The sequence below is a fragment of the Curcuma longa genome, chromosome 20 (assembly GCF_044706935.1).
Source record: "Curcuma longa cultivar G26 ecotype Majalengka, Jawa Barat chromosome 20, ITB_CL_G26_1.1, whole genome shotgun sequence".
Lineage (NCBI taxonomy): Eukaryota > Viridiplantae > Streptophyta > Magnoliopsida > Zingiberales > Zingiberaceae > Curcuma > Curcuma longa.
The window spans coordinates 7,037,527-7,109,615 of NC_133880.1; the positions used below are offsets into that span (position 1 = coordinate 7,037,527).

The following is a 72,089-nucleotide window of genomic DNA, read 5'->3' on the forward strand; positions in this document are numbered from 1 at the left end:
TCTGAACACAACTCATCACCATTAATGTCTGAACGTCCATCGTGACTCAAAAATTATTAAAGCTCCATACAAGACTTCATCAAGCTAGTTAAAGACTCACTCTTTACCTTCTCTAAATTCAATAAAAATTCAAAAATCTATTGATATTGTTTAAATTGTTCAAATCGAACTTAAAGAGAAGATCAAACTTGATCAATTATAAAATAGGAAATATTCAACTCCAAAAGATTTTTCACTAGATTGTGTCACATCATCATTATCACTTTCATCAAATTATTTATTTCTTCGAATGATGCATTTTTCTCAAAATTTAAGTTCAATCCCTATTTCACTTGCCATTTGTATATCTTCATTCATGGCACTAGCAAACCTCTCTTTTCTAAACTCATCAAGAAATTGATCAAGTTCTTGTAAGAGGTTGATCGCAATATCAATATTTATATCTTCAGATTGAATAAAGTTACTCACAATATTTATTGTTTATGACAAATTATATTAGATTACTATTCCAAGCAAGAACTCAAAACTCTCAATATCATATAGTGCTAAGGTCTTAGTATCACTCTTTGTTTTAGAATCTTCAGCAACTTCCGCAGGTCAAGTAAAACATATCTTATATATACAATTTGCTCTTTTATGAGCTTTACACTTTCAACATGACTTTCACAATGGATATGTGATAATGACATAATCGTCAAACCAGACACCTTATCTTTAAAAAAAATTTCATCTCTTTGTAGAGAAAGAAAATAATGTGTAGATGAGTTGCACCACTCCAAAGGACTTGGCTTTAGGACAACATTCTACCATATCAACTAAGGCTAAATTAAGACTATATCTGACAACTACATGAGGTGTAAAAAGTTCTAAGATTTATTTCAAGCAATCTTTTTTGTACACTTTTGTGTCTTCCACTCATGTTAGACTCGTTGTCGTACCCCTGTCCTCTTATGTTATCAATGTTAAGCCCAACTCTAGTTAACGCATTCAGAAGTTCACTTGATAACCCAAGACCTGATATGTCATCCACTTTCAAACACTCAACCCAATATTCTATCGAATCATCCAAGCATTGTAGTAGTAGAGACATTTGTTCTTGATGATTCGCATTTGTAGTACAATCAAGTGTTATTGAAAAATATTTTGCATGTTTAACTTTTGCAATGATTGTCCTTTTCACTTTGTTTGCCAAAGTCTCTATCAATTCATTCTGAATTTTGGGACTAAAATATATATACTGAGATTCTCTTGCTTCACACGTCGAACATGCTCCTCCATCATTGGATCAAACTCAACAACTATTTTTATCATTTGCAAAAATAGCCAATTGTTCTTGACATAAAGTTTCTCACATCTTCTTGAAAAGCTAAAGTATTTTTGGCAAATGTTTTTACAATGGAGATTATTCTTGTTAACACTTGCCTCCAATATTGTCTTTTTTTTATTGATTGAAGTTGCATATTGTAATCAATTGTTTGATTTTTTTCAGCCTCTTTTCTAATTCAACCCAAGCAATCATACAATCCATATGGTTTCTACTAGCTTCATGATATTTAAGACTTCTATGCATATTGCACTAATCTTTGTATCCATCATTACCCAAATTCCCATTCTACTCATCATTTGTTTAATCTTGAATAACTTGCAATAGAAGTAAAATATTCTATTCAATGAAATATAATATACAAGTCATCTTCTTGATAATCTACAATATCTAATTCATGATATGACAAATGAGGAAAAACACGATAGACATAATTAGATGTTAGAAAAATACCTGGAGCAGAAGATGTCGATGAGTTCATCTCTGTTTCTGTGAGAGAAAAATAGAGAGAAACTGTTCCTATCACCCGAGTAGACAAAAAATTATGTGTATCGTCTCAATGAGGTGACAATCCACATTTAAAGGGTTAGGAGTAGGGGCCTCTGCAGAAATTAGGAAATAATGGGCCAAGCCTACCCATTATAGCTAAGCCTAATAGCATCCTATTAATTATGCTAGTCCACATAAATTATCCAACATTCTCCCACTTGGACAACATAATACATCAGATTAATCAACAATATGTGACCATAATAAGATGCCAAAATAAGTCAACACATAACACGAAAAAGGTCCAAAATGGAACTATAAGCATCTTAATAATACAAAAATCACATTCGAAGGAATAATGATATCATGCATTGTAAGATACTTATATGTTGTGACCCAACAACAAAATGGAATATGGATAAATGGGAAAGCGCAACAAAATGACATGTCAAAATTTGAACAAAGTGTTATTTCCCAGTAAAATGACCCAAACATCTGCCCAAGATGTCATATAATAACAACAAAATTGAGACTGGGTCCGAAATATCTCCACAATATACAATATGACATCACAATATATATACAACATTAGTTATTATTTAAGCAATATCAACAGTAGTTATTATTTGAGCAATATCTCAATATTGTTCAATGTCTCAAATATTATAAATATGAGGTCATAACAAAACATAAGCATAAACTCCCACTAATCCAAAATATCAAAAGGCTTTACTACACCCACACGAGTTACATGGTCAACAAAAGCTTTAACAGTTATGCCTTTGGTTAGGGGATCAGCAATATTAAGCTCTGTAGGGATATGCTCGACACGAGTTTTAAACTCTTGAACCTTCTCTCTCACAAACATAAATTTTGTGTCAAAGTGTTTGGTCTGCTTTGAGCTTTTATTTTTGAGAGAAAAACTCACCACGGCAGAGTTATCACAATATATAGTGAGAGACCTAGAGATACTCTCCACAAAATCAAATTCAGCAATAAAGTTTTTCAACCATATCGCATGACATGTGGCCTCATAAAAGCTATATACTCTGCTTCCATGGTTGATGTAGCTGTAAGAGTTTGTTTGACACTTTTCCAAGAGATAGCTCCTCCAACTAACATGAATATATATCTTGATGTGAACTTATGATCTGTAATGCCCACCCTTCTCGTACTTATAGAGGGGAGGAAGGGCGGCGCTACGCGAACATACATGCATGCATATACAGCGGAAGAATTTAAACTTAAAATGAGGAATCATGCATTTATATTTAACCATGTAAATAACTCAACACCTTAAACATGTAACATGTAAACATCTACAACAGGTGAGTATGCTTAGCATTCATGAGTATAATTGATTAAAGCTTTTCTACATTACTATCATACTTTATCCCCATCATATCTAAAGGATTATCAATATGCATAAAAAAATCTAAGCTTAATTTAATATATTCCTTAAGATGAATAATTCCAAGGCCTAGACTATTTTCTCTTCTTTAAAAGAAACAAATCTAAATAAATATGCAAGAGTTAGGGTTTGAACTAAAGACCTCTTATTAGAGACTTTTATTGCTTACCACCAGTCCACACAATTCTTTATTTAATATTACCAGTCGACTGGACCAGTCGATTGGCAGTCGACTGATCACTCGACTGAACTTTCTGTTCGCTAGTTTCACATGGCTCAGTCGACTGGTACTACCCCCAGTCGACTGGTACACCTCAGACCCCATTCCCATCGTACTCTAAGCATGAAAAATAATATGCAAAAGCAATTAATAACACATGTGACTTTAACACAACTAATCATAGAAATACTTTGACCCAACTAATCATAGCAATCAACCAAAAAGCATCAAGTAGTAATCGACTCTTAACAATTAACATGCAAAACTTTGGAAAGTGCATAAGTCTTGAAACATAAAGCAGATCTCTTCCACCATGCCACTGCCACAAACATCTTTGCTCCTCCTGCTGCTCCCTTTAGTTTAGCCATTCTTTACCCTTTTCTGCAGTACAAGGAAAACATGAAAACTATAAGCACATAGGCTTAGTAAGATCCTTTCCTACTCACAAAAGTCATACATCATGAATTAAACATAGAGTAGTGACATGTTCATTTAGACAACATATAGGCATAGCATTCATATAAAGTAGTGACATGATCATCTAGGAAAAACATAGAAACTTAGCATTCTTATCACAATAGTACATCATCTTAAAGCATGATAATCACATAGATATAAAATAGATATATGCAAGATGTTCTTTGATAACATGCATAAGATGAGTATAGGCAAGATGTTCTTTGCAAACATGCATAAGATGAGTATATGCAAGATGTTCTTTGAAAACATATATATTATAGGTACTTAAACATAATCTCAACATTGGGTCTGGTATTGTACCACATTCATCATTTTGCGTGCATCCCTAATCGATCCGAGGTAGCTAATCCCGAACCTACTAGGGAACTAGGTCCATACTACGACCGTCGACCTAGGGGCAACATAGGAGCCCATCCCGTACTAGGTCCTTACTACGACCGTCGACCTAGGGGCAACGTAGGAGCTCATCCCATGGACCTTGCTAGGGTCCGGTACAAGCCATACAAAAGTAAAATAGCATATCATGTTCCTTTTCATAACATAAAGAGTGCTCTTGGTCCCAACTCATAGGGAAGCATCTCTTAGGCATTTCATCATACATAAGTCATGCATAACATAGGTGTGCCCTAGTGGGCATGAAACATAAGCATGTACATCATGATACAATAAGCATAACATAAGTATGCATTAATAGGGTTAACATGGACATAAGGTAGTGACATAAAGGAATCATACTAGCATAAAGTCTAACTATCATCATGTCAACATCATGTATATATATAGGTTGGCATAGAAGATCATTAGTAAGCATGTTTGGAGTTTAAAATTTCTTCTCTAGCCCTATATTCCTCCTTAGTCGAAATCCTAGAAGGGTAGTCCTAGGTTTTTAAGCAATCGAAAAACACTCGAAGCAACTTGTACCGCAGGTGAGGGGATTACTTACATCCTCTCGCTTGGTTTACCACAAGAAAATGTACCCTTGGTGGAGAGAAGAGAAAACCTCCGCTCCTAGAATTTCCTTTGCGTATCCTTGCCTTAATAAGAGAATAAGCCCCTTGAGTGATCCCCTTGTGAACTTCCTAGGAACCCTAGGCCTTGAGTTTTCGAAATGGAAGAAGGAGAAGGGTGGTTTCGGTGGAGGAAGAAGGAGGAAGAAAAGTGACTTTTCATTCTCTTCATTCACTCCTATTTATTCTAAATGAAGGGAAAGAGGTGTCCCTTTGCCTCCCCTACCACTTATCTACCATTTCCCTTACCTTTCTAATAGTACACCCTTGCTAGGGCACTTGGTTACCACATACATCATAAGGCTTGCTACTTGCTTGGAGGTTTGGGGTTTGAACCTTGCCATATGCATCCTTTTTGCTCTATTTTCTTTTATTTTTGAAAAAGCCCACATAAAAGCATCATCTGGGCAACCTCCATAATCAGAATCAAAATAACCTGTTACCTCAAGATGATTTGATCTCCTATATGTGATCATATAATTTTTGGTACCTTTCAGATACCTCAAAACACGTTTTACAGCCTGCCAATGTGCCACACCAGGTTTACTCAAGTATCTCCCAAGTACACCCACAACAAAAGCAATATCAGGACGTGTACAAACTTGAGCATACATAAGGCTGCCAACAGCAGAAGAATATGGAATTTTCTTCATATTCACCATTTCACTTTCAGTTTGAGGACACTGGTCATTAGATAACTTCTCACCCTTTTGAATGGGCGCAGCACAGTGCTTACAAAATTGCATATTGAACCGCTTCAGAATTCTATCAATATACCCTTGTTGAGACAAACCAAGGATACCGCGAGATCTATCACGATGAATCTCAATGCCCAAAACAAAAAATGCATTACCAAGGTCCTTCATATCAAAATGAGTTGTAAGCATTTGTTTAGTGTCATTCAGAAAACCAACATCATTACTGGCCAAAAGGATGTCATCAACATAAAGAACAAGAATAATAAATTTTCTTTCACTCTTTTTTAGATAAATGCACTGATCAACTGTATTTTCCTCAAAGCCAAGAGAACTTACAATATGGTCAAACTTCAAGTACCATTGTCTAGAAGCTTGTTTTAAACCATAAATGGATCTTCTCAATTTGCAAACCATGTGCTCCTTACCACTTTCAACAAAATCTTCAGGTTGATCCATATAGACATCCTCAAATAAATCACCATTTAAGAATGTTGTCTTAACATCCATCTGATGAAGCTCTAAATCAAAATGAGCAACTAAAGCCATCACAACACGAAAAGAGTCTTTGGTAGAAACATGAGAGAACGTCTCTTTATAGTCTATGTCTTCTCTCTGGTTGTACCCTTTAGCAACAAGTCTGGCTTTGTACCTCTCTATCTCACCTTTAGCATCACGTTTAGTCTTAAAGACCCATTTACAACCTACTGATTTGTAACCTTCGGGTAATGCCACTAAATCCCAAACATTATTCTTTCGCATAGAAGCTACTTCATCTTCCATAGCAATCAACCACTGTGAACTATGAGAATCAGAAATGGCTTCATAGAAAGTAATAGGGTCAGAATCCCCAACACTAGTAAACTCATGTTCTTGCAAATAAACAACATAATCCTTGAATCTAGTAGATCCAGTAGATGTGGGAACACGCTCAGATCGCCTTAATTGAGGCACAACAACATCAAGATTCTAGAATTTGTGGTTTCACATCATGATCAACATGATCAACATTTGCACCAACAATAGAATTAGTGGTTTCATCATGAGTGAGAACGTCTGACATAGAATTAGGCAAAAGAGCAATGGGTACAGGAATAGCGACACGCTCTTCTCCAAAGCTAACAACACGTGGCTCCTGAGTTATAACATATTCTGAATCATTTTCAAAATAGACAGCACGATCAGATTCAACAACTCTAGTGGTATGATTAGGACAATAAAATCTAGAACCCCTAGAGCCAACACAATATCCTACAAAGAAACCACTAATCGTCTTAGAATCAAGCTTCTTTATTTCTGGATTGTAGAGCCTAACTTCTGCCTTACAACCCCAGACACGAAAATGTTTCAAAGTAGGTTTTCTCCCTGTCATAAGTTCATATGGAGTCCTTGGAACTGACTTACTTGGTACATGATTTAAAATATAAGCTGCTGTCTTCAAGGCTTCTCCCCACAGAAAATCAGGAAGAGTTGAATGGCTAAGCATACATCTAACCATCTCTATGAGTGTACGATTTCGCCTTTCAGCAACACCGTTTTGCTGCGGAGTCCCAGGCATAGTATACTGTGCCTCAATGCCACAATCCTGTAAAAACTTTGCAAAAGGGCCAGGATTCCTATCAGTTTCATTATACCTTCCATAAAATTCACCACCTCTATCAGATCTAACACTCTTAATTTGTGTGCCAAATTTCAACTCAACAGCAGCTTTAAAATTCTTGAAGGCATCTAAAGAGTCTGATTTCTCACGCAACAAATCAATCCAGCCAAACCTTGAGAAATCATCAATAAAGGTAATGAAATATCTATATCCTCCTAGAGCAATGGGAGTAATTGGCCCACAGATATCTGTATAAATCAACTGCAGTATTCCTTCACTCCTAGCAACTCTATTCTTTCTGACTCCAGCAGTAAGCTTACCCTTTACACAGTCAACACAAGTATTGAAATCCGAGAAGTCCACACTATGAAGAATATTCTCCTTGATCAATCTCTCCATCCTTTCTCGGGATATATGTCCCAACCTCTTATGCCATAACATAGAAGAGTTCTCAATAGCTCTTCCACGCTTTTGCCCAACAACATTATTAACATTGGAATATCGTTGTTCAATAGAAAGAGGATCAAGAGTCAACATATACATGTTATTCAACTTGACACCATAACCAACAATAACAGATGCAAAATATATGATAACTTTGTTTGAACCAAAATGGAAAGAGTAACCACAATCATCCAAAACAGATATTGAAATCAAATTTCTTCTCATAGAAGGTACACAAACAGTATCTTGCAAAACCAACTCATGTCCACCACTTAGTTTCAAAACAACTATTCCTATGTGCTCTACTTTGACACTCATTCCATTTCCAACTGCAACAGACACCTCCCCTTCATTTGGCCTTCTCCTGGTTTTGAGCTCCTGCACAGAATTTGCAATATGAATTGTTGTGCCAGAGTCTAACCACCAAGTATGAGAAGGTACATCTACAAGATTAGATTCAAAGCACACTAAAGCGAGACGAATACCTTGCTTTTGCTTCTGCTTCATCTCTAGCCACTTCTTAAACTTAAAACAGTCAGATTGTTTGTGCCCGAACACATCACAAAACTTGCAATTGCCATTAAATCTCTTTTTAACTCTAGATGGTTCACTATCTTCATGAACTACAGAAGGTCCTGATTTATCATTCCACTTTTTCTTGAATTGAGGCTTGTTATTCTTAAAATATTTCTTCTTTTTGTCATTACTCTTATGGGAAACCAACTGAACAACTTGAGCCTTACCCTTCCTCATATTTTGCTCCTCTTGATTAAGAATGGCTACAAGTTCATCAATAGTCCATTCCTCCTTTTGTGCATTATAAGAAGTTTTTAGAATATCAAATTCAGAAGGAAGAGAGTCCAATATTTGCCAGACCAAAAAATCACTTCCCAATTCCACTTTCATGGATTTCAACTTGTTGTACCAATTGGTGAGCTTCATAGCATGCTCACGAACACCCGACACACCATCATATCTAGCTAGTCTTTGTCAGTAATGAAAGATATGAAGCTTTTTCCGTCTTATCAAATTTCTTGAATTTCTTGCCCACAGACTCAAGAAACTCCTTAGCACTGTTCGTGTTGAAGATCGGGAGATGGCTAGAGAGGGGGGGAGTGAATAGCCTCCCTTTGAAATTCAATTTTCTCCTACAAGAGGTTAGTGCGCAGTGGAAAATAGCTAACAAAATGAAAACAATGCAAACACTATGATATACGAGGTTCGGGGATAACTTGCCCCTACTCCTCGGCGTGTCCGTAAGGTGGACGATCCCTTGATCTTCGGTAGATCAAACCCCGGATGAATCCGGCTAGATGAAGTCTCCTTCTCGGTGGAGTGACCTCTCCACAACCAATCTCAAAGATGTTTGTTAAGTACAGAGATTATAGAAGGAAAACTCAAGATTGAGGCAAACAGATAGAACTTACAGCACAGCCCCAATCACACAGAACAAAACCTCAAGCAGAGCTTCCCGAGAGCAAGGCACAACCTCCTTGCACCACCTCAGGCAGAGAGCTTCAAGGAAGAGCAATGATCACGAGCAAGCAGAGAACACACAGCAAGCACAAGCACACACAGCCTTGTTGTTCGTTAGAGTTGTTCTCCCTTCTCCTTCATCTCTTCTTTTAGCCTGCTGGCTTCTGCTTATTCAACGGTCGTCTGAGTCCACTGCACACTGAGCCATCTGAGCTCTCCAGCACCACACTGAGGTCCCTCCTCTGTGCTGGACCACGCTCCTCTCAGCCCACTGATCATCGTGCAGCTCAGTCTCCATTGTCTTTTACCTGAAAATCAAAGGTCGACAAACTGCCATGGTAGAAAGCCAAACATTGACTCTTCCTGTTCTTCATACGAGTTCAAACTTCATCTGCAAACTCAGAGATGGATTAGCAAAGCAATATCAGAAGCAACAGAAATAATCAGAAATGAGCAGAGCAGAAGTCTGAACACGATCAGAAATGGCTTAATCGATCAGGCCATCGATTAAACGTCGTAATTCTTTTCTCTGTAAACCGTGTAATCGATCAAGCCTAAGCTATAATCGATTACCACATACCTTAATCGATCAGCTGATCGATTAAGGTATGGTAATCGATCAGGTGATCGATTACCGATCGCCAATTAGTTTTCTCATTAAGCTTGTAATCGATCAACCGATCGATTACCGTCGACCATAATCGATTGCCCAATCGATTATGGTGTATTCTGTGGGTTTTTTGAAATCTTACAGAATGCTCTGTAATCGATCATCTGATCGACTAACCAACTAACCCTTGGTCTTACAGAATGCTCTGTAATCGATCAGCAGATCGACTAACCAACTAACCCTTGGTTAATCGATTCACCCATCGATTAAACCAAAGTGACATCAAAACTCATGCAATCTGATCACTTGGTTAACTTGGGTCTCACCCGAGCCAACCGCATTGGATCATGTATTCAGAGAACAGACTCCCAAGCCTCCTCTGACAATGATCCGGTCCGAAGACAGGCTACCATGCCTTCTCCGACCATAGTCCGGTACAGAGAACGAGCTACCGAGCCCTCTCTGACCTAATCTGGAGAACGAGCTACCGAGCCCTCTCCCACTTCATCCGGTCCAGAGAACGAGCTACCGAGCCCTCTCTGACCTAGTCCGGAGAACGAGCTACCGAGCCCTCTCCGACTCCATCCGGTCCAGAGAACGAGCTACCGAGCCCTCTCTGACCTAGTCCGGAGAACGAGCTACCGAGCCCTCTCCGACTCCATCCGGTCCAGAGAACGAGCTACCGAGCCCTCTCTGACCTAGTCCGGAGAATGAGCTACCGAGCCCTCTCCGACTCCATCCGGTCCAGAGAACGAGCTACCGAGCCCTCTCTGACCTAATCCGGAGAACGAGCTACCGAGCCCTCTCCGATCTCATCCGTCATTGGTCAATCTAAATATATTGAACTTAATTCTTATCCAACTAAAATGAACTTAAATCTGTGTCAACATCAAAACAACAATTGGGACAAACTGCATCAACACTTAGTGCTTATGACCACAATAAAGTTATCTCATGCAAATGCAATCCCGCCGAAGGGTCCCGAATTACAATGCATAAATTAATTCTCACATCACATAAAATAATTATATTCTTAAAGTTAATATCGAAAGGATACTGAAAACTTTAAAATATAATTACCAATCATTAGAACTATATCAATAAAGACAAACCGATAGGGTAAGTGCATTATTAAAATAATTCCTAATGCCACATTAATAATAATTTTCCAACAATAATATTTTATCATAATCCGTCTCGCGAAGGCGAGCTCACAACTATGAAAAAATATCAACAACAATATAAAATGGTCTTAAATTTAAAAGACCTCTTTTAAATTTAAGATAATTTAAAATAACCGATATTATATGTAATCATGAAAAATGATTTTGCATATAAAGTTTTCATATAGACAATTAAAAAATAATTATTATATGAAATAAAACTAAATGTAATCACAATTTCTCAGGTCGTGATTCTAACTTCCCAAAATTCGTGCCCTAAGCTATATGCACAATCCGCCGACTAGTCACTCACCGCTCAATGGGGCGTGAAAAACTACATTTGGATTGTTGATCAGCAGCACAGGGAGTAGCGATGGATCGAGAACAAGAAGACCAACCAGAGCACCGTAAGTTTGTGCATACAATCTCCTCGGCCCAACCATCCCTTAGCACATGCAACTGTTAACATCAATTCGTCATCGATATTAATGCTCTAAAACTTCCAATATGGTTGCAGGGAATAGGGGAATTTTGCTTTCCCTTCTGTATTAGTTTTTTTTTTTAATTGCGATCTTTCTAGATTCATGCAATCATGTTCCCCATGAAGGTCACGGAGGAACTCGTCCAATGGCCAGAGATGCATCAAATCGCAACGCGACGGTTTTCTCCAAATCGCAAAATAAATTTAGGGAAAATGATTGATTGAAGAAGAAAAACTCATTGTCATATTAGAATTGATAAACCTCGCTCTGATATCAATTGATAATCTACAATATCTAATTCATGATATGACAAATGAGGAAAAACACGATAGACATAATTAGATGTTAGAAAAATACCTGGAGCAGAAGATGTCGATGAATTTATCTTTGTCTTTGTGAGAAAAAACCTAAACAATAGAGAGAAAAAAATAGAGAGGAACTTCTCCTATCACCCGAATAGACAAAAATATGTGTGTGTTTCAATGGGGTGACAATCCACATTTAAAAGGGTTAGGAGTAGGGATCTCTGCAGAAATTAGGAAATAATGGGCCAATCCTACCCATTATAGCTAAGCCCAATAGCATCCTATTAATTATGCTAGTCCACATAAATTATCCAACATTTCTATCTAATGTTTGTCCATTTGTCATTACCCATGTATAATGCTATGAATTAAAATGTCTGTTGTTACTATCCTTAGAAAACAAAAAATCATTCACTCTTTTTGGACCATTTCTATTAAGTAATCTCTCAGTTTTGACAAATGTTATTCCAATTTTCAGGAACCTCCAAATTCATTGTCGAATTTAATTTTTCATATTGAGAGTCTTCTTCTAAGTTCTCATTCGACCAACCAAATTGACAGTCTCAGCCAATTTTTCATTTTCACAATGATTTTGTCTTCGACTACCAAATCATCCCCTATTCCTCTCTTTCTATTCTACTACTTCTAATAAAATATTTGTTAATATTACTGACTTGAGTTTGAGTTAATGCCTTCTCCCTTTGTTACATTTCTTTTTGAGCTCCAGATATATATTTAGGAGGCATTTTAAATATTCTTTTACTATACCTATAAGTTATTAAAAGTGAATATATAACTCAATAATTCATAATGAAATTAATTCAAATCTTAATTTTCATCTTCAATCCTAATTTTCAAAAATTAGGGCTTGTATCCAAATTTAGGGGTTTTCGAATTTATACTTCAAATTCTTGAAAATCTAGCTCCTACACAAAATGTACAAAATTTATTAGCATCTAATTTGAAAATCGAATCAAAATTAAACAACAATTGGATTGAATTTTATCCACCTCGAATTCGATCTAACGAACCAATAATTCAAATAACAAAGTAGCTGAAATCAAAGCCCAAAGAAAAGGACAGTTTCACTGGTGGTCGTCGATAGGAGAGGAGCCAGCTGACGATGACAATGTATATTTTGCCCAAAGACGTAATTGATGGCTGATGCCTTTTTTAAGTCCGTGTGAGTTTTGGGTCATTTCTTTCATCATGGGCTACCAACAATACAAGTATAATTTAAAAAATTTCTAGGTCGGAAGGTTAGGCCCTAAGGCGGCTGCCTACCTAGCCTCATAGAAGGTTTGGGCTTGCGTGGTCGTAGACATGAAAATGATCGATCTCAAGAAAATCATGGTGGCTATAATACAAATGACAATGGTAAAAAGGTTAAAGGTGGACAAGATAATGATGAAAAGAAATGGCTAATGGGTATTTATGACAACACATTTTGATGTTTTTAATTTCTTTACAGATCCAGATGGAGGAATATATAATTCAATTGGAAACGTAGATATTTATGAAAATGTCTAAGATGATCAAATATTTTAAAATAAATTGATACGTTTACTATTATGTTTCTTTAATAATTTTTTAGTTGTTTCTCATCATGCATTTTCTTTTAATAAAGAATATCATGACTTTCAGATTTAATAATGAAGATTTATACCTTGTTGATAGTACAACGACACATTCTATATTAAAAAGAAAAGATATATATTTTTCTTATTTAGAAATGAGTGAAAGTAATGTTAATACAATATCTGATAGTATAAATATTATTGAAGGTTCCAAGATAATATATGATTATTTAGAGGAAGAAAATTTGTTATTGATAATGCATTGTTCTCTTCTAAGTCTCAAAGAAATTTATTAAGTTTTAAAGATATTTGTCAAAATGGATATCACATTGAGACATGATGAAAATATTGAATATCTCTATATTACAAAAATAGTGTTGGATAAGAAACACGTGTATGAAAGATTATCCACTTTCTCATTTGATTTGTATTACACAATAATATATGTGGTAGAAACAAATGCAATAATAAATCCAAAGTTTACTAACTTAAATGATTTTATACTTTGGCATGACCGGTTGGAGATATCTTGGTTCTATAATATTCAAAAAATTATTAAGAATTCACATGGACACCCATTAAAAAACCAGAAGATACTTAAATTTATTAATTCTCATGTGATGCTTGTTCTCAAGGAAAACATATTATGTGCCTTCACCATCTAAAATTGGAATTGAATCCCTTGCATTTCTAGAACCTTATATAGGAGCTTAGAGCCTTGCAACGTTAAATGGTTGAATACAAGTCATTTATGTTGGGTTGCAAGGGTGCAAACATAGTCCCACATCTAAAACACATGGAAAAGATCATGGGTTTAAAGGATGGAAAGTATCTCCATTGGTATGAGACCTTTTGGGTAGAGCCCAAGAACAAAACCATGAGGGCTTCGGCCCAAAGTGGACAATATCATACCATTGTGGAGATATTTTGATTCCATCGGTACTAACAAGTAGTATCAGAGTGAGACTGCTCTTCATCGGACTAACCGCCGAATGAGACATGATCCGGATCTAACCATGTGGGTTGAACTTTAAACAAGGAAGTGGGTGCTCCCGTGTTTGAATCAAGAGAACCAGACACCAAGCAGAAAGTCATAGTAGGTCGGGTGGACCGAGGGGCAGGAAGTCCTAGTTGTGGACCGTGGACCGAGGGGCAGGAAGTCCTAGTTGTAGCTAGGCAGGAAGTCCTAGTAGGTCGGGTGGACCGTGGACCGAGGGGCAGGAAGTCCTAGTTACGACTAGGCAGCTAAGTCCTAGTAGGTCGGGTGAACCGATGGGGAGGTAAAACACATGGAAAAAATCATGGGTTTAAAGGCCCAAAGTGTCTTTTACTCATTTGATTCAAAACGTCAACCTACGACCATCAATGGTTAACAATTTCACCTGGACGGTTACTATTTCAGATCTATATATTAATGCATCAGTTATACACACTTGAATAGGTAGCAAAATGGATTCGGGTGGTAAAACATTGGTTGATTCACAATACAATTTGGGCTCTAAATTTGTATCCTTTGTGGGTCTACATGTTAGGATCGTCCCGGTGCAATGCGCGTGTCCTCACGTTTCGTAAACGTGCGCAGCGGAAATTTACAGATAATTAAACTAATATTATCATAACACACGCATGGCAAAGTAGAAACAACATGTACAAGGCATGGCAGGAAATTAAAATTTTCCAGAATAACAATTATTCTACGTGCACAAATAAAATTTGCAGAATAAGAAATTATTTTAAACGTGTACCTCACGATGACGATGTTGAGCCATGTTGAATCAATCGAGCGATCCTCGTCCGAGTCCCGCCTCTACTGGTGATCCACGCCAAGCTCCCGTCTGGATGGCTTCGGAAGCCACGAGTCGCGTCATCGTCTTCGGTACTAGCCGATGATCGATGACGATCGAATCGAGAGAAGTCTTGTTCCGAAAACTACGCAACAACGTGTGTCACGATCGTTCCGGGACTTTCTAACTATCACCGAGAATCGTATTCTCGATGTAGTCTCAGTGGTCAACTATTGACCGCCGATAACAGACAAATTAGTCGAAACCTTTCCGACGATTGATGGAAAATTCTCGCGGAAACTTCAGAAGTCTCCGCGAACAAGATTCGTTACATGGCCGAACAAGAACAAGCTTTCTCCTCCGGCAATGAGAATCAATATAAACTTCTACAACAAGAAGTAGAGAGCTTTTCTGGTTGGTAACAAGAAACAAATAACTCCTCTGTTCATTAACAAGAAGAAATAAAATTCCTTGTTCCACAACCAAGAAACAAAGAACAAGCTTCCTTCTAAAAGGAGATCAGCTCTGTTCTTCACGGAACAAAAATCTCTCCTTGTTCTTGACGGCAACAGCAGAAGTGGAGGATGGGTTCCTCTCCGGCGACAGCATGAGCAGCTCTCCGGCGACAACAAGAGCAGTTCTCCAGCGACACCTCTCGTTCTCTGTTCTTCACGGTAACAAGGTGGACAAGCCCTGCTCCTCACGGCAACATGGTGGAGAAAAGGATGCGCCCACGGCTGAGGTTTCGCGCGCCCAAGTCTTCTCCGGCGAGCAGCGTAGAGGAGCACTGGTTTACTCACCATAGCGCCGCGGTAAGAATCCAGCCCTGTGCGCCGCGCGGGAAGAAACCGGCTGCCCTCGCGTTCGCAGCTAGGAAGGCGGCTCTCCGGTCCGGCGAGCCTCGCGTGGAGGAGGAGAGGAGGGTGGTGCGCCGTCTGCCCGCGTGGAGGAAGAGAGGAGGTCAGCGCTCCAGGAAGAGAAGAACATGGAGCTCACACCTCTGTCGCGATTGGGGAGGGAAGCCAAAACAAGAATCGGCGCCCTAGGGTCAAGAAGGCGTCTGTGTGCGAAGTCTACTGACCGCCGAACTCGCTAAAGGACATCAGGACCGCCGTAAGACGCGAGAGGCGCAGCAGGGTTTCTGAGGTGAAGGCTACGAGAGTAGGCCTCGTTGTGTCAGGAAGTAGCCACCGTTTTCGACGTTGGTAACTACATCAAGCGCAAGCCCGTTCGGCTCAACCTTTGTCCGAGATCATCAAGAAGGTATGGAAGGATCATACTATTACTACTCGGATGGTGAAGAACAATCATATGCTTTTAATTATGGGACAAGTGAATTTCACAACGAACAAGCATCTATCGAGGTCTGGAGCGACCCAGACTACGATGAGGGAAGTTATAAAAACTCGTCTCCACAGTAACCAGTCTGGGGTTGTTGTGCATGTGAAGCATCATCCTCATCTGACGAAGTACAGTCCCAGCCCGACTGTCCTTGCCAGAATGCTTCATCCATCGGATCAGAAGGTGTTTCCTCACACTCTGCATCCGAAAGTCGCACCTCGTCCTATTGGGAAACGGATGATGGCAATAGCTCAGTGGCCAGCGAAGAATCAGGTACATCTCACTCTGGTTCCACTGATCATACTGACTCATGCAGGACCTCCGAATCATCCTCATCATGGGAGACTGCATCTACTGAGGAGTCAGAATCTTCATGGGAGATAGCCACGACCTGCTCCTGTGAAGCAGCCTCTACGGTATGCCTAAGCTGTGGAATGGCTGAAGATTCTCCAAAATGGGACGATGAACCGCTGGCTGATCCCAACTGTGCACCGGCAAAGGAATGGATGTCCCATCCATTTTCGGAAGGTGGTGGGGGAAGTGGTAGCCTAGTGCCACTGCCGCCTTCTGCATCTCTTCCACGAGCGCTACCACGGCTAAGTCCGCACTTCTTGCGATGGAAGAAGATGAACAGCTCCGGCGTAGGGCGACGCCAGGAGAGGAGGAAGGTGACCGAGCAGAAGCAGGTCCGCAGGCCTTGTACTGTTCCTAAAGTCATCTCGGCACCTACAGCAAATCCAATCGCGGCCCAGAAAGCAAGCCCGGCCCATGTCAATCACAAATCGACCAGGCCGAGGATTTAGGGTTTAGGGTTTAGGGTTCTCAGCTCAGGATGGAGCCGGTACCTAGGGCAGAGAACAATTGGAGAGAAGGGGCACAAGTGGGAGAGAAAACAATTTCTTCTATTGATTTACAAGAGGGAAGTGGGCATGAGAATTGCTCGTGTGCCTTACTTCCAATTACAAGAGGACTTAAATAGAGAAAGAAAAGCCTTGATTAGAGGAAGAAAAGATTAATCATCACATGCCGGGTGCTCATTGGGCCCCATCGTCACATGTGATGATTCTTTTCTTCTCCCTTAAGTCATTCTTTTCTTCTCCCTTAAGTCTTCCTCTCTTCTCTCCTAAGTTAAGACACATACAAGTGGCGGGACCGCGCCACTTACAAGAGCTTTAATAAAACTACGGGCTCAACACCGTGAGCGCCACTGGTTTTACGAAACCAGGAATCCAAGTGGACCCCTGTTGAACAGTATGGCACATGGACGGCCACCTTTGGGTGCTTTTCAGGCACACTGTTCGACATGACAAAAGTAAAAAGTGGGCACTTACATATCGGCCCGACACTACCATGTGGATGCGTAGGGAATCCGGGTCCACCACGCTCCATTATTGACTCTAGTGTACAGCCTTTTGTCAGCTGGCTGCACGGAGCCGTCGCTGGTTCTTGCCTGACGGACCAGCAACTCCGTCACCAATCTTCACGGCATCTGTCACAGCTGCTTTCCGTTTCTTCTTTTGCATAGGATTCCAACGGAAACGCCGTCTCCTCGGCCTGGTCGATTTGTGATTGACTTGGGCCGGGCTTGCTTTCTGGGCCGCGATTGGATTTGCTGTAGGTGCCGAGATGACTTTAGGAACAGTACAAGGCCTGCGGGCCTGCTTCTGCTCGGTCACCTTCCTCCTCTCCTGGCGTCGCCCTACGCCGGAGCTGTTCATCTTCTTCCATCGCAAGAAGTGCGGACTTAGCCGTGGTAGCGCTCGTGGAAGAGATGCAGAAGGCGGCAGTGGCACTAGGCTACCACTTCCCCCACCACCTTCTGAAAATGGATGGGACATCCATTTCCTTTGCCGGTGCACAGTTGGGATCAGCCGGCGGTTCATCGTCCCATCTTGTAGAATCTTCAGCCATTCCACAGCTTAGGCATGCCGTAGAGGCTGCTTCACAGGAGCAGGTCGTGGCTGTCTCCCATGAAGTGACTCCTCAGTAGATGCAGTTTCCCATGATGAGGATGATTCGGAGGTCCTGCATGAGTCAGTATGATCAGTGGAACCAGAGTGAGATGTACCTGATTCTTTGCTAGCCACTGAGCTGTTGCCATCATCCGTTTCCCAATCGGACGAGGTGCGATTTTCGGATGCAGAGTGTGAGGAAACACCTTCTGATCCGGTGGATGAAGCATTCTGGCAAGGACAGTCGGGCTGAGACTGCACTTCGTCAGATGAGGATGATGCTTCACATGCACAACAACCCCAGACTGGTTGCTGTGGAGACGAGTCTTCATAACTTCCCTCATCGTAGTCTGGGTCGCTCCAGACCTCGATAGATGCTTGTTCGTTGTAAAAATCACTTGTCCCATAATTAAAAGCATATGATTGTTCTTCACCATCCGAGTAGTAATAGTATGATCCTTCCATACCTTCTTGATGATCTCGGACAAAGGTTGAGCTGAGCGAGCTTGTGCTTGATGTGGTTACCAACGCTGATACCAGTAAGTAGGTGGATCGTCTCTCAGTTCTCACTCAGGATGGAGCCGGTACCTGAACAATTGGAGAGAAGGGGCACAAGTGGGAGAGAAAACAAAGTAAGCGGTGGATCGTCTCTCAGTTCTCAGCTCAGGATGGAGCCGGTACCTAGGGCAGAGAACAATTGGAGAGAAGGGGCACAAGTGGGAGAGAAAACAATTTCTTCTATTGATTTACAAGAGGGAAGTGGGCATGAGAATTGCTCGTGTGCCTTACTTCCAATTACAAGAGGACTTAAATAGAGAAAGAAAAGCCTTGATTAGAGGAAGAAAAGATTAATCATCACATGCCGGGTGCTCATTGGGCCCCATCGTCACATGTGATGATTCTTTTCTTCTCCCTTAAGTCATTCTTTTCTTCTCCCTTAAGTCTTCCTCTCTTCTCTCCTAAGTTAAGACACATACAAGTGGCGGGACCGCGCCACTTACAAGAGCTTTAATAAAACTACGGGCTCAACACCGTGAGCGCCACTGGTTTTACGAAACCAGGAATCCAAGTGGACCCCTGTTGAACAGTATGGCACATGGACGGCCACCTTTGGGTGCTTTTCAGGCACACTGTTCGACACGACAAAAGTAAAAGTGGGCACTTACATATCGGCCCGACACTACCATGTGGATGCGTAGGGAATCCGGGTCCACCACGCTCCATTATTGACTCTAGTGTACAGCCTTTTGTCAGCTGGCTGTACGGAGCCGTCGCTGGTTCTTGCCTGACGGACCAGCAACTCCGTCACCAATCTTCACGGCATCTGTCACAGCTGCTTTCCGTTTCTTCTTTTGCATAGGATTCCAACGGAAACGCCGTCTCCTCGGCCTGGTCGATTTGTGATTGACTTGGGCCGGGCTTGCTTTCTGGGCCGCGATTGGATTTGCTGTAGGTGCCGAGATGACTTTAGGAACAGTACAAGGCCTGCGGGCCTGCTTCTGCTCGGTCACCTTCCTCCTCTCCTGGCGTCGCCCTACGCCGGAGCTGTTCATCTTCTTCCATCGCAAGAAGTGCGGACTTAGCCGTGGTAGCGCTCGTGGAAGAGATGCAGAAGGCGGCAGTGGCACTAGGCTACCACTTCCCCCACCACCTTCCGAAAATGGATGGGACATCCATTCCTTTGCCGGTGTACAGTTGGGATCAGCCGGCGGTTCATCGTCCCATTTTGGAGAATCTTCAGCCATTCCACAGCTTAGGCATATCGTAGAGGCTGCTTCACAGGAGCAGGTCGTGGCTGTCTCCCATGAAGATTCTGACTCCTCAGTAGATGCAGTCTCCCATGATGAGGATGATTCGGAGGTCCTGCATGAGTCAGTATGATCAGTGGAACCAGAGTGAGATGTACCTGATTCTTCGCTGGCCACTGAGCTGTTGCCATCATCCGTTTCCCAATCGGACGAGGTGCGACTTTCGGATGCAGAGTGTGAGGAAACACCTTCTGATCCGGTGGATGAAGCATTCTGGCAAGGACAGTCGGGCTGGGACTGTACTTCGTCAGATGAGGATGATGCTTCACATGCACAACAACCCCAGACTGGTTGCTGTGGAGACGAGTCTTCATAACTTCCCTCATCGTAGTCTGGGTCGCTCCAGACCTCGATAGATGCTTGTTCGTTGTGAAAATCACTTGTCCCATAATTAAAAGCATATGATTGTTCTTCACCATCCGAGTAATAATAGTATGATCCTTCCATACCTTCTTGATGATCTCGGACAAAGGTTGAGCTGAACGGGCTTGTGCTTGATGTGGTTACCAACGTTGAAAACGGTGGCTACTTCCTGACACAACGAGGCCTACTCTCGTAGCCTTCACCTCAGAAACCCTGCTGCGCCTCTCGCGTCTTACGGCGGTCCTGATGTCCTTCGGCGAGTTCGGCGGTCAGTAGACTTCGCACACAGACGCCTTCTTCGCAAGCAACATACAGTTCACACAGCGCCTTGCACAGCTCACACCTTCTCAAGACTCCTTTCAAGCTCTGATACCAAAGTAAGCGGTGGATCGTCTCTCAGTTCTCAGCTCAGGATGGAGCCGGTACCTAGGGCAGAGAACAATTGGAGAGAAGGGGCACAAGTGGGAGAGAAAAAACAATTTCTTCTATTGATTTACGTTTATAAGGAGGGAGTAACCAAACGGTATTTGATTTATACGAAATCAGTTTCGTTCATTTCGCATTCGTAAGACGAGTTCCATCATTTTGTCCATTGTCTGGTTCAACCAGATTTTATTTCTCTCGTTCTGAGAATCTAATTCTCAAACTCGTTTTAAGTCCTTCGGAGAACTTGTTGTGCGTGTAACCCAATAGGTTCCCGGTTATGTTGGTCGTCCGTAATTAACCATTAATTACGGAACGATCATGAGTGACACCTAGTAGTATATCATGATCCTCAATTGATCGAAAAATCAACGATTGATTCCAGAACATCTTCTAAACCCTTCAGCAGCTACATTGAATCGTGCCTCGTTCCTTTCACCGTCTTATACCCGCTTGGTTCAGGACATGGTCTATGTGTCGGTCCCCACTAAGCTGACTACGTCACACCTAGCCCAAGCTGCTTTCTTGTCCTGTGGATTCAAGTTACTTGTACATGTGTCCAAGAGTCTCGTACTCTTAACATGTAATGCTTTGGCCAAAGACTTTTAGTAACAATCCTGACAAGCGGCCGCAAGGTATACGTCTCCTTTTTCCAAGGAGCGGTGAATCCTCTGTGGGCTATTCAAACACCTTCGGACACTTCGACTTATACCCAATCATCTCGGGTCCATACCTCCTCGGAGATGCTTACTTAAGATGTTAAAGTATAAGTCTCTATGGCCAAGATGACTTGAATACCGCAAGTCAAAGAAAACTCGCACTTAAGCTGCATTGAGATCTTCATTGACATATGAATCGAACCATATGAAGTCTCAAGACAGGTCACTCCAATGAACTGGTTACCTTTAACCAGCATCCACGTTTAACTCTCAACATCTAATGTTGACAGCAGTGAGATCAGCTGCTTGGCTAACCAAGGAGTTCAAAACGTGCTAGTCTCGACAGAATCGATGACGTCCGTGCTCATCAATCCTCGACTAGGGATAATTCCAATACATTCATAATTACACGTGTAGAGATGCTCACTAGTTGTGATCCAATCACAAATTCTCTCACGCTATGAATCGTATTGCGGACATTCAGTATTTGAGTTTAAGATCCAATCAAACACATATGGAATGTGCACTCAAATAGTGAATTGCTATTTATCCAATAAATAGTATTACCGTAAGGCGATTGCCTTAGGACACCTCTTAAATCTAACACTACAAGTGAGAGAGAATCTCACAATACAATTTGGACTCTAAATTTGTATCCTTTGTGAGTCTACAAGTGAGAGAGAATCTCTCCTCGTATATATTCATAACTTCAATGGTTGTGATTCTATAAATAAATCATCAAGCCACTCGTTTTTCAATGTGGAATTAAACTCCCTTTCACAGTCTTCTTCCATCCATCTCTCTTATTTCCATTCACATTCCAACACTACCATCATAAATTGCTTCAGAAAATGTCTTTCTAATCGCTTATTTTTATCTTATTTTCAGCAAATTAAAACACATGGGTTTGTTCTTACAGTTGAAGATCTGTCTCCAAATATAGGTCTACTACGGTGAGCATATATCGAGGTTTACTTTGTATGTATTTTGATATGTTTTTATTAGTTGTGCTTTCTAAATGCAGGTTTATTTATTTATTTATTTTTTTTGCCAAAGTTGTTTAACTTCATCTCAATATTCTCTTCATGTTCTTTCCATTGGCCATATGTCTAAACAGTGGTCGTGCTTCCTTACTTTTGTGTTTATAGCAATTTCTTCAATGCTAAAATCGTCTCCATCAGTAAGTTATCCTTGCCGTAGAAAATCGAAGTTTACCTTCTTTCCAATGCTGTTGATCCCCCGAGCTACAGTCCGGATAGACATGAACATGGCTTGGCTCTCTATTCTGTAACTAAACGATGGGAGAAGAATGTATTGGCAGATAATTTAGGGACGTGTAACTGTCGATAACCATATCACTGGCACATTTGTGCTGATGGCCGCCCGTGCTTCCCTATGCGTGTACTAAGGAATGGGATGCCTAGTCACGCTGTTCATAGTCTGTCACCTTCATATCGTTGTTTTGGATTCCTCTAAACTACTGACTCACTGCTCACAGGTTAAGCTGGATTAAGTGGTACTAATGACTTCATTACCGTTAACCATTTGAAATTAACTCCTAAACAAAAATTTAATTTAAATTTCAATAAGCAAAGGATCAAAATCGTGGTAGAGGAATATCGTGGGCATTATCGTCATTTGACTGATGCGAAAGAAGCTTCTGGGGTGAGTTGGGAAGGAATATGACGGTTATGCCCCTACCAGCCACCTGTAGAAGTCGTAGTAGCCACCCTCCTCCGCCTCCCGCCGCGCGCTCCCCTCCAGATCCCGCGACCACCGTCCTCCCTCGGCGCCGTCGTAGCGGTGGCTCCACCGCCCGGAGAACTGCAGCGACGATAAGGTGGACGAAGCTGAGGAGGCTAACCGGTCCACGTGATCCCTCAGCCACCCTCGCCCTCCTCCCCCTGCCGCCTCCGCCACCTCCGCGGCCGGCTGCGGGGGCTCCGGCTCGGCCGACGCTTCCCGCTTCTGTTCCTTCCCCGTCCGCCTAGGAATCCACGCCACCACCGCCTCCACTTCCTCGTCCACAATGAACTCGAGCGACGACCCTAACGAGAACGTCCGCAGGTGCCGCGGATGGTTTCCGGCGGTCAGATCCGCCTCCGACGTCGTCGTCCCCCTCCGACTGACGCTCCCGATTTCGACCCGGAAGCTGCCGGTCGTTGAGGCATCTTGGGGCGGCGGCGGCGGCGACGAAGGCAGGGGGGCGGCCGGGAGGGCAATAGAGGCGCGGCAGAGCGGGCAAGATGGGGCGGATCGTAGCCAGGGATCGACGCATTGGGAATGGAATGCGTGGCGGCAGGCCGGGAGGAGGCGGAGCTCGTCGTGCGGGCGGAAGGGGCAGAGGCAGACGGCGCAATCCGGGGAGGATTTGGGTAGGACGGAGAGGGAGGACGCCAGGGAGAACAGCGGAAGCGAATCGACCAGCGCCGCCTTATCTTTGTCAGAGAAGCCGGAGTCCGCGGCGGAGGAATGGGAGTCAGATCGCCTCGGGAGCGACGACGGCGGTGGCAGCGGAAGCGGCGGCGGAGGGGGTGCTGCGGCGACGGAAGAGCTGCGGAGGCGGGAGGAGAGGAGGCGGAGGAGGAGGTGGATGAAGGCGGAGGCGATGAAGACGAAGGCGATAATGGCGGAGATTATCAAGAGGCTGGGGTTGAGGGATAAAGAGGCGGAGCTACTGGTGTCTTCGGTTAAGGCTTCCTCCGCCGGAGGAAGGTGTTTGAGCGGACGCTGTGAAGGCGGAGCAAGCGGCGGCGGGCGCGGCATCGAGGAGGGAGAAGCCATAGCAAGTCGCTTAATTTGGTTAGCTTCACTCCTCTCCTCATTATATATTTCCGAAAATTTTCAAAACGCCCTCTACTATGTTTTTTTAACTTAATTGTAACATTAATAAAATTTTAAAATATTTTTATAAATTAGTTTAAAATATAAAACTCTTTTTGAATTAATTTATTGTTACATCGTGAGGAATCAATTTTGGAGTGACCGTCAAGTAAAGAACAATGTAAAGTCAAATAGCGCAGTGTTATGTAGTGGCCCATAATGAGCATTGGATAGAATAGAATAAGAGATATTTTTTAGATAAAATATTTTTTGACATTTGTATAATTTATTTATGAAATAAATTGAGTGGAAAATAAGGCAACGATCGAGGATCGAGGAGTCGTTAAAGGTAGCAATTGTGACAATGCATTGGGTGTGTAGGAGTGGTGGTCCCCCGAGACGAAACACTGATGGGGACGAAAGCAAAGGGAGTCCCTCTCGTTGCCGGCCCGGCTCACACAAAAGAAAAGCCTTCTTAATTGGGAAGCTTTAGCAGTTAGTGCAGTAGTGGTTTCTTCCTCCAGAATTGGGACACGGCTACCTAGCTGCCCTGATTAACTCGCAGAGCCGCAGTGTGGTGTGGTTTGGTTTGGCCTAAAGATCAGTCAGTAGCTCTGGAAATGCCCAACAATTACAAAGCGACTTGGCAGCCTTTCAGACCTTGTGTCTATGCCTCTTGTCTGCCATTGACTGGCTAGCTTACTCATTTCTCTTCTCTTCGGTTTTATTGGATGCCAAATTACTGCAACTTGTTTAAGGACATAGTACGGGTGTTTTAAGTTTTTGGGACATAGTTGAATTGATTATGATGGAGCAAACTTGTTGAAGTGGATAAATCGAATATCGGTGAAATCGAACAATGCCCTCCTCCAATGGTCAACTGCAGTTACTTGATTTACCTCCTCACAGATGGTCATGTGAGACCACTGGATGGCAAATTTCATCTTTGTTGAAGTATGAGTGTTTTAATTTAATTTGACTTATGGTCAAAAATTTTATTATCTAGGTATCCAATAGAAATTTTTTATCGACTATCAGAATAAATAAAAAAAATATAAATAAGTCAGGATAGATTATTCAATATCATAATTTTTTTAAATTCTTTAAGTATAATGAGTTTTGGATGAGATTTGAACTATCGTTATCTAAGAAACCCGTCTTACTTCTTACTATCGCATCACAATCAACCAAAGATAGTTTTAATTCCTTTAATATTTTATAATTAGGTGTGTTTTTTTATAATCTAAATATTTAATTTTTACAATTCAATTAATTTTAAAGTTAATCAATCTGATCTCATAAAATTTTTTAATTAATTACTAAAATAAATCGAGAAATAGAAATAGATCATGACGGACAGTACAACATTATAAATTTTTTAAACTTTTCATCTACAGTTGGTCTTGGATGAGATTTGAATTCTCATGATCTAAAAGTCGATCCCGCTGTATCGAGTACCATTAAACCATAGTTTCGCGCCCTAGGTGTGTCTTTCTTGAGCTATTAAATTCTTGAAATCTAAGGATTAAGTTTGGTTTCTGTAGGTTTGGACGCGTGGCATGTTTTCGTGAAATCAGTGTCATCATGATTAGGCTTCCTTCAGGCTAGAATAGATTCCGAGATGAATAAATAACTACAAAAACAGAAAAGCAACGCTAATAATGCAGCCTTTGTACTTTGATTTGATGGTTTTGCAGTGAGTCTTCGAACTCGAAAACAACTGTCCTTGAATAGTTTGCTTTTCTTTTATTTTATTTTCCTTTTTATCTTTTGTAGATTGTCATGTTGCCTCCAATTTGCTTTGTATTGATGGTGGGTCTGCTTTTTGTACCAGTGTGTTCATGATTAATGACACTTGAATTTGCTAGCAACATTAGATTAACTTAAATAAACACTTAATTAAGTGATATATCTATATGATATATTTAGTGTTTAAGACATAATTGAGTTGATTACGACAGGCCCGGCTTTAGGCATAGGCGGGTAAGGCCTATGCCTAGGGCCCAGGATTAAAAGGGGTCCAAAAAAATTTAAATTATTTAGGGATAATAAATAATAAATGATTAAAATCCGATCAAATCTTGCGGCGTCCCGATACCGATATCCCCTTTATCTCCCCTCTCCTCGATTCGACGCGTTCTCCTTCTCCTCGTTCGACGAGTTCTCCCGTTCTCTCAACGCCGATCTCGCGACAGTCGTTCGACTCTTCATCTCCTGCCATCTGCCGACGCGATCTCCCCTGAGGGTTTTCCTCGCCGACGCCGGCGAGCGAAACCTCTTCTTCGACGCGAGGACCCCTGAGGCGCAAGACAGCACGGAGCACCTCCGTCCGGTCCGTTCGACGAGCCCTCTTCTAGTCTTCTTCAACGGTTTTCCTCGCCGACGCCGGCGAAACCTCGAGGCTCGCCGCTCGCCCCTCTGGCCGTCTTCCTCGCCGGCGAAATCGCGAGGCTCGCCGCCTCGCCCCTCTGGCCGTCTTCCTCCGTTCCTTACCGGTGAAACCGCGACTCCGCGAGGCTTCAAGCTCGCCCCTCTGGCCGTCTTCCTCGCCGGCGAAACTGCGAGGCTCGCTGGCCGCCGCTCGCCCTTCAGCCCTCTGGCCAGTGGCCCTCTTCTTCAATCTTCGACCGTCTTCTTCGCCGGCGAAATCGAGAGGGCCTCGCCCCTCTGGTCGAGTGGTCTGTGGTCGTCTTCTTCGGATTGCTGTTTACAGTTCGTCTGATTGCTGTTTACTCAAACAGTCAAGCCGATCCGGTAGTTTCTTTTACTTTTTTCAATATTATTGTTGTTGAGATTTAGCTTTTAGATAGTAATTTTTTGTGTTTGATCCAGCTGTTCTACGAGTCTTTTGACGAATCGTTCGAGGGCAGTGGATCGTTTGACGGACTACCAAGGTAAAAAAATTTCGCCTAGGGCCCTCCGTGAGCTTGAGCCGCCCCTGGATTACGATGGAACAGAGTTACAGAAAAAGACAAGGAGGTTCGAATCTCGACAAAACTGAGATAATACCCTTTTCCATCGTGGTCAATTATAACTTTTTGATTTATCTCCTTGTAGATGGTCATGAGATTCACCATGTAAAACCGTTGAGGTAGCTTATGATATATTTAGAATTTATTAAAAAGATCCTGCTTCTTATCATTTAAATCAGAGTCATGGGGATGTTTAAAAAAAATTATATGACAAATAAACAAGAATAAATATAGACATTAACTTTGTATCGAATAATATTATTTTAAATTTATCTATGTTAACTTTTTAAATATATTTTAAATCTTATAAGGTCATCGAATACTTTAGAGCCGTTGTCGAATCATACTAAATGAGTATTGTTACACTTCTAATATTCTTTTAACCTATCTTATTTATTTATGATCATTTTTCTTATTTTGAATCTCTTATAATTATACAATACTTTTAATCAAAGAGCATTTTATAATTACTAATCAATTAAAATAACATCTAACTAATTGTATGTCATTAAGGGCATGTTTGGTTCATTATTATAGTTGATGTTATCAATAATAATCTTGTTTAATTTAGATTATGATCGATTTTCGAGTAATATGACATTATCACCATATAACGAAATATTAATAAAGGGTTATAAATTCAGGAATGTGATTACCGTGTCAGAGTGAGGTTTTTCTTGATTCTGTGATTAATAAGAATTAACATAGTTGGGTTGGCTCGACGTTGTCATCATTCCTTCGCGCGTGAGGGCTCGCGGGGCTAGTTGTTGAGCATAGTCAACTAGGGCGGTGCAGGTTCGACATTATTGTCGTTCCTTGGTTCACTGGGGCGGGAGGTGGCAGGTGGCAGGTGGCAATAGCAGCGGCTACAAAGGCGGTGACGACTACGGCAGCGGTTGCAAAGGCGGTGGCGGCGATTGCAACGGATTCTAAAATAATAAAAAAAATCTAAAATATTATTTGAATTTATTTATTTATATATATCATCATTAATAATAATAATAATATTATTATTATTATTATATATTTTATTTCTTAAATTCTAAATACTAAAACTTTTAAACTAAATTATACATCAAAATTTTCAAATAAATTTTTATTGTATTACTTAAACTTAAATAAATAATATTAGATTATATTTTACTTAGCTTATGTGATTATCTGATAATAATATAATTAAAATTATACATAATAACTTGAATCAAACGTGTCATAAGTACTTTTGATCAATAACTATTGACTGACTCTAAGAACATTAAATTTATGTTAAATGAATTGATCATATTTATTTTTTTCAATCCTATAAAAGATAGTTCAATGTACAAAACTTTTAAGGAGCGTTTGGTTGGGGGTTATTATTGATAATCTTGGTTATCTATTTAAAGTTATCAACGATGATAATTTTGTTTGATTCAGGTTATGATCGATTTCCAAGTAATGCAATATCACCGCCACATCAGTAAATGAAGTATAATTTGAGAATATGATTATCTTAGCAACCTAAGATTTTTTTTATAATTCTGGAGATTAACTAAATTTTTTTTTTATGATTACCTTTCGATTTTAAAACTGAATGTATTATGAAACTTAATTAAAATTGATTTAACTAATTCAATATATTTTAATTTAAATATTTATACATTTAAAAGTGACAATTTATTTTAAATTTTAAAAAATAAAATTAAAAAAAATTATATTTATTAATTTAATAAATTATTTTATGAAAAATTTAGTAAATTATTTTATTAAAATAATTATTTTAATAAATTATTTTATTAAAATAAAATAAAAAATTATATTTATTAATTTAACAACTTTTTTATTAAAATAATTATTTTATTAAATTATATATATAAATTTATTTTAAATTTTAAAAAAATAAAATTAATGAATTATATTACGAATGAAAAATTTTATAAATAATAGATAGTGATTAAAGAAAAAATTGATAGGAAAAAAAAAGATATCTAAAAAATCATAGAAGAATAGTAAGTGAAAACAATTGATAATGCTAATCTATAAATAAGAAAAAAAACATCTAAAAAAACATACATGTATGTATCAAAGCGAAAAGCTTGATCATGGGTTGGGTTTTAGTCACCACCAATGATGTGATTGGATTGTTTAGAGTGAACAATAAGATGTCGTCGGCGATATGATTTGTAAGAGCATGAACAAGAATTTAGATGTTAAATGCTTTAGGGTTTTTGTAGAGCTATCGGAATAGTAATTACACTACTTTTGCGTGACATCTCAGTTTTAACAGAGCTTCGCACGCCAAAAGGTGAGTAGATAGCATGTGGTGCACGTGTGGTTCGGATTTGAGTTTTGGTTCGGACGCATGTGGTAATTTGGTGCTTAATGGGGACGAGCGAATGAGCAAATGTGGAGGGGCGGCAAATTGGTACAGATTTGATAAGTGATATGTGTTTTTATGTTTTAATTTTAAAACTTAGCTACGTGTTTTTAAGTAATTTTGAAAAAGCAACTGCGTGACTAAGTAAGAATTTTGGAAAAGTAACTGCGTGGTTAAGTAAATTGCGTGGTTAAGTAAATTGCCTTTTTTTCAGTTTAGGCCGGCCGGATCGAACCGCTCGCCTCACCTACGCATCTCCCTTCGAACACCTCCTACGCATCACCGTCGCCGTCGAGATCACCGACGCGGCGGAGGAATCCTCCGGCAGTCCTTTTCTTCCTCCTCTTCGTTATGGTTTCTTCCTAAGAAGAGGTCCACGAGATAGTATCAGCCATGGCAGGCTCCATCCCTCTCTTAAGCCTAAAACCTTTCTGCATCTCTGGTCGCGGGTAAGATCGACTTCCGATGTGATATGAACAATGGTTGCCCGGATGTGGGATAGTCTTATGTCGTAGATGATTTCTTACTCTTTGTTATGCTGCAGCAACTTCCATTCCTTCTGGTGTAGTAGCTATTCCGGAATTTTTACATGCTCTAGGGGATGCATACCTTAGGGCGCCCATCTGGAAACCTGGATTCGCCATGTGAAGCCTGAAGGAAAGGGTGGAAATTCCGATGTAAGCATGATGTTTCTTTTTGCTCTACGTGCTTTGATAGCCACAAAGAATAGGAATTTACAGAATTTTTCTTCCAAATTGAAACGATCACTTCATATACCTAACTATCAGATCTAAGTACTACCAAGAAAAGTTGCAATTTGAGCGGTTAGGCAGTTTTGGTAGGAGTGACTGAGTGCGAGCAAATGGCTTAGGCTAATTTGTGCTATCCAAAGCGGGAAGTGGATTTTTTGGATAATATTGTTCATTGTGTGCAGTTGCTTCTTGGAGCTTTGTCTAATGGCTTCTTCATCTCCTGTGTTTGGTGGCAAGACTGGTGATTCTGCTCCGGCCATTGCATCAATAAATGGAAGTTCAACAACACAGCGGTTTTCCAGGTAGATTTATCTACTCCTATTTCTGAGTTGCTAAATTTGCTACATATATAACCTTAAAATCTTAACGTGACTAAGGAGAGTGGCAGCCAATATTCATGAAGATGTGTAGCACATACAAGAGGAAAAGCATATGAATCTGATTGCCATGGCTAGTCTACGGGCATGCTTTGTATCAGAAAGGTCAAGATTGTTGTGCCTTGGAAAGGTTCAAAATGTCATGCTTTATCTAGCTTACTTGCATCACAACAAAATTGCCAGAACATATTTTACATAGATACTGTTTTTGTTTATAATTTAACAAATTATGATGTTATCATGGGTCCTTAGAGTCCAAGACTAGCACATTACATAGATTTTCTATTTGTGGAGCTCAACCAAATCTTGGAGTATCGAGAAGATATGGCTTGGTGATGCTCTAGTAGTTTGCAATTTTTGCTTGATTTCATTAACCTTCCCTAGTTCTAGCATTGGTTACAGCCCCATTCATTGCACCGCCCTATTTACGTTAATCAAAGGTATAACCAATGGTTCCTTCAAAGAAATAAGAAATATGCATTGATTTCCATAGGACAAAAAGCAATAAGTTTGATTGTTATTGCTCTAATTCATCATGTTCAGTTTTGAGTCATATACGTTTGGTAAAGCAATAAGTTTTAGTTTAATGGATCATGATTTTATTGTCATTGCTCCCGGGATGGTTTGATTCTGAAATTTAAAATCATACAAAATTATAAAAATAAACAATTTATTAAATATTTTTTCAATAAATTATGACTAATTTTGTAAGATTTTAGTTTAGTTTTAATTCTCTAGGGATAGAAAAAGCACAATGGGTTGTTTTTAGCCCATTGGTTGGCTGGCTATGACTGACACCTCAATATATTCACATGGATTAAAATAAACAGTTTTGAAACAGAATGGTACTTTGCCTGACAATTCACCACCTTCAAGCTCTACAGCAGTGGAACAACCATCCAATAATGTATCTTCTAGTGGGTAAGTTGGAAAAACATGGATCTGAAGTACATGAGTCTATATTATTGCTCATCATTCATGCTTTGACTGTATCAGGGCTTCTTGGAGACTTAACTCACTCAAGGACTTAATTATCCTACAATAAAGAAACCTGTTACTATAAAGGTAACTTCTTTGGACTTAATTATCCTGAAATAACCATAACCACCTATAATTTTCTGAGAACTTCTCCATGTCTCATGATTCAGTGAATATAAAGTGGCCGTGCAGTTAGTGCGCATTCTGAACAGGAGAATGAAGCCCAAAATGCGTTAGATACATGTACAATGTGAATTTGCTGGGGAAATATTTTATATCTCAGATGGAACAGAACCCAGTAATGAGCTTGCATTTGATGGTAGTTGTTCAGAGATTAAACTGAAGCTTAAAGCAAATTGTAAAACAATTGTTAGTTTTAGAGAGGATGCATGGTATCATTGGTAAACAAAATTGAGTGATCTTCAGAACGTCTAGTTCACTGATGATGATTCCTCAGTGTATGATTCTAGCCCTGATGATCAGAATTACTTCAGAAGACAAATAATATCGGTTCTAGAGAAATGCAGCTATCAGTGATCTGACACAAATGATGAAGATTTGAGATCTTGCTTGGACATGAAGCTGTTCCATGGGACAATCAATTGATGCCCAAACAAGAACCCAAGAATGCAATAACTTGTCTCGTGTCAAACAGTTTGGAAAGGTGATCTATGTCTTGATCTCATCTTTGAGTGTGTTTCGGACTACTTATGAGCAGTTGATGCAATAATATTTCAGCAATCTTTGAAGCAGCAAAAAGAAGAAAAGATACATCGATCAATAATTAGCAGTTGTAATTGAGCATTCCTTGAGCTTGGGATTATTTTATATCTGACTGATGACTGAGTAATGCTAATTTATGAAAGGGAACACAAGTGAGTTTTCTGTATTTGTTTGGACCAAGTAAACCAAGGCTGATGCATCTTCACATGATCATCAAAATTTCTTTCTTTCCAAAAGGTTTAGCACACATTCAAGCCAGTTATATCAACATCGAATCTTAATTATGATACTTACATTTCACATCAAACCCACTTACATCAGCCATCTAATGGTACATGAAAAAAAGAAAGAAAGAAAGCAAGGGTTATCATTCAGCAGCACTTTCTTGAGCAAAGTTGATTCAAAATGCTCAATCATGACATCTGGTATGCTTCAATGTCACTCCAGCTTTCACTAAAGTAAACTAATTTGGATCTCTCTGTTGTTGCTATGACACTGAGTGTCTTGTGTTCCTTGAATGAACCGATTTGGATTCCAGAGTAGTGGAGTCAGGGCTCTCAGACATGTCGGAGCTGCTGTTTTCGCCAACTTTGCTTGACCACAGCTTGTTCAGTATCTTCTTGGGCATCAGTATTCCCTTGACTTTGCTGTTACCCTTGTGATCACAATTCTTATCAGCATCATTGCATCCATTGTGACTTTCTCCGCCGCTACAGGCCAAGCTCATAGGCTCGAGAGAATTAGGGACACTGCCCCATCCGTCTCTTGTGTTTGTTGTGATGGACGATCTTGAGCTCCCGTAGGAGGCAGCATTTTCGTGAAGGAAAAGAGGTCTACCATTTTCAGGCAGTTCAGTTGCACCACCCACTGATGCTCCCATCTGCTCAAAGAAGAGAACTTGAACCACCACACGAAGAGGAAGGTGCTCGTTTTGAATTGCATGAATGCGGGCCTCAGTCGTCAGCTTCTTGCAGTCCATCAGAGCGCATATTTCCTTCCTTTCACTCTTTGTTAGAAACGGGTGCTCCTACATCAGCATCATAAAGCAAACAATCAAGAGATAGAATTATTCAATTGCCAAAGAACATCCAATATGAAGAGGAACCATATGATCCTAAAGAAAAATCTATTGGGGTTGGAATGAAGGCTGTTCGATAATTACCTTAAGATACTTATCAATTGCTTGGTAAAGTGTATCATGCACCGGTCTTGAGGCAGCTGATACCATTTTGACAAGCCTTATAAACTTGGAAAGAGGTAGATTTGGATCTTTTGCAATTTCAGCGAGGTACCCATCAATGAGCTTTGTAACAGCAACTTTTGAATTTGGCGAAACAAAGATTGGGCTCCTAACCTCTACGACTTCCTCTGTGTCCTCGGGATTGGTTCGAGCAATGTCGTTGTCAAGCATTACAAACTCTTCCACAATACTTAGAACCAAGTCAACATCATGCGCAATCTCCCCTGTTGTTGCTGGAAATAAAAGGTCGGACACAGAAGCTTCGTGCAACTGGGATCCAATTCTAGTGATCAATTCTTTCTTGCATATTCCTTCGCATTCCAGCAAGTGTGCAGTTCTTAAAAGATTGATCAAGAAACTGCATGAAACTGAACCTGGTTCAGTTGGCAATAGACAAATAACGGTTTCTAGTATCGTTCGAACTTTTGCAGAATTGATTCCTGCAGTCATCACTCTGCCTTTCTGAAAACCTGGAAGCCTCCTGTAAGCATAAGCTTTTAGAGCTTCTCCAATCACATCATTTGACACCAACCCCTTCGCCTTGATAGCAATGATAACCTGCTTATATAAGTCCACTTCAAGATCACAGAGATCCTCAACCCACCAATCTGAGGGGACAGACTGTTGCTTCCTAACTCCATTCCAAAGCTCATCAATTCCATTTTCAGATGCAACTTTCTTCATGTTGTAGGTGTATGACCAATCTACCTCAGAAGGATTGATGGACGCTTTTGAAGCTAGAGAGTGGATGCATTGGCTGACTACCTTCATATTCTCCACCCATGGTAGCAAAGACTTTGTTGTCTGAAGAACTATTATCGAATCCTTCCAAGCTCGCAAAACACTGGAGCTCAAGAAGACGTCTATTTTGTAGATGAGGTTTCCTTTCTCAACAGTGTCATGCATTTCAAGGTATTCTGCAGCACAGCGAGCTGCAACGACATTGTACGCGTTGAGGGTAACAATCATGCCATAACAAAATTTAGCACAGATCTCAAATGCAGCTGGGCCACCAGGAATGTCAGGTATGTCGATCTCACTGTCCTCATTTCTAGCTGCTGACAGCTTTTGCAAGCGAGAACTTTTCGATAGAAGAGGGAACTGCATATACCATTAAAAAAAAGATGAGATTTTATCCATAGGGGGGAATATTTAGAGTGAAAATATGGCATCAGAATGAGGATCACAAACAATTCAACCTGAATATATCTAGTACTAAAAAATCACATATGAATTCTATAATTTCATGAAAAAACTATAGAAAGAAAAGCAACCAAAGATGTCTAATAAGATCATCTATAGCTAAAAAAACATCCCCTAGGAAAAAAAACCTAAAGAGAAGAAGAATTCAGGACAAAGTGAAAAGCTTAAATATATTATGCCATATCAATTGAGAGTACAGTGGCTACCTTATGTAGATAAAACTTCACATCTGCTACACTAATGACAATGTCAGCTTCCAGTTCAGCTGCAACAAACCTGGATAATTCTCAGAACTTAGTATTCAGATGAAAGAACTGAAGTCTTCTAATATGTATGAAAAAGAAAAAAAAAACATAATGGATATGGAAAATCTGTTAAAAAGGTAACATGGGAATAAACTCAATTTCTGAACATATAGGCATGAATAAAGAGGAAACTGGAGAAGCTGACAGCGAACTATGTGATGATTGCAACTGTGTTAAAAATGAAATGTCTCCTTATCCTATTCATTACAACACTGTACATTTTAAATACTTTTTATGATAAAATATACTTCTAAAACCATCACTCTCTGAATAAAAATTTATAGATAGACTACTTTCAGTCCAAGAGAAAATGTATCCACATGTTGTAAAAAATTCAGATTCTCCATATAAAGTCTTCATGTTAAGAGTCTCAGAAACTCAAGTTAACCGCTAGGGACAATCAATAAGTAGATAAAAGCATTTTTCTGAAAAATTTTGAAACTCATGCCTTCAGAAGCCTTTGGTTATCAACAATGATACTATGTTGGCATGGGTGAATGTCATTATGTCACCCCTGTTGACATGATTTCACTGCCAGTGACCAAATGACTTGAGATATCGTGTCAGTTGGCACGAGTTAAACATCTTGTTCCATCTGCCCACCAATGCACAGAATGGTCACAATAGGTGGAAGAAAGGAGAGTTTTTTTCTTTTTCGGTCTCTGAGTGTACATAAGTTGTGCTATGGATTTATCTGGGAAGGTTACTTCAAGATTAGTTGGGAAAAGTCTGGACATCTAAATTATCAAAAAAAAAAAAAAAGGAAGGAGTATTTCCTTCCATGATATGCAAGCATTCTGTGAGTGAGAAGATATGAAACAATTTCTCCTCTTTGTCAACTGGTAATATCTCACACCTTTTGTATGCAAAGGGGCTTGCTTAAGCTTATGACAACTCAGTGAGTGGGACAACTTTGTGAAAATTTTCTTCAACTCATGAATAACTCCCTGAGGACCGCACTCAAAATGGTTAAAGCTCAAATAACTTTTGTGGACTTTGGAAGAACCAGCGGAATGGCTTCTCTAGGTACATTCTTCTTTTTCAGCTCCATCCTCCACCTCTAATTCACCACCAGTAGGATATGTTGACACTTTGTATGGCGCTAAAAGTATTTCATTCTGGTGTAGGCACTGAAACTCTAGATCAGAAAGAGATTTTAAACCTTGAATTTTAGCCTCTAAGACCTCTTAACTGGTGTAGAATCTGTACTTTATAACTCATCGCTAAATGTTCGGTGAAATAAATGGCTTCAAAATAAGCTTTTTTTTATCACATAGTTGTCTATTTCATGGAGCTCTCTCTCTCCCTCTACATATACATGGAAGAACAAGAGAAAGGCAATTTGCTTCATAAAGAGAGCTGCCTTCCTTAGATATACACACAGAACAAAGAAAATGCTAACAGGCAATTTCAACTTCCATTTTCTCAACAATAAAAGATCAATTATCACAAGAGCTTCACCTGATATTGTTCCCATCAGATTGAAAGGCATCTGGCCTCGATCCAAGCTTCATATACTTCATCTTTCCAAATCAAAAGAAAGACTCAAAGAATCTCTCCTCTAAAAGCTGCAAGAAGCTGAGAACCCTAATTATGATCACTTTCCCCTTCAAAACCTTAGGCACACGTGAAAGGTCTGTTCTAGGGTTGGTGGATGGTGAATTTCCTCAGCAAGGAGAAGACCAAATCTCAAACCTTCTTCCAACAGATGGGAAACCCTAAGACACAGTATCAGTCTCCGAACCTGTCCGAGACGCCTTCAATATCTTCCATAGTCGCCTGCAACCACATCCTAAAGCATTAAACTGCTGCAGGAAACAGATTGAAGAAAGTAAAAGAGCACACTTTTGTTCCACTTTACAAAATAGAGAGACCATGGATGACCATTAACCAGAAGAAAGCTAGAGAGTGAACAAGGAGAGAGCAAAACGAAAGCTTAGACATTGCAACCTCGAAGGAAAATAATCACCTCACCTCTCATCGTTTTTGGTCGACAGAGTGAACAAACAAAAAAAATGATGAGTGCTAGGATGAACAGGGCGCTCTGGCGACCTCTATATAACCCCTGATGAACGGCCATGGAAAAAGAAAGAAAGAAAGAAAGAGAAGCAGCAGGAGCAGGTGGCTACGTGCAACGATGGCAGTGGAAGGAAGGAAGGGTGGCAGGAGAAGGGGACAAAGGCTGGACTGTGGAAGAGCACCTCTGTGTCTGTGTGGCTCACTGTCCAGTTGATGTCGAGGATGGTGGTGGGTTGGATGGGACAAAAGCAACGTCATGTGTTATTTGTTGCTCTTGCACAGTCTTCCACATGACCAGCCTATGCCTCTAGCCAATGGGTTGGCTGTGTTTGTGCCTGTCCCTGTGCCTGTCCCTGTGCCTGTGGGGCGGACTGCGGAGGGTGGAAGGGGGTGGAGGTGGAGGGGTCGCCTGAGGACGGTGGTGGTGGGTGGTGAGGACTGTGCGCTGTGGAGTCTCATTCGCCAATTAAGTTAAGCTTATCGGATTCTGTGATAGATTCCGTCGCTCGCCGCTGAGATTTTTATTTATATTATATATATATATATATATATATATATATATATATATATATATATATTTCCTTTGTTTTCAATTTGTTAAAAAATATTAAAGAGAAATTTTGAGTTTAATTTTGTGAATTTAAATCTTATGTTTTTTTTTTTCCTTGAGGATGGATGGAAGAGAGAAAAAGATCCAATTGCTATGGATAAAGAGACGTTTGTGGTGCAAAAGAGGTGTTTTATTAATGCATCTTACATTAATTATGAGTCGTATCTAGGTGTCCAATTGATCTAAGTGAACATACTAGATCCTTGAAGATGATTGATAATTAATCCTGTCTTTGGATTCGGTCTGATCCTATAGAAATTTTTTACTTAGAATAAATATGAGAAGTGTTCATGTTATCATACATCGGTAGCCAATCTTCATAGATTATTCCTAGCTGATGAGAGGCATGCTCCGCCAATGGGCCCACAGGCTCATGGGTAATCGTACTTTGCCTTGCGTTCTATGTTTTTCCATCAAATACTGCATAAGTATGTTCTAGTCAAGGATTAACCTATAATTTTCTGGAGATCCACCAAGTATCTTTACTGTTGCATCGTGCCCTAAGGGTGAACATACTATGATTATTTTTGCAATTTCTATAAAAGGTGAAATCCACCACCCCAATGGCTCCACACGATCGATCCCACAACCATCTATGAGAAAATAAATCGAAAAATTACAGTTGATCATGACGAAGAAGGGTATTGTCGCGGCTTTGCCGTGAACGTACTATGATTATGAATCATATTGAAGTATCTAATTGATACATGATTAAATGAGGATTTTGATAGAAGTAATCCAACAAACACAACTTATATCTATAAAACAAAAAAAAAGAAAAGAGAGAGTTACCCTAAAGATGAAGCTTCTTCTATTGCTAAACAATTTCTAAATAAATAAATTTAATTTTAATTTAAACAAAAGTTCTTCACAAATGTATCCTAAAACCTCTAGTCACAACTTCTTCGAATGTAACACCTATCCTAACACTCGAAGATCATCGATATATCATTTATGATACCCCAATGAACCATCACTTCGACCCATCCGTATTGAAGATAACTCTCCACCTCAACCGATCGATAAACTTTAAATTAAGAGGCCGGCAAATAAAGAAAATCATTGTTGCAATCTATTGAGCGAGCTAGGATAAGGTATTTGATGAGGGCATTAAATGTGCTCGTGTATTATTTTTGATGTCATTTTCCTTCTTTGGGACCTCAACTATCAATCAATCTCTCTATCTTTAAATCATCAAATGCTACCCAAATTGGGGACAACTCCATCCGTGGGCAAAGATCTTGTCCCCCACTACAATTTATGTCATCTTCTTTTTCACAAGTAGGTTGTTGTCGTTTTAGAGATCCTTTCTTTCTTTTATAGTAAAAAGATACAACAATAAAGTTCTATTTTTTTTCTAGATCACAATAATCATTTAATCAATAATAATAATAATAATAATAATAATCTATTTGCTCATGTTCTCAATCCTTTTCTTTCATGTGTTAACTCAAGTCTAAGATACAATTATCAATAGATTAAGAGCTTGTTGAAGGGTTGAGTTCAAGCCTTATGTGGGTGGGTGATTGTAGAATTTAGATTAAGCCGAAAGTGTTTAAACGATATTTTTGACGAATGTGTTAAACAAGTTGCAAAAGATGCTCTAGGTTGTGATAGTGAGTCTTGCTCAACGGCTTCATGTGTAGTGTCTATCTTTGATTGAGTCCGACTTTCCCATAGAGACAACCAATGGGTGAGCCTACCGAAAGTCGTACGCATGGCAACCATTCACACGGCATAGGGTCCGTCGCCTTAATATATAAACCTTATTTTTGCCAACTTGACGAGAGCATTTTAATGTTGGCAAACTAATCGCTAATGAGTCGAAGTAGTGTGTTGTTTTCACTTTACACACGAATGCATTCTTACAAACTTTTCATAATCAAGAATTGACCTATAATTAAGATTGAAAAGGAATTTGGCCAATCATAATGAATTGGAGGGCTGAGATATTAGACAGTGTTACTTGTCAAATGTCAATTTCTTTATTTTTGAACTTTGTCTAAAGTTTGAAGTTGAATAATTATTTCTAAAAAATCAATTAATGCCACCGAAATTAGATTTTGATTGCCTCTGTGTGGACCAACATTAAATAACTGAATTGTCTACTTCAAATTATAATTATGAAGATAAAGAAGTTTTTATTTATAAATTTGGCAAATTTAGCAAATTTATTTGCCATACCGGCCCATTTGGAAGAAGGGCCTGGACCGAGCGGCCCATCTAGCTAGGGCCTGGTTAGTGTACTGAATTTTAATGAAAATTATATAATTTAGTATATATATATTCTATAGGTATATGATTTAAAATTATAAAAAAATATAGAATATTCTATTTCTTTGATTTATTTAAATAAAACATAAAAATAAAAGTTATAATTAAATTTCAGATAAATTAGTAAAGAATTTAGTTTTCAATTTTTTATGAATTTTATTCACTGAAAGTTAATAAAATTTATGATTTTTTTAATGAAATTTTCAATTAAATAATTTTATATTTTTCTTGTAAATTGATTGTCCATTCTTTTCTTCTGCAAAAAGGTGGAATCCGCCATCTTAACGGCCCCATGACCATTTGTGAGGAGGTAAATCAGGAAATTGCAATTGGTCACGACGCAAGAGGGTATTGCTTGGCTTCGCCAGGATTCAAACTCTTGTCCTCTTCTGCAACTCTGCTGCGCTGTAACCGACTCAGTTATGCCCGAGGGGCAATTGATCGTCCATTCAATTCATACATTCATCAATAACAAATTTTTTAAAAAAAAACATATTTTGAATAATTGCACAATACAGTTTGGGTGTCATCATCCATACATCAACAATAAAAAAAAACACTAAATAATTGCTCTAAACAATTTCATCAGTTGGCACACTGAAGAGTGAAGACTAAACCCTAAAGCCCCAAATGGCATTCCTATAGCGTGCCATGTCAGTCTCTTCGTCATCGAAGCAAAGTTTCTTCATCTCCAAGAAAACTCTCGCAGTCAACAGGCTATCAGACCCGGCCTCATGCGGGTAGCCAACTTCCCGCGTTATCCCCATCGTCCTCGCAACTTTCTCTAACCCGCCGAACAATCCATCACAGTGGCGCATCAGATTCTTCACATCCAGAAAATTACCGAACAAGTACGCCACCTGCAGCAGAAACTCTTGCAGAGTTTCTGGTAAGCGTTGATCCAAAGACGAAGCCTTCACCAGGTAACCGAAGTCATATTCGCTACTAAAGGCAATCCATTCTGCGGCGGTGGGGCAGCAGGGGCAATGGCGCAGGAGACCAGCGCGGTGGCAGCACTCAGCGAAGCGACAGGGGTCGATCCCCTTGAGGAATAGCATTCGGAAATCGATACCATCCGAATTGTAATCGAAAAGGTCGCGACGGACGTCAAAGTCGCAGAAATTGAACTCCCAGATGAACGCCTCTCCAACGCCGGGAAGATTGCCATCGGCGTCAAAGAGGGTGAGGCCGAGTTGGGTCAACTTCGACTGCTCTACGTTGGCCTTCAAGAAAGCGTAGCGCTCGTCCGCCGAGAGAAGGTAGTGCGGCTTCTGCGGGAGGACGGTGCATCTCGGGAACTCAGTGTCGAAAGACACCATCGGAAATCGAGGGAGCACTTGGGCGATGATGGAGAACTCGAGGTCTACATTTGAAGCCCATACTCGTCGAACCCTGACCGGCCGCTGCTGCTGCTCCTGAGGATGGAGAAGATCGACCGGATGCTGAGGATGAAGAAGATCGACAGGATGCCGCTGCTCGTGAGGGATTAGGGTTATCATTGCGTAGGTTGACACCAGCAGAAAACAAGAAGAAGAATCGCCGAATCGCCGAATCGCCGGGAGCGCAGAAAAGAAAACAGAGACAAGAGCACTGGCTGGGGCGGGGCGGACTTGGACTGGGCCTCTGTATTTATAGATGTAAATCCAAAGGCGGTGCTCCGTCACTGCCGTCAATTTTATTTTATATTTTATTTTTTACATAATACCTCAGAAACAAGCAACCCTCTTCATTTTACATTTTTTTTTTTGGACAATATTGATCCATCGCGACTTAAAATATAGTTAACAAAAATAAAAATAGAAAATTCCACTTCACTTGTTAAATATATAAATGTATGAGAGCGATTGATCTGTTTACTAAGTAAAATTAAATTAAATTAATATAATAATTTTAAAACAATTAATTTAATATAAAAAATATTAATAAATTTTATACTATTATTATATATAATTTAAAATTGACACAAGACATGATCTATTTATAAAATGAATTAATATGATATGCCTGATTTGTCGCCTCTACAATGATTATACGCTTCCTGATATGAAGCTTGAAGTATGTAGAGTATGAATGAAATCAATAAATTTTCAGTCTATCAAATTATTTTACAAACAATTTAGATATTCTAGTAGCAATCAAGTTTGAAATTCTTCATTAGCAAAAGCCTTGTCTCAATTGTGTAAATGAGCGGAAGGCATTGTTCATAGGAAAATGATTTATCTGCAAAATATCTTTAAAATTTTACTTTATTTTTATTATTTCAATAATATATTATAAAAATTCGTTAAGAGGCATTTTCCTTTGTTTGGTGCTTATGAAGGAAATCCGTGTTAAGAAAGAATCAATGCAATTGAGCCAGGCCAAACACACCCAATTGAATTGAACATAAGATTTGGTTCACTCGGACCAATTGAGTCAAACGGACCAACCGAATCACTTGGACGAAGAGATCTGTCAACCAGACCAATCTGGTCGATCAGCTCGAACGGACTAACTGATTAAATCAGTCTCCTCAAAAAGACAAGCACTCGGGAAGTACCTGATCAACACTAAAGCATTATAACTCCACTCCTTTGGATTCTTCCCTGCTCACCATGGCTTCTGAAACCTGCAAAATGAGCTCTTCATTGTTCATTCTTTCTAGCATTGCAAGGTTATATAGTATTGGCGGATGATCATGCTCTACTTTTAAAAAAGACGTATTTGATTGGTCGAAACAAAGTAGGATTCCAAAAGATGTTGGAGATGAGAGCCCGTGGTTCAGCAAACAGTAGAAATAAAATGGAAAAAGGCTTGCATAAACTCGAAAGCTGGAGAAAAAGATGAAGGAACACTGACCCAAAAGGAGGAGCTTGTCATGGATATCTAAGCAGTAGTGCAAGGATGTTCTTCTGGAGTCTCTTCATTGAACCTGTTGATCTTAGCTTTGAATTAATCGAATAGTGAGAAGCAGAGGAAGATGTTGTATGCTTACCTGTGCATCCTGAGTAATGAAAAGCAACTCATGCGGTACATTACTGATCGCATTCATGTGACACGAGACTAATACCATGGTGTGGTTTCTAAATTGCAGCTGCTACTTGCTGCAGAGTGACTCAAATCTGGTTAAACTGAATGAAAAAGTGTTAGCAATATGATCCGGTCAATAAGGTCTAAACCTACTAAAGTGCAAATGCAAGATGATTCTCCGACAGATGTTTTCGTGGATACTAAACAAACAACACAACTAACATGAGCAGACAATCTTAACAAATTCACCATCCTATCTCCTGGTGGCTAATAAATAATAGATCGCATGAAGAGAAAAACATATCTACAAATGTGCTTATGAAAAATAAGATGATCATAAATAATGACACATTACTGTATAAGAGAATCACAACAATTGCCCATTCCCACCTTAAAAAGATGGGGGTTTGGGGGGCTTCATTATATTTTTCTTTAAAAAATTGCCCATGCTAAATCCAGATGAAAAAAGTTAGTGAGGCATTAGTCCTTGATAATTAGTACATAACTAAGCCAAAAATCTCATGATGAAAAATCCTACGTGCATTTCTTTTAAGGTTAACCCATCTCCAAGTAACAATCATAATATCCATGTTGTCAACACACATAGTTGGGACTTTTGTTGTTGTGCAGGCGTATAAGAGAAATGTTCTAACAACCTGATAAGTTGGTACATAAACCCTTGCAAGGGATGAGATATTAAGTAAACAAAGGTGCCCAATTTCTAACACGTGTAGCATAATTCATCTAATTCTCAAAGTCCAAAATGGGCATGTCATCATGCTGAAACAAATCAGTAATCATATTTCTCGAAGGCTGAGGATAGGCAGAAATGAGAATAGTGTCAACCCTCAGGTAATTAATACCAAACCCTCCACACAGAACAATGGTATCCGATGTGCTTCCTTTGTCATACTTCCTGATCCACCAATCTAGCTTTCATTTGTGTCGAAGTTTGTTGGAGGTGCATAACAAAAACAACTTAAGAAGCTATTAAGTAAACATAATTGATTGTTGACAGATTCATAAGAAAGATATATCATATAATAACATGGCAAACCTTCTAATAAGGGGCTCTGGATTGTAAGGAAATAAATCCTTTCGATGAAGATCTTCCACAGTTTTCTTTAAGTTAAGCAAACAAACTATAGCATTTTCAAAATTTGGTTGCAATATGCTCTTATCTGCATCACTAACAGCGAAAAGCTTTGATGGCATTTGCCCTTTAGTTGTTGAACTTGAAGGTGGTGCTTCTAATTTATCATTCATTATCTTTCTTCTCTTGTGCCTAGGCTGACTCTTTTCGCCTTCAAATGATAACTCCACAAAAGTTTGCCAGAATGTGCAAATCACTCGCAGACACCTGGTGCCATGATTTGTAATTAATCATTTTAATCTAAAAAATAAGTTTAAATTTCAGCAGATTACTTGACAAGCAGCAATAGATGATAGTGGCTGATATTTAGTTATGAATGTATGCTTCATTATTTGTAGTTTTGTACAGATTTTATTTAGCTCAAAGAAGATTCCTTAACAAACTAAAGAAAGCATAACAGAATTTCTGAAACAAAAGAGAACTCTCGAGTAGTGCTGCTCTCCTGACAACTCCAATGTGGTTGTTGAGGCAACTGGCCAGCAGCCATGTGCTTCAGGTCGTGGTTTCAATTCTTCAATCATGCAGGTAAAAATGGTACATGCATTTTCCAAAAAAGAGCAAAAAAATATCGGTTGCCTACTCCTGATGTCGTGCTCCTACCTACCACTATAATGGAGAACAGAACTCAGGCTAATCATTCTATACTGAGTTTTGTTACAGTGTTTCAAACTCACAACACAGGCAAATGGAAACTATCTCATTGCCAAGGTATCCATCTTGGAATATAGAAATATAATATGGTTAAGGTAAAACAGAGAAAATATCAGCGCCTCCAAAACAAACAAGAAATAATGGCACTTAAAATCACCAAGTGAACTCCATAATGTGAATATGGTGTGAATAAATTAAAGCCCTATATGTAAACTAAATCAGGACTACTAAATAGAAGAAACTAGAAGCCTCACTGCTCAACTCAAGAGGCCAGAGATCATTATTCAAAAGGTTTTTCATTCATGTATATGTTCCCTTCTCTTTTATTAAACACCAGATATATGACTCTATAGTTGGTAAAATTAATTGTCAAAAAACAACTTTCAAGAAAGCAAACAATTTTTAGAAGTTCATTACAGAGGAATTATTGTAATGGTGTTTAGAAAGGTCCATCTTAGTCAGCATTATGAACCACAAACTCTATCCAATTATGCAAGTGATCATGAAAAAATAAAAGCAATCAAAACTAGATAAATATTCGACGTGAACTATGATCCATTTCAATTGTAGTTACCTCTCAATTTCTTATGGGCTCACTTCATGCATACAATTTTAGACTAAATACGGTAGAGGAAAATTAGTGAAGTTCAAGAATCAGAAAGCAATCACTTCTTTAATTTCTAGAAGTTGAATGGATATTAGCTTCCCATTATCGTATCAAATATTTAATCCTATGAATCGACATTTTCATTGTTAAGACTGCTAAACTTCTCATTTGCGAAAAATAAACAATATTAAAGCGAAAAAAGTAGCAGAGAAAAGGCAGTTTGCCTTCACATAACAGAAAGCAAAATAATTACAGAAGTAATTGTACCTTAAAAGATACTGCAGAAAACGAATTCCTGTATCTTTCGAAATTAGATAGTCAACAAGCACCAGATGATCATAATGTAACTGCCATCAAAAGAAAAAGAGAAACATCATCTAGATGTTCATTAAGGCGTTGGCAATTGCCCAAACAGAGGTATGATAAACATACGGTGGGAATTTATAATGGCAATATTATTTTGCACTTATAACTTTGTAAGTTTCATTTATGTCACTTTCAGGGATGATTGTCGGCAAAGTCATTTAATGTTGGGATTGCTTACTTAATAGATAGACTTTCTCCATGTTGTTGGCTACGCTATACCAATGTAGAGTAAGATGTTCACTGAAAGAAACAAGTGTAAGTAGAATGAGACCTAATATCTTCATGGATTTCGATAGTGATATAAAGCTGGCAACGTCTGAACCTATGGAAGAAAATTATAGAGTTCTCATATTTCTTATATTCCTACAATAGAACCCCAGATGGTTATTAGCATACCCATTACTTGATAGTGCAACCTCTTTTCTGTTTATTTTCCTTGCAATAGATTAGCAGAACTCTTCATCAGATAAAATAATATTAGGATTTAGCTATTTGTGAGTCATCCAATCACTGCATTTCAAGAGTAACTAAATGACAAAATAGTCAACTCTTAGACATCTATTATATGTATGTTAAGATTATGAGTAGTCAGCAACCAACAGTGTTGTGAAAATTAAAGTAATAGTTTGATAATAGTGGATTTGGAATTGTAGCCAAGCATCCCCAATGAGTTTGGCAACCAATTCATAACCAGATAGTTTCTTGGGCCCTTCATTAACCAGGGCTGCAAGTCTCAAAGTTTCAAATACCAGAATAGGAAAAAATATCATATCCGGGCAACAACAAAAATGTACTCTTATTAATGAGGAATACATTGAATTATTAAATTCAAACTGAAATTGTCTATTTATCTAGAGTTTCGTATCTTAAGCTGACCCCCACGAATATATCTAGAGCTTCAAATATTAGTTAATAAAGAACAATGATCCTAAATTGTTTAGACACACAGCTTGTGTTGTTGTTGTAGTTGTTCATATTACTGTCTTTTAGGGCTTCCTGATTGAGAAGAAATCTCCACCTTTTAGCAAGTGATAAGTAGAATACTGTTTTTCCATTATTGTGCAAGAATCACCTCAAGAGAATCTAGCCTTAGAATCGTGTGTTTTCTCCATTACACTACATCCTGTCCATATTCTCTAGTAAAACTTAGCACTATTTATGCTCAATAAAAGAAAGTGTTAATGGAAATAATACATTTGCTAAATTGATGCATCTCAATCATCAATGGAGGAATATACATTTAAATAGATTTCTTGCAAGAATTATGAAACAAGTAAATGTGGTTTTTTACTTCATCTGTTCCATAAAAAATGAAGGACACGAATGATTTTTTACTTCATCCCTGCAGTTTAAATTTTGAAATCAGGATACATCTCAGCAATGCAATTTACACATTTGTTTAACTCATAATACATGCATACTTCAACCCAAGAAAAACTAACAAGAAATCAAATATATAATGTTTTTAGCATCTTATCAACTTACCAGCAAAAGAAACATATGGAAAAGGTAAATAGGGTTAAAGATACTGGAAATAACAAAAATAGCATTCTTCTTCTCCTCCTCAAAATGCATTTCCTCTCCACTGCTGCAGTTGAAATTTTATGAAAAAAAAGCTAATTAGATATTTCTTCATCTATGGAATAATCACTGATTACTATATAATTTTGCAGCTCACATCTGTAAGTTAATGACTGGAGCATCCAAAAGTTGCAACAAGATATCAAATAGCATGTCATCCTGCATTACAGTTTACAAGATGAAAAATATTAAACAAAAGGAATCTCATTAGATAAGGAAGGCAAAGATTAGTTGTCCAAGTTTACAGACACAGAAATCAAAAGCCAAATATGAGCCATTTGGAATTCTGGGTACTGAGTGTTAACTTTGGCAATGACTATTTTGCCTGATACCACAATATTCTTTACATGGTGAATATAAAGAACAAATTGATTTGTGAATCTCTGGATGCAAAGCTTGAAAAACAAGTAACCTAATGTCATCCTATATTTGTTGCTGAAAGCAGGGATGTTATCCTAAGGAGCTTCAAGAATCTTAGTTGTAACAGATGAAACTTTCAAAGTTAGCTCAGCACTAAGTTCGTGACCAGTATAAAGGTCAGTCAAACCCAGCCACTCTATTCTATTGCTTTACAATTATTAGAGCAGCTTCTGATAAGGTCACATAATCCCGTAAATAGGCCCCTTAAAGCTCAAACCAAGTGTTACTGTGAATCAATGGAAGATTCAGTAACACATTTGAGAAGCAAATTAAGAGTAAACCAATCAAAGAAAGAAGTCGATGGGTAAAAGCGAGAAATTTTGAAAAGTATACCTCCTCCAAATAAAGTTGTAAGAAGAATGTAGCAAAAGTGCAACATGATTCCCTGAAACTTTCGTAGTCCACAATATTTTCCAGCGGAAATAATCTTTGAAGCCACTCAAAAAGTTGCATTAAACCCATTGAGGTGCCAAGTTTGCCACAGACTTTCAATGGGGAAGTGACACAAGAAGATTGTGCTCCGCAATGAAATTGGTAGCCAGATTCCTTGTCCAAGTGGACCAATCTGAAGCAACAATGGAGAAAGAGAAAAGTTATCTGTCTCCACAAGTGTTTGCTACATAAGTTCTGCAACTTGTCCCCATCATCAGAATTAGCCAAAAATGGAGATTCTTTTACAACAGTTGCAGAATCAACATCACAATCCGATAAAGGCATGTATAGGAGATCTTGAAAATTGTGTTTAAGCAATTCTAGCCACAAAACCAGGTGGGAAACATTGTCCTGAACGTGAGACCTGAGTCTAACCATCATCATCTGTATAAAGCATAGAAACACAATCAATGACATGTAGTTTTAAAATAGCTTGGTGGTTGACAGACTGAACTCAATGCTAAGTTACAGGTTAGTAGAAGTTAAATTCTTTACAACTTATGTCACTTGGAAAATAATAACCATCAAAGTTCAAAAAACTAATTGAAGGTATACCAGTAACTTGTGTTTCAAGTATCTAGAGAGGCTCGTCTTGCATCTAAAGTGCTCAAAGAAACCCGGCAGAAGCTTAATCACTAGCTCTGCAAACTCAGTATACACGACATGGCCTCCAGCGGAAACACTCTCAGCATCTATCAGATCCCTTTGCTCACACAAGGAACAGAGAAGTTGAAGAATTACCCCAGAAAGCATATCTGTGGACCTTGGCAAAAAGTTTTTACTGCCAAGCAATCCATCTTCTCCAGAACTAATACGTCTAGTATGAATTTCATTCAACCAACTCCATGGCATCTTCAGCAGTGATGATAAAGCAAGATATGTATACGCTCCTTCGAGATTATTTATATCATTTTTTGAAGATTTTAGAATGTTGCGGAAGATTTGGAAGAGACCTTCCACCATATACAAATTGATTTCAAAGACTTTTAAGTGCAAAAGATCAACAAAGGCTGAAATATCAAAAGCTGAATTTTCCATTCTAGCCCACTCAGATTTCGTAAAGGACTGCAACCAGCTTTCATTTGGGATATGAATAGATCTAGTTGACATAGATGAGCTTGAAATGATACTTGACATTGCTAGCCCATGGAAGATCCATAGCAAGCGCACGAATCTGATCCATTTGGTCCTCTGTTTAACAAAAATAATGAATGAACACAAACTATAGTGTGATTACAATTCTCTGGCATACTGAGGAAACTCTTGAGAACCTCAAAGAACGTACAAATACAGCTAGAAGATTTGACATGTCTACAAAAAGTTTTCCCACTAGATGCCTAACAAATCCACTTTCAAGACCCAAGAAAGGAACCTGTATCAGAGAAAGAGTTTTAGTTGCATTAATTATGAGGGTTTGATATATGACATCAAAAAACATTAATGTCGAGATACCAGACAAAGGAATTTGGACATAAAAACAGGATCAAAATTGTGACACTGTTGGACATTTGTCATTAAAAAATTGCAATATCATCTTCCTAAAAAGTATGCAACAACTACGATACCATTGTAGAAATAATATCCAGGAAGCAATTGCTTCCAACTTCAGTCTGTTGCTTGACATATATAGAACATGTGACATGGAAGTGACAATCAGCATCTTTTTCCTGCAACAGCAAAAACAAAAGAAGAAGAATGAATTTGGATATACAATCTAAGCAAGGTTGTTACTTCTATTGCTAAAGCCTGTTAAACATTTTCTCGATAAGAGAAAGCAAGGTATCTCATTTTCACCAATCCAATTTACTTCTCAAAATCAAAATGATCGAGTAGTCAATTTTATAGAAACAAAGGGATAAAGTCCACCAGAGTTAAGATGATGAGATTCAAACAAAAATCCAAGCAAAATTTTTTAAGGTCGTTACTATCAGAACTTTGTCGGCACCCTAAATGATTGCCTAAGGCAAGATTTAAGGAGATTGTTTTTTTCTTCTCTACTGTTTGCTCTCATTTTCTTTCCATTATGTTGATCCGTTAATAGTTTCAGAATTATTTGTTGGTGCGGGAAGCATCCGACGATCAAACCCAAGTTTTGATAATGGCAAAGGGATTCAAAGTTAAGATTATTTGTTATCTAATGTGCTTGATTAAGCTTGCAGGAAAGTCCTAAGTGTTCTTAGGCAAAAGTCCTAGCTGCGGTTAGGCAAGGTGGAAACCCTAAGGGGTGGCAACCTTAGGGTTTCCACCTTAGGTCCTAGGGGGTGATAACCCTAGGTGGAGAAAAAACCTAGGGGGCGGTAACCCTAGGTCCTAGGGGGCGGTAACCCTAGGCAGAAAGTCCAATCGGTCTAGAGGACCGGGCTGGCATCAGGTAATCTCTCCTGAGGGGAGTAGGTGAGGGCGCGTTTCCCGGAAGAGGGAACAGTAGGCGTCGGTTCAACCTAGAGTTTTCGGTTGGAAATTCGAAGTCAGAACCGGACAGTCCGAAGACTGTCAAACCTATTTTCCTTATATATTATCTGTTGTGTTCTAAATCTGTTTTGCAGGAAACTAACATGTTTGTGCAGGGTTGGAATCGGTCAGGATCGGTCGACCAAACCAAGGAGGAGCGTCAACTGATCAAGCCGATCGAGTTGATCAGGTCAGAGTCGACCGAACTTGGGATAGGAGTCGATCAGATCAAAGCAAAATTAGCATGAATGAGCAAATAAGGTTGGAATTATTTGATTGGTCAATTGAGCATGGGATTTGGTCAACCCATCCTTTTCGGTCAAACTAGAAACGGAAAGCGGCCACGACAGATGCCGTGAAGATTGGTAACGGAGTTGCTGGTCCGTCAGGCAAGAACCAGCGACGGCTCTGTACAGCCAACCGACAAAAGGTTGTACACTAGAGTCAATAATGGAGCGTGGTGGACCTAGATTCTCAGCGCATCCACATGTGTGTGTCGGGCCGATGTATAAATGCCCACTTTTTCTTTTGTCGTGTCGAACAGTGTACCTGAAAAGCATCCAAAGGTGGCCGTCCATGTGTCATACTGTTCAACAGGTGTCCACTTGGATTCTTGGTTTTGTAAAACCAGTGGCGTTCATAGTATTGAGCCCACGGTTTTGTTAAAGCTCTAGTAAGTGGCGCTGTCCCGCCACTTGTATGTGTCTTGACTTAGGAGAGAAGAAAGAAAGACTTAGGGGAGAAGAAAAGAATCTTCACATGTGACGATGGGGCCCAATGAGCACCCGACATGTGATGATTAATCTTTTCCTATTCAAGGCTTTTCTTTCTCTATTTAAGTCCCCTTGTAATTGGAAGTGAGGAGACGAGCAATTCTCGTGCCCTACTTCCCTCTTGTAAATCAATAGAAGAATTTGTTTTCTCTTTCACTTGTGCCCCCTTCTCTCCAATTGTTCTCTGCCCTAGGTACCGGCTCCATCCTGAACTGAGAACTGAGAGACGATCCCTTTACTTACTGGTATCCAACGACGGAGGAAGATGAATAGCTCCGGCGTAGGGCGACGCCAGGAGAAGAGGAAGGTGACCGAGCAGAAGCAGGCCCATGAGCCTTGTACTGTTCAGAAAGTCATCTCGGCACCTACAACAAATCCAATCGCGGCCCAGAAAGCAAGTCCGGCCCAAGTCAATCACAAATCGACAAGGCCGAGGAGACGACGCTTCCATTGGAATCCTGTGCAAAAGAAACGGAAAGCGGCTGCGACAGATGCCGTGAAGATTGGTGACGGAGTTGCTGGTCCGTCAGGCAAGAACCAGCGACGGCTCCGTACAGCCAGCCGTCAGAAGGCTGTACACCAGAGTCAATAATGGAGCGTGGTGGACCCGGATTCCCTTCGCATCCACATGGTAGTGTCGGGCCGATGTGTAAGTGCTCGGATTTTTCTTTTGTCGTGTCGAACAGTGTGCCTGAAAAGCACCCAAAGGTGGCCGTCCATGTGCCATACTGTTCAACAGGGGTCCACTTGGATTCCTGGTTTCGTAAAACCAGTGGTGCTCACGGTTTTGAGCCCGTAGTTTTGATTAAAACTCTTGTAAGTGGTGTTGTCCCACCACTTGTATGTGTCTCTTGTAAGTGGTGTTGTCCCACCACTTGTATGTGTCGTAACTTAGGAGAGAAGAAAGGAAGACTTAAGGGAGAAGAAATGAATCTTCACATGTGACGATGGGGCCCAATGAGCACCCGGCATGTGATGATTAATCTTTTCCTATTCAAGGTTTTTCCTTCTCTATTTAAGCCCCCTTGTAATTGGAAGTGAGGGGACGAGCAATTCTTTCTCACTTGTGCCCCCTTCTCTCCAATTGTTCTCTGCCCTAGGTGCCGGCTCCATCCTGAGCTGAGAACTGAGAGACGATCCACAAGCCGAACATCTAAACCTGGTATCAAAGCTTGAAAGGAGTCTTGAGGAGGTGTGAGCTGTGCAAGGCGCTGTGTGAGCTGCATGTTGCTTGCAACGAAGGCGTTTGTGTGCGAAGTCTACTGACCGCTGAACTCGCCGAAGGACATCAGAGATATTCGCCGTAAGACGCGAGAAGGCGCAGCAAGGAGACTCTGAGGTGAAGGCTACGAGAGTAGGCCTCGTTGTGTCAGGAAGTAGCCACCGTCTTCAACGTTGGTAACTACATCAAGCACAAGCCCGTTCGGCTCAACCTTTGTCCGAGATCATCAAGAAGGTATGGAAGGATCATACTATTACTACTCGGATGGTGAAGAACAATCATATGCTTTTAATTATGGGACAAGTGATCTCTACAACGAACAAGCATCTATCGAGGTCTGGAGCGACCCAGACTACGATGAGGGAAGTTATGAAAACTCGTCTCCACAGCAACCAGTCTGGGGTTGTTGTGCATGTGAAGCATCATCCTCATCTGACGAAGTACAGTCCCAGCCCGACTGTCCTTGCCAGAATGCTTCATCCACCGGATCAGAAGGTGTTTCCTCACACTCTGCATCCGAAAGTCGCACCTCGTCCGATTGGGAAACGGATGATGGCAACAGCTCAGTGGCCAGCGAAGAATCAGGTACATCTCACTCTGGTTCCACTGATTCTACTGATTCATGCAGGACCTCCGCATCATCCTCATCATGGGAGACTGCATCTACTGAGGAGTCAGAATCTTCATGGGAGACAGCCACGACCTGCTCCTGTGAAGCAGCCGATGAGTCTACAGCATGCCAACGCTGTCGACAGGCTGTCTATGCTACAAGATGGGACGATGAACCGCCGACTAATCCCGACTGTTCCCGGCAAGTAAATGGATGTCCCATCCATTTTTCGAAAGGTGGTGGGGGAAGTGGTAGCCTAGTGCCACTGTCGCCTTCTGCATCTCTTCCACGAGCGCTATCGGCTTACCAACGATGGAGGAAGATGAATAGCTCTGGCGTAGGGCGACGCCAGGAGAGGAGAAAGGTGACCGAGCAGAAGCAGGCCCATGAGCCTTGTACTGTTCAGAAAGCCATCTCGGCACCTACAGCAAATCCAATCGCGGCCCAGAAAGCAAGTCCGGCCCAAGTCAATCACAAATCGACAAGGCCGAGGAGACGGCGTTTCCGTTGGCATCCTGTATACAAGAAACGGAAAGCGGCCACGACAGATGCCGTGAAGATTGGTGACGGAGTTGCTGGTCCGTCAGGCAAGAACCAGCGACGGCTCCGTACAGCCAGCCGACAAAAGGTTGTACACCAGAGTCAATAATGGAGCGTGGTGGACCCAGATTCCCAGCGCATCCACATGGTAGTGTCGGGTCGATGTATAAGTGCCCACTTTTTCTTTTGTCGTGTCGAACAGTGTGCCTGAAAAGCACCCAAAGGTGGTCGTCCATGTGCCATACTGTTCAACAGGGGTCCACTTGGATTCCTGGTTTTGTAAAACCAGTGGCGTTCATGGTATTGAGCCCACGGTTTTGTTAAAGCTCTTGTAAGTGGCGCTGTCCCGCCACTTGTATGTGTCTTGACTTAGGAGAGAAGAAAGAAAGACTTAGGGGAGAAGAAAAGAATCTTCACATGTGACGATGGGGCCCAATGAGCACCCGGCATGTGATGATTAATCTTTTCTTTCTCTATTCAAGGCTTTTCTTTCTCTATTTAAGTCCCCTTGTAATTGGAAGTGAGCACACGAGCAATTCTCATGTCCTACTTCCCTCTTGTAAATCAATAGAAGAGTTTGTTTTTCTCTCTCACTTGTGCCCCCCTTCTCTCCAATTGTTCTCTGCCCTAGGTACCGGCTCCATCCTGAGCTGAGAACTGAGAGACGATCCATATCTAAACCTAATTGGAAGTACCGGCTCCATCCTGAGCTGAGAACTGAGAGACGATCCATATCTAAACCTGGTAAACCCTTAATTCTCAACCATTAGGGTAAACTTTATTTACACATTTACCTCTTATTTTTTTGGTATTTTACATTCTCCCCCACTAACAAAAATTTAGTCCCTAAATTTATTTCTTTTATACTATAGTGTATAAATATCATAGTAATATGCTCGAGCATCTCAGATCCCGATACATATGAGTACCACTCACATGTATCGCAAACCTAGAATGTTGTGCCTCATGTAACAACTCATCCTTAATCGAACGCTGCTCTTGAACATAAGTCATCTTCAAAATCGAAGTATCTTGTCTGTGTCACGAGAGAAATCTAACTGCTGCCCCACATCCACTCTGCTATGGATAAACTGAATATGTTGGTCGCTATCCTGTACTAACTTAATCCTCTCCGCTATGGGTGATTGTGTCATCATAAAAACCAACATACCATGCTGAGTCCGGCCAAGCTTCTCCAATCCCAACTTTAAAAACTGTCGAACAAGATCAGTAACGATTATCATTTAACTAGCCAAAATACCACGTGACTTTCGGTTAAGCGCATCTACGACTACATTAGCTTTCCATGGATGATAGCTAATGGTATAGTCATATATCAACATGTACAACAATCACACACAAAGATACTATAAGCAACAATACAGTATAATATACAACAAATACATCGTAGCATCCACACAGACCGTGCTATAATAATCACACCCTCACAGGCAGTGCTATAACGATCGCACCCATACAGGCAGTGCGTAGTACCCATATAGGTAGTGTTAGTATGATATAGTGATCGCACCCACACAGGCAGTGCATAGCACCCATACAAGCAGTGCTAGAATGATATAATGATCGCACCTACACAGGCAGTGCTAAAATGATATAATGATCGCACCCACACAGGCAGTACTAAAATGATATAATGATCGCACCCACACAGGCAGTGCGTAGCACCCACACAGGCAGTGCACAGGCAGCACCTACACAAGCAGTGCTAAGATGATATAATGATCGCACCCACACAGGCAGTGCGTAGCACCCACACAGGCAGTGCTAGAATGATATAATGATCGCACCCACACAGGCAGTGCGTAGCACCCACACAGGCAGTGCTAAAAATGATATAATGATCGCACCCACACAGGCAGTGCGTAGCACCCACACAGGCAGTGCTAGAATGATATAATGATCGCACCCACACAGGCAGTGCTAAGATGATATAATGATCGCACCCACACAGGCAGTGCGTAACACCCACACAGGCAGTGCTAGAATGATATAATGTCGCTCCCACACAGGTAGTGCGATATAACAACATCCACAAACAACAACAATACAAAGTATCAACAACGAATATCCATAAGTGTCAACTAGATAAGTAGCACAAGTGATAACAGTATCAACAGGGTAGATAACAACGAAAGTAAATCATGCACTGAAAGAAAGACCTATAGTGACCAAGTACAGGGTACCTAGTGCCTACTGCAAATTCTGCCTGAATCGTGAAGTAAACCACGGATCTCTATCTGAACTAATGCTCACTGTAACTCCATGTAATCTAACAATCTCTCTACACTACAAATCCGCCCAAACGATCCAACGAGTTAGTTTGACGTATCGAAAGGAAATGCGCAGATTTATTTAACCGATCCACGATTACCAAATCACATCATGACCCTTCCGAGTCCTGGGTAAGCCAGTAATGAAATTCATGGTAATATGATCTCATTTTCACTCGGGAACCGGGATCTCCTGAAGTAATTCTGTTGGTCTCTGGTATTTAGCCTTCACCTGCTGACAGGACTAAACACTTTGCAACAAAGTTAGCGATATCTCTCTTCCTACCATTCCACCATCTAACATCCTCTATACCTGTATTGCCGAGATAATGGATATTTTATCACTCTTAGTACCCACGAATTTCCATGCGGGTTGATCCGTAGGTTGGGAGGTAACCACTCCAGTTCGACAATTCATCGTAGCATGATAAGTGGCCAACCAGTTCCTACCAAGAATGATATTAAACTTCATCATATCTAGCACTTGAAAATTTTACTGTCATGGTATGATCGTCGAAATCTAACGGTCATCTCTTGATCTCCTAATTTTTAAATCAGCATTTCACTGGAAGGCAAAGATACTGCTAGATTACAAAATCTAATCATAAAAATTCTCCTAATTTTCCTCAAAATAATCTAGACATAAATGCATGTAAACTACTAGTGTCAATCACGGTATCAACATATACAACATAAACTGAAATCATACCCCGAATTATCGATCCATCGGGCCGCTATGTCTCTTCCTGTGTGATAGCATAGACACGTCCAACCTCTGTACTGGACGGTTGCGCAATCGGTTGAGAGGTAGAAGGTCTCCACTCCGTCAGAACTTGATTCAGAGGTGCTAAAGTCAGAAACTAAGGCTGCTGCTGCGTAGGTAGCATGTATGACTGAAGCACGGCTGGTAGATACTACTGAGTAGGATAACGAGTCTCTGAACCAGTGGGGTACTGAGATAATGTCGATAAGGCTGGATGCTCCCTCCCTTGAAGCATATATATCTATGGCTGAGACGATAGGGGTCGCTGCTACTGATGAGCTCTGGTCTTCTGTAACCTCTAAGATCGCTGCTGTGTAGGTCGTCCTTTAGAATAGGTAGTATCGGTAAACTCCAGCTGAGCTCTCTAAGTATAGTCCTCTACGTTTTCCACCACGTGACAGCCTGATCACGAAGGTGGTACACTGCTAACTCGATTTTCTCTGCCTCAGTGCAAGTGCAAGAGATATATGCAACTGTATCAGTTTCATTCTCCAACCAAGAACGAGCGAGCCATGGGTTAGATCTTCTATGGAATAAAGTCAATCGATCCTTAATAGACTTTGTCAATAACGGTATCCGACTCTTATCGACAGTCTTACTAAAAATAGCCGGTAATGGGTCCGTCAACGGTATCTCCGGAGCTCCAAAACAATCTTCTGAGTCTTCCACCAGGTAAGAGCCTGGTCTCGAAGATGATATGCAGCTAATCTGACCTTCTCTGCGTCCGTACAATCCATATACTCATACGTATCTACCAGATTCTCTATCCACGACCGAGCTTTCCACGGATCAGATCCTCCGTGAAATAAAGTGAAACGTTCCTTGGCCGATTTGGCCAAGGTCATAATACGGCTCTTAGCAGCCGGAGTAGATGTAGGCATATCTGGAGGAATCCCCTGGGCCTGACAACTCGGCTCTCCGATCGGAATATTACGGTTTTGATCCCGTATATCCATCTCCTCCTGAATAAAATCGGGCTCCTTTGACATATTAGGTCGTCTCAGGTGTCGACCTTGTCCTCGGCCTTGGCCTCGAGGTATAGGGGCCATATAATAAAATGTATCTGATATACGATCAATATAAATTTTCTACTCAACTAGAGAAACATACTAAAATACTTACAGATTTTTGCCGGAGATCTTTGTCATGTCATTTCCATCTCACAATCTGGATCGAACAACTCAAAATCCGATAAACCCGGTACGACGACAAATACGACTTTCGGTTACTCGATACAAAACAATTCCGAACAAATGCTAAACCTAAGTCCTAAAATGCAATGATTAATTCCGGAAAACTAATCGTAAATCCATGCTCCGATAGACTCAAAATGCGACTCGTCTGGAGGACAATCTCAATAGGAACAGCTGTCCTTTTTTCATTCCTTTTTTCGTTATTTCTTTTGGATTTCTTTTCTATTACATTTTCCTACTGGAATTTCGGATGGGTTTGAGGAATCAAACAACGGATGCGTAAAGGAGGAAAATTTCATGGAGAATATTAACTGTTGAGGGTAATAGTAGTGAACTAGTCTAGAACGGGCATTAAATATTAGACATTTACAACATTTCTCAAAGAGAAATTCTAGCTACATATGGTAGGATAATCTTATTAAATAATCTAAGTCGCATTTGTATGTTTTATGTTTTCTGTCTTTTATGACGTATATACGTATCCAATTTGCTAGAATTATCCAGTAAATGATAAATTTCAATGAGATGCTTTTCTTATCTTCTTGTATACCATGGATTCCTTTTCACAAAGTATTTATGCATTGTTGTTAGTAGTCTGCTAAAAGAATATGAAAAAGAAAAAAAAAGACGATCCAACTACCAAAGGATCAGTATATTATCGCATTAGTGGGTCATGGCAATTGATGTGCTCGCTGAATAATTGATGGTTTGTTTTTTTAATTAATGTGAGATTTTATTAAATTTGTTTTGTAGTGTTGTTCAATCTATGATATGGTTGTATAAAACTTGAATATGATGCACTTATCTTACTGGAATTTTGGCATGAAATTAAAGCTCATTTGTTTTAATGAGTGTTTTTTTTCATATCTGTACTAAAGTATCTTTTGGATAATATAATTGGGAAAATCAGATTTCCTTAAAGTTGAAGGAAGTAAGGTTATGATTAGTACCGATGCTTCTCTTTCTCTGTTCTAGCAAGTCTACTCACCATGCTCCCAGACTACATACTTCTGTAATAGGCATATTATTTACTTACGCCCATTACTTGTGTGACAATTGTACTTATACTATTTTCCACAAAGTGCTTTTGTGTTGCTGCTGGATTGAGTTAGGTACTGCATTTGGAATGCTGCTGATGCTTCAATTTTCAATTTAGAACTCAGGCTGCACTGACATGATCTGTCTTCTTGGTGTAAAATTGTTGTCACAAGGGTAACTTTTCTGTTCCTTATGTAAGGTTCCTGTATGAATTCCTTTCTGTTACTGTCATTTTTTAAGGAAGAAATCTCAGCTAAAAGACTAGACATTCATAAATAACAATCGTTTCTTTAGTTGGACTACATTATAACTGTTTGTTGCAGGGCTCATGTTTTCACTGCGTCGTTAAAGGTTTCATGATACAAGGGGGAGATATATCTGCTGGTGATGGAACTGGGGGAGAATCCATCTATGGATTAAAATTTGAGGATGAAAATTTTCTAGTGAAACACGAAAGAAAAGGAATGCTTTCAATGGCTAATTCTGGTCCAAACACAAATGGATCCCAGTTCTTTATCATTACTACTAGAACACCTCATCTAGATGGAAATCATGTTGTATTTGGGAAAGTGCTTAAAGGCATGGGAGTTATTCGTTCAATTGAGTACACTCCTGTTGGTGAGGTTGATCATCCTATGATTGATGTAGTAATTGATGATTGTGGCGAACTTCCTGAAGGGGCTGATGATGGTGTTTCAAACTTCTTTAAGGATGGTGACTCGTATCCTGAGTGGCCAAATGACTTGGACAAAAAGCCAACTGAGGTTTCTTGGTGGATGGATGCTGTGGGATCTGCCAAAACATTCGGGAATGATTACTTCGAGGTGAAATTTATTCTAGCCTTGTTTTGCTACTGCTTTCATTATTTCATTTTTTCTCCATGGTCATGTATGCAACTTCATAATATAGTATGTGGGTCTTGTCACATCTGTGCATCCATCTTATATTGTACATGTTTCTTTTCTAAAATCTCGCTGTTTGTCATTTACATTGACTCAGATTTGTGAAACTGTACTCGATGCAGAAACAAGACTATAAAGTGGCAATTAGAAAGTATAGAAAATCTTTGCACTACTTGGATATATGCTTGGGAAAAAGAGGAGATTGATGAAGGTGCGCAACTTCTATCTGGTGTTCTTTTTGTGCTACTGAACTGGGCATCTCTTATGTTTCATTTAAATATTCTTGACATTCTATTTTGCAGCAAAAAGCTTGTTGTTGCGCAAGACAAAGTCCATTATACTAACAAATAGTTCCATAAGTTCTGCAGTTGTGTTCATCTCCTAATGATACAACGAAATACTTTGTATGTACAAATTATGCTTCAGATCTTTGCCTCTGCATCCTTGAATTATCAACGATGTTTTAATTTGCCCAAGATTTATAAGAACTAATTTGTCATCTTGTTCTGTTTGGAGAACTGAAAATACTCCAAGTTATTGGTGACTAAACTGTACTTAAATTTATGATCATTGTTTATTTTAATATTGACACATTCTGATTGTTTGAGGTAATTCTTGGTTTCAGTAATCTCTTCACTATGCAAACATAATGTGGAATTGTAATATCTTACGTTGACTTTGCTTTGGTGATATTCAACTACTCTTATTTCCCTAATCCAAAACCATTACCACCTCTACTCTGATTTCCATATTCCAAAACCATTCCCACCTGAATATAATAGTTGGCTTTGAGGACTAAATTATATGAATATGTTAAACTCCTAATACTAGCCTGGATTTGCCTAACAACATATTATTTGCAAATTACAATAGACTGATTACACTTAGTGATCACAATTTTTACTTAATTAAATTGCTTTCCTGATCTTGTAATGGTAAATGGTCTCTCTATAACGTTTCTCTTGAATTAGATAGGTTAAAATATATAAATAAATGCTAATTTTATAATTCCTCTAAAGTCATCAGTTACTTATACTTTTGCAGCTTCATGCTCAGTGATCTTGATTATTAGGCTTGCAAGCTAAAGCTAGGAGATCTGGAAGGTGCTTTGTTAGATGCTGATTTTGCAATACGAGAAAGGGAGGGAAATGCGAAAGCTTATTTCCGGCAAGGTTAGGTTAGTTTTATTCTTATCAGCGATTAAAATCGTGTGGATTATTGATTTCATTTCTCCCAATCTTTCTAGATATGATTTCTTTGGAAAGACAAAATGAAGTAGACCACATTTAGGAATTTTTAAAATCAGTTTTCTTGACTGATTTAATTTATCCACTATGAATCTTCACTCTTAATATGTTGCCTTTGGTAATTTCTTATGAGATTGGATACAACAACAACAACCAAGCCTTATCCCACTAAGTGGGGTCGGCTATATGGATCCTTTTACGCCATTGAGCTCTATCTCCTATTATATCATCATTTATATTTAAATAAATTTTATCTTGTTTTATTGTTGCTAACCAAGTCTTTTTTGGTCTACCTCGCCCTCGTTTGATATGCGTATTTGTCATAGTTTCACACCGCCTAACTGGAGCATTTATCGGTCGTCTAAGTACATGTCCGTACCACCTTAAACGTGTCTCACGGAGTTTTTCCTCAATAGATGCAACTCCAACTTTCTCTCTAATGCTCTCATTTCTTATTCTGTCAATCTTCGTATGTCCACACATCCATCTTAACATCCTCATCTCCGCAACTCTCATCTTTTGCTCATGTGCTCGAGTCATAGCTCAACATTCAGCGCCATATAACATGGCAGGTCTAACTGCCATTTTATAGAACTTTCCTTTAAGTTTTAGAGGCACTTTACGATCACATAAAACACCTGATGCTCTCCTCTACTTCAACCATCCTGTTTGTATTCTATGTAAGACATCTCTCTCAATCCCTCCATCGGCTTGCAAAAATGATCCTAAATATTTAAAACTCTCAGTTCGAGACAACTCATCATCTCCTATTTTAATACTTGTCTCATTACGTTCAATATTGCTAAACTTAAATTCCATATATTCTGTCTTTACTCTACTAAGCCTACAACCTTTCTCTTCTAGTGTTTCTCGCCAAGATTCTAATTTAGCATTTACTCCCTCACGTGTCTCATCTACCAATACAATATCATCCGCAAACAACATGCACCATGGTACGGTATCTTGAATGTGTCCAGTAAGTTCATCCATGATTAGTGTAAAAAGATAAGGACTTAGAGCTGACCCTTGATGTAACCCTATCTTTATTGGAAATGCTTCAGTTAATCCGCCTGAAGTCTTCACTCTAGTCGTTACTTCCTCATACATATCCTTAATTAGGTCAATATATACTACGCTAACACCCCTCTTTTCTAGAATTCTCCATATAATTTCCCTTGGGACTCTATCATAAGCTTTTTCTAAATCAACAAATATCTACTTTTCAATTAGTTGCTTGAGAAGATGTATAGCTTCTATTGTCGACCTACCAGGCATAAACCCAAATTGATTTTCGGTGACCATAGTCTCTTTCCTTATGAGATTGGATGTTTCTTTAAAAAAAATACGGATATGGTTGCTCCATTTTTATTTATTTATTTTTGAAAAATTGTGTTTGAACCATTGACACCCTCTATAAAAAAGCCATCTGCCTTTATGTAAAAACATCTATTTTTGGTACAATGTGAGCTGAATTTAATCAGTTATTCATATCAGAAATTCCATCGACACTCAAATATGCATATCTTTGTGAAATATAATATTTCAATGCAATGTTTTATAGTTTGTAAAAGCATTACCTAAAAATTCCAGCAAACTTTATTGACATAGTCAAACTAGAACAAGAATCTGTATTATTATGGATTATTTCGGAACGTAATATTCCTACTTAAACTATCATTTTCTTGTTTCTAGTATAATTAAGTTTCCTCCCAACTTTCCTCAATATAGAAGATCACTGATTGACTCATAATCAAGAAGAGTCTGTGCATCTCCTTTGAGCATTTTTTGCTGTTTACAACATATAATGCTCACTGAAAATCAATGTTATTCAACTAAAAGAACTTCTAGGTTGATCCAGTCCGAGATCAAAAGATGAGAGAACCACCATTGAGGAGATTGGTGAGGGGTCGGAGGTCTTGGTGGAAATGCTCCAACTTCGAGGATTCTCTACAGGATTCAAAGAGAGTTAGAATAGAATGGAGGTCAAGGCGGACCTTCGTGTAGGCAGCCACTCCGATGCTCAAGTTAGCTTTGGTGATTAGAGGATGAAGAAGAAAAATCAACGAAGTGGAGAAGAAGTGGCTGGAATTGTGTGCGTATACCTATGCCCGCGGGAGCAGACCCCTTTTAATAATCCTTTCCTGGTGAAATGGTGGCGCCCACGACCCCATATTCTGGTTGAGAGGATGCCATGTCTTTTCATGTCCCTGGTATCTCGTAGCCCACATTCCTCCTCTTTTTCTGCTGGTCGTATGGTCCCATGTTCACCACGTTGATAGAGGACTTGGAGTCAGGAGACGGGTGCTAAGTGGCTGAGGTTGTCGGAGTCGGGAAATGAGTGCCTAGTGATTGAGATTTTCAGAGTTAGGAAATGAGCATCTAGTGGTTGAGGTTCCCGGAGTCAAAAAACGAATGCGAGTTGCTGAGGTTCTTGGAGTCAGTAAAAGGGTGTTGAGTAGTAATGTCGCCACCTCCTCGGATTCAAGTGAGATGCGAATCTAACTCGGCTTGTATGGGCCTCAAATGGTCTGCACTCAGATCCTGCGTTGACCAAGCTGGGTTCGGTATGACTTCTAACTTACCGCTCAGTTTGACTTTTAACCTTTGTGCTACGTAGGGACTAACTATCCTTCCCATATCATAGGTGAAATCGATTTCCAGTTTTTTAGCGTTTGTTTCCTGTGTGTGTATGTATATCCTTATTAGTTTATGACTGCCCCTATCAAACTCTGTTATCAATGTTATTCAACTAGAAGAAGTTCTAGGCGAAATTGATTTCCAGTTCTTAGCGGTTTGTGTATATGTATATCATTATTAGTTTATGACTGCCCCTATTAAACTCTGTTAGGCTCACAGTGCACTTAACAACGCGGATTCTGCTGTGGAGAGCTTCAAGAAAGCACTTGAATTAGAGCCTAGTGATGGTACTTGACATTCTTGGTTCTGCAAGCATTCACCTGTTGATTTAGAGGATTCTGACAATCTTTTTCTTTCATATTCTTAGGAGGTATTAAGAAAGAGCTAGCCGCTGCAAAGAAGAAGGCAAGTAAATATCAATCCTTGAACCTTTTGCAGGCAAAATTCTCGCCTAAATTATGCGCAGATTACTGATCGACGAGATCAGGAGCGGCGGGCTTACTCGAGAATGTTCCAAAGCTCCATCAGATCAAATGCCAATAATAACTAGGTTACCTGTCATCTCTGTCTAGAAATTTCTAGCAACACACTTTATTACTATTATTATTATTTTTCATTTGGATTGATCAATCGTTTTGTAGGGAATAAGCATCCACAGTTGACCGCTAAAGACATTTTCATTTTTGAAAGCTATGGATTGCGCACCAACTTTGAACTCTGAATTCCTTTGCTAATGAAGCTATTTATTGGATTTAGGGTTCAAGAATGAGAAGTTATGATGGAACCATTTATTCTCCTTTGCACGATTAGAGTGCAACTGAACATATTTGGGCATGGGTATGAGGTATTTTTACTGAAAAGGTATTTCCCAGAATTTTAAATACTTTGGATGGTTTCTTCTAAGCTTCTTTGGTTATCTTATTGCCTTATATAAAATGGTATGACATGATAAATCCATCGCGTTCTATATAAAATTATCATAATTTATTCCCAGACTCATTAGTATTAGAGCAATGATATATAATATGAAAAAGTTCAACATGACAGATTCAATTGCATGTCTATGAGTTCCACTGCATTGCATATTGGTTTCATATTGAATTTTTTCATGCTATATATATCATTTCTCTTAGTATTATTCACAGCATCTGTCACTTCAACACTCTTGACTATACCAATTAATTATTATTAGGACTTAGAAGATTAGGCCTGACGTCAGTTGATTATATGTTTAACTAATCGAGGCAATTAATTGGTGTAATGATCTGGCAAAGATATTTTCAATTTAACACAAGTAACTTCGACGGTACGAAAGGTGTTCCCCTCTATCTTTTGTTTACGTTCTTATTAATATATTATTTTAAAATATGTGAAATTTAAAATTTTACACGTTTTGTATGAGAGAATTTAGAAGAAAATTCATAATAGTGACAGTACGACGCTATAACTTTTATCCTAAAAAATTATAAATTCTCTTATATATATATATATATATATAAATGAATATTATAAAAAATTAAAATATTAGAGATAAAATAGTATTTGTAAAAAAAATTTTTAAAAGATACATATAGATATATGTTTAAATGATTAATAAAATATTTTAATTATATAGTGTGAAATTATGATAAATATATATATTAAATAAAAAAATTAAAAAATTATTTAAATATAGATAATTATATAATAGACAATAGAATATAATTGTGTAGAAAGATTCGTATAAATAATCATAATTAGTTAGATAAAATTTAATTATATTATTGTAGATTTCATGCGAGCAAACGAAGGAAAGGTTTTCAAAATTATTCTATCTGTTCGAGAAACTACATGGGTGAACACCCTAGATGAAGTGATGAATCTCGTGTTATTAAATTTTTTTTATCTTACCACCTCATGCAATATGGCCCTTCATGGTGCAGCGATAAGACGTTCAACATATTATCCAAGTATGCTAGAGTACATTGTAGAAATTTTTTTTTATTGGAATGAAAAATTTAGAACGTTGACTATTGAGTAAATAATTGTTTATGCTTTTGGATGTACTCAATGGACAAATCCTAAGGAAGATCATCCAATTTTAAAATTAGTTGAGCCGGCTTAATACGTGGATTATATAAAAAAATACTTTTATTTATTTATATTAAAAAAGGGGACAAATCACGACGCTGGAATTTTTTTCTCTTTGTGACAAATCACACTCCCATATTAATTATCACTATATCATGCGGCCATATTGTTTCTCATAATCTATCCTTTGATTTGCAAGTTCTCTCCAATCCAAACCATAACCAAATAACCCAATGCCTTAATATTTGATAAGAAAGATTTCTAAGCGTATTTAAAATTTTCACATATTCGTTTAGCAAAAATTTAAATTTTGACGTTGCAAATTGAATTACATAACATGACTTAAATTTATATAGAAATGGTGCCCATGCTAATCAACAAATCAATTTGAGACTTGATTTTTAAACAAAGACTTAATATTTTAAGTCATTTCCACCCAAAGATGGTTATTAGGGGGTCATCAGCACTTAATTTTGCCTACCTTTTAGTTTTTGACTCCACCAATAGATCTACTAATTAACGATTGTATCTTTAAAAAATGACATAAAATAATTTGCAAATTATTCGGATTCAATTTTGCAAAAACGATAGAGAAATTACATGCAAATTATTTACTATTCAACCCGCGACATAATTATTTTATAAAGAAAAATTGTACATTTAAATTTAATATGGTTATTTCTTTTCCCATATAATCTCTAACCTTAACTCTTTAATCCTGTACTAACCTAATTATAATACTTAAAAATCAATTTGTGTATAATTTTGAATCAGTTATTTCCTAACCAAACTATCCTGCAGATCCCTTAGAGCATCTATCTTCAGCGGTAGAGATTTTTTATGACCTCTATGATGCTACATCAATGTTACATGAATAGAATTTTATTCATCTCTTTGTTATAAAAAAAATCCTCCCAACAATTATTTTATGAATCTCATTCTTTATATATATAATATTATTTATATTTATATATAATCTTTTTATAAATAAAAATTAATAAAATATAATTGAAATTTTATAAAATTTAAAAAGAATGAGTATAATATTAAACAATGAATTCTTACAAACTATTTATGAAATACAACGTAAGATAATTAAATGTATTATAAATAATAAAATATTTTTTCACTGGTTGTAACCGTAGCGTGTCCAGATATGCTCAACCAAATTAGTTTTTAAAAAAATGATAATCCCAGTAGCCACATCTCTGGGGGTGGTCGGTCCGGTCCCACGGAAGTTTCCCACCGACCATCAGGGTAAATCGGGAAGCGCATACGGTGGCCAATCCAGATGCCCAGCATCCTTTGATTGCATTCCCCATTTGGAGGAAAATTCCTGCAAATACGCCGTAGCTAGGGATCGAACCGCGGGTCCCTGAGTTACAATCCGGATGTCCTACCGTTGCACCATAGCCCCGGGGACGAAAAAAAACTGTAGTGGGTAAACTTTTTATAGTGATCGACCCCACCGCCGAAACGGCCCCATATCAGAAAACCCCATAAAGGATTTTTTGGAGGCACGATACCACTAGGTTGATAAGAGCATACTGCCGAAACAGCACTTTAGCCGAGCTAACACATGAATCGCACAACACCTCAGTCAACAAATATATGTTGCTAAGAGGATTCGAACTCGAAACTTCAAGCAACAGGTGTCTCCATGCTTACCACTTGGGATAAGACACTTCAACAAAATTGTAGTGGGTAAATTTTTTATAGTGACCGACCCCACCGTTGAAACGACCCCAATCAGAAAACCCCCTAAAGGATTTTTTGGAGGCACGGTACCACTAGGTTGATAAGAGCATACTGTCGAAACAGTACTTTAGCCGAGCTAACACATGAATCGCACAGCACCTCAGTCAACAAATATATGTTGCTAAGAGGATTCGAACTCGAAACCTCAAGCAACAAGTGTCTCCATGCTTACCACTTGGGATAAGACACTTCAACAAAACTATAGTGGGTAAACTTTTTATAGTGACCAAATTAGTTTAAAGATGATGATGTAGTTGATTATCACGTAGCTCGCAATTTCTCTAGAGGTATTCTTGAAATTCTTGAGTGGAGCCTTGAAATATTTGTGACAGAGAATCTCATTCATCATCTGACTAATTGACTACTGCATCCTCTCATCTTTAATAATCATCTTATGTAAAATAATGCCCATCAAGATTGGATCATCTCATATGCTCGCTTGACATCCTTTCTAACCATTTTTTGTCATTCCTTAAATATCTTTCTCTTGGAATCCTAGGGCATGAAAAGTTTTTGACGAAAGTAGCATTATTTGAGTGGATTCCATCTGTTAGAAATTATTCTTTTGTATATTATGTATTGTTAATTGTAAAATTTGTAGGACCGTTGTGTGTGAGAGAGGGGAGGGTGAATCTCGTTCATTTATTCGATTTCATCTTACTATTAAAGAAAACTGCCAGCGAAATTAAATAAACAAAATAAAATGACAAACGAATTTACTTGGTTCTTAACCCTCTAGGGTCAATACATCCAAGACCTAAGTACGGAAGATATTCGTCCACTAGTGATCTCTTTTTCGGAACTCTTTTCGGAGGTGGAAAAACTCGTCTTACAGTCAAAGTGCAAGAACAAATATAAATGGTAAAGAGTAAATAAGTTGAATCACAAACACTTGAGGTTGTGTCGATCTGGAAGTCCTGAACGCAACAAACCCCTCCTAGAACTTTTCCAGTCGCATGAGTAGAGATTTGGTTACGTTCACAAGTATAGCAGGGTTTGAGAGTAGTAGTGAATTGTGTATTTTTGATGCTGCTCATTGAGGGCTTATAAAGATTCTTCCAGGCGTCTGAATCTCTTTCCGGGCGTCCTAGACCGATTCAATTTGACCTGACTTTGTTGGTCTTTATCTAGCCAAGTCTCATCTTGGTCTAGGTGCCTAGATCAACTTAGGGCGCCTGGATCGTTCAGGCACCTGAAATATCATCCGGGCGCTTAAAGCTATTCCTGATTCAGACACATGGACCAGATCAGGGTGCCTGGACTGTCCGAGCGCTTGGAATATGATCCAAGCGCTTGGATCTGATTCAACTTAGTTTGACTTGAGTTGACTTTAAGCTTAGTTTGGTGCGTCTGTTTGCTTCTGTCATACTTCCTTAGTCTTGTTTCCAGTTCTTGATTTTTACAAGATATATATGCACCAAACAAACAAGCGACCTAAGCCTAATTATAGTCTATCCGACCTACTAGGCTTACCTAAGCCTTATCCTGTAGGTCTAACCTACTAGGCTTACCTAAGAGTTACTCTGTTAGGATTTGTTTGTCAAACATTTGATCACCTTTGACCTGTTTGGACTTATTCTTGCCTAACCTCTAGTTAGGATTAGTTACTCGATATACTTCCCACCTGTCAAATATTCGATCACCCTTGTCCTACTTGGACTTCATACTCAACATCCAATTCTCTGCCTCTTAGGACTTTTCTTTTGATGTCTGATCCTTGCTGACTTATCGACCTGCTAGACGTCCGACCCACTGACCCGCCTAGACTCTCCGTCTGGTGCCCTCGATTTGCCAAGTCTTCCTTGCCCAGTCCTACTGATCAAAACTTCCTTGTCTAACCTCCATCTAGGACTTCCCTTGCTAGTCATTTGATCAACTTTGATCTGACTAGATTTCACTCACATCCAAATATTAAGTCCTATTTGGATCAACCCTTAGTCAAACTATCAGATTTAAGTATATTGTCAAACATCGAAACCTTAGAGCAGACTGCACCAACAAAATTAACCACCCCGCATGCATTTCCTTATAAGATGTTGAATAAAGGTGATTCGTTAAACATGTAGATATTATTACGTGACCATGCAATTTCAAAAAAGATGTGCTAGATCTACAAGTCCATAGAATGCAATTGTTCCAAGCACAATTATCGAGACATCAGGATCACCCAGAGTAAATTGGTCTTTCCAAACAATAGGGTAATTTTTTCATTGTCAATGCATATAATCACCACTACCCAACATGCCAAGTTATGTCTTTGCTTATGCATTTCAAGCAAGTGTTAGATGTCAACAACATCATGTCTTCTCATGTATTATGCCTCAAACACTTAAATCACATATCGACAGAAATTGAACAAGCATTCGATAGCAATTGTTTTAGCAACTTGTTGGTACTCATCATAATGGTCGGCAGAGACTCCGTACGCCAATTGACAGATAGTCGTCGTGCATTTTTTAAGTGGCAACAAAACTTTTTCCCCATGGCATCAACACTCTATTGAAAATATTCAGAATGATTTTTCAATCTATATGACTTTGGAATTGTCCTTCTTCTTCGTCGCCTTTTGCCCTATTGGACGAATGCAGACTTCGCAATCGTCCACATCAACACTCATATCCGAATTTGACGTGGAAGTGTACCCCTTGATTCAGATGTCCTTTCTTTCTTGCTAGAGTGGTGACTAATTAATTATGAAATATATATCTTATACTCTGAGCTTTGATGATCCAGTACATGCATATACTTAAAATCATTATTATTATTGGCTTTCCACTTATTTAGTATATTCTCTAATACATTCTTGTCACTCCAACCGCTTTGATGATAAGTATAAAAATTATTGCAACTTATAAAAAATTCATTCACCATCAACGCAAACTTATAGTAATCTGATTTTAACTGCTTCCAAATTCTCGATACAGTCCCAATGAGTTGATGTTTGTTGTAGTAATCAACGATACATTTTCAAAAGCTTGATCCTTCTAGTCATTATCAATGACTGTTAGTGATGATAGTCACCCATGATTTCGTCAAGACGACGTCTTCATCAGAAGACCACACTGTTAATTTTAAATCATCTATCTTTGGTTAGTATTTACGCTCTATATGTGATGAGTATGATGGTCATTGAGTTTCATGATGGTGTTATAAGTTCTTTGTTGCTAATGAATGTATCAATTTTGAGATTACATACAAAATAGAGCTGAGTCGACATTATTCGAATTCTATTCGTAAGATATTATGAAATATATGAAATATTTTAAGAATTTAAAATTTTTCATTCATCTAGAGTAAAAATACAAATATAAAATGAAAATAACAGAATATAGATAAAAAAAAATAAAAATTATATGTTGAAGAACAGTTAATTTTTATATTTTATTAATTTTAATTTTTTAAAAAAAAACAGAACGGTTATCAAATTATAAAATAATTTCAATTAAAAAAAATACGGTTCTCTAAATTGGGAGCCACACCCAACGTTAATAAAAAGAGCTGGATCTAGTTCTATTTGTCACGTCATCCACAATATGGTTCTTATCAGACAGATTAGAATTCATAAATATCTACAAAACTTAAGACAGATTGATATATTCTGTGCAGGACAAGAACTTAAGAATCAAACAAATAAGAAAAGATAATTAAGACACGATGAGAACAACATGAAAGATCTATGTGATTTGTTCAAAAGTGAATAAGAGAGGAGAGGCCTAATTTGATTTTTTAAAAAAAAGCTCAAAACAATAAAAGAAAATTGTTTCCACTAATCAGTAATAAGTACGTTTTAGCACTAATCAAATGAAAGGTAGAGGAATAAGGATCATTATGTTATAATGATAACATCAAAATTTCATAAGGCTTCATCATTTGAATTATATGATCAATGTGACTTCACTTGAGTTCAGCGACGCTGGCGCACGGTGCAAGCAACGACTTGGGCCCACTGCTTCAGCCTTCCCTTCCTCTCCTCTGTCGTCTCACCTTCACATAATTAATTAAATTATTATTTAATTATTTAATATTATTAGATATGTAAAGGAATAAGTAAAGGAAATTCAAAATTGTTGGGAAGTTTTAAAACCTTAGAAGTTTTTTCATGAATTTATTGTGAATTATATGATTTATCA

The 72,089-nt window shown here is 39.1% G+C and overlaps 5 protein-coding genes and 1 pseudogene across 7 annotated transcripts; 1 reads left to right on the forward strand and 5 right to left on the reverse strand.

Moving 5' to 3' along the window:
• Window positions 1–23,143: 23,143 nt before the first annotated feature.
• LOC141813882 (E3 ubiquitin-protein ligase ATL4-like) lies at window positions 23,144–24,397 on the reverse strand. Its single transcript, XM_074701881.1, has one exon. The coding sequence runs from the start codon at window positions 24,395–24,397 to the stop codon at window positions 23,303–23,305; it is 1,095 nt and encodes a 364-aa protein (XP_074557982.1). The 3' UTR covers window positions 23,144–23,302.
• Window positions 24,398–30,720: 6,323 nt separating this feature from the next.
• Window positions 30,721–31,938, forward strand: LOC141812972 (uncharacterized). The gene is made up of 4 exons (XM_074700902.1): window positions 30,721–30,818; window positions 31,278–31,333; window positions 31,724–31,814; window positions 31,890–31,938. Exons 1-4 carry the CDS (start codon window positions 30,721–30,723, stop codon window positions 31,936–31,938), a joined length of 294 nt encoding a protein of 97 aa, XP_074557003.1.
• An 837-nt stretch (window positions 31,939–32,775) lies between these two features.
• LOC141813268 (phototropic-responsive NPH3 family protein NPY4-like) lies at window positions 32,776–37,581 on the reverse strand. 3 transcript variants are annotated; one of them, XM_074701204.1, is made up of 5 exons: window positions 37,317–37,581; window positions 36,804–37,121; window positions 35,244–35,313; window positions 33,757–34,935; window positions 32,776–33,621 (listed from the first exon to the last, which is right to left on the reverse strand). In XM_074701204.1, exons 2-5 carry the CDS (start codon window positions 36,863–36,865, stop codon window positions 33,082–33,084), a joined length of 1,851 nt encoding a protein of 616 aa, XP_074557305.1. In that variant the 5' UTR covers window positions 36,866–37,121; window positions 37,317–37,581; the 3' UTR covers window positions 32,776–33,081. The 3 variants fall into 3 exon arrangements, with proteins under 3 accessions (XP_074557305.1, XP_074557306.1, XP_074557307.1); XM_074701205.1 differs by having other exon boundaries at window positions 37,312–37,581; XM_074701206.1 differs by lacking the exon at window positions 37,317–37,581 and adding an exon at window positions 37,188–37,283.
• A 3,275-nt stretch (window positions 37,582–40,856) lies between these two features.
• Window positions 40,857–41,744, reverse strand: LOC141812974 (putative CCR4-associated factor 1 homolog 9). The gene has a single exon (XM_074700903.1). The coding sequence runs from the start codon at window positions 41,742–41,744 to the stop codon at window positions 40,857–40,859; it is 888 nt and encodes a 295-aa protein (XP_074557004.1).
• An 851-nt stretch (window positions 41,745–42,595) lies between these two features.
• Window positions 42,596–52,914, reverse strand: LOC141812975 (uncharacterized). Its single transcript, XM_074700904.1, has 12 exons — window positions 52,753–52,914; window positions 50,030–50,131; window positions 49,750–49,836; window positions 49,020–49,655; window positions 48,366–48,848; window positions 47,710–47,771; window positions 47,517–47,625; window positions 45,933–46,012; window positions 44,312–44,614; window positions 43,220–43,328; window positions 43,084–43,156; window positions 42,596–42,853 (listed from the first exon to the last, which is right to left on the reverse strand). The coding sequence occupies exons 1-10, from the start codon at window positions 52,912–52,914 to the stop codon at window positions 43,322–43,324; spliced, it is 2,031 nt and encodes a 676-aa protein (XP_074557005.1). The 3' UTR covers window positions 42,596–42,853; window positions 43,084–43,156; window positions 43,220–43,321.
• Window positions 52,915–71,706: 18,792 nt separating this feature from the next.
• Window positions 71,707–72,089, reverse strand: part of LOC141813731 (uncharacterized) — a 1,308-nt pseudogene continuing 925 nt past the window's right edge.

What these genes read in the sequence shown, in the direction of transcription:
- LOC141812974 (XM_074700903.1), bottom strand. Translation starts at nt 41,744, where the DNA reads ATGATAACCCTAATCCCTCACGAGCAGCGGCATCCTGTCGATCTTCTT.
- LOC141813882 (XM_074701881.1), bottom strand. Translation starts at nt 24,397, where the DNA reads ATGGCTTCTCCCTCCTCGATGCCGCGCCCGCCGCCGCTTGCTCCGCCT.
- LOC141812975 (XM_074700904.1), bottom strand. Translation starts at nt 52,914, where the DNA reads ATGCAGCTCACACAGCGCCTTGCACAGCTCACACCTCCTCAAGACTCC. An exon ending in CAAATCTTCTAGCTGTATTT is followed by an intron (nt 49,656 to 49,749) that starts GTACGTTCTTTG and finishes TTTGTTAAACAG; the next exon opens with AGGACCAAATGGATCAGATT. An exon ending in TCCATATGTTTCTTTTGCTG is followed by an intron (nt 46,013 to 47,516) that starts GTAAGTTGATAA and finishes TTTTGATGGCAG; the next exon opens with TTACATTATGATCATCTGGT.
- LOC141813268 (XM_074701204.1), bottom strand. Translation starts at nt 36,865, where the DNA reads ATGAAGTATATGAAGCTTGGATCGAGGCCAGATGCCTTTCAATCTGAT. An exon ending in TCTGATGGGAACAATATCAG is followed by an intron (nt 35,314 to 36,803) that starts GTGAAGCTCTTG and finishes AGAATTATCCAG; the next exon opens with GTTTGTTGCAGCTGAACTGG. An exon ending in CAATTGATAAGTATCTTAAG is followed by an intron (nt 33,622 to 33,756) that starts GTAATTATCGAA and finishes ATGCTGATGTAG; the next exon opens with GAGCACCCGTTTCTAACAAA.
- LOC141812972 (XM_074700902.1), top strand. Translation starts at nt 30,721, where the DNA reads ATGGCTTCTTCATCTCCTGTGTTTGGTGGCAAGACTGGTGATTCTGCT. An exon ending in CCTATTTACGTTAATCAAAG is followed by an intron (nt 31,334 to 31,723) that starts GTATAACCAATG and finishes TAAAATAAACAG; the next exon opens with TTTTGAAACAGAATGGTACT. An exon ending in AATAATGTATCTTCTAGTGG is followed by an intron (nt 31,815 to 31,889) that starts GTAAGTTGGAAA and finishes TGACTGTATCAG; the next exon opens with GGCTTCTTGGAGACTTAACT.